Below are 72089 nucleotides of genomic sequence, written 5' to 3' on the forward strand. Positions count from 1 at the left end.
TCACTTCCTCACACCTTTAAATCCAAACCTAGAAATGTCAGTCTGACGTCAGAGCAGAGGGCCGGTCTGAGCTGTAGTTCTTCCTGTCAGAAGCAGCTGGCAGCGTTACAGAAGCTGTCAGTCAGCACTCTGATGGCAGCTGGAGACACTGACACAACTCCAAAGAGTCCACACTGAAGGAAGACTGAAGCCCCAAAAGAAGAAGAAACAGAACAACAGGTTCATTATTAAATGATGGAGGAACAACAGTCTCTAAACTCATGACAGCAAACTAAAACATACAGTGGCCCAGCCGGGTCAACACTAATGCAAACACTACAACACCAAAGTCGTCGCTCATTTCCGTTATATTGGTGTTGTGGCTTTTGCATTTGTTTTGAACCGTCTGGGCCACCGTACAATCTGCATCAACAGAGAGTGGTGGCATGAAACTAACCAACAGATATCTGACATACATCTACAGTCAAACTGTCTCTTTATTAATATTAATTACATAACAACAACATTCTATGTTTTGGTGCCTGAGTTGTAAGGATCATTTTACATTTTCCAAGTCTTAATATATAAATATATATTTGTAAGCCACTTCCTGTGGGCGCCTGGAACCTGGAGATACCTCTCTACACTGCTCCGGGACTCTGTTGTGTGTCTGATGTGTTGGGGGTGTAGAGCTGAGAGACACAAGAACTGGACGCTGGGTTCAGGATTGTGGCTGAGACCTTTATCTGGTTTTTTATTATCTCACAGTGAATGCTGGCTTCAGCATCCTTTATGGAGTACTGCTAAATACACTTTCTTTCTTAGGGCCCTATTTTAACGATCTGAAACGCAAATATCAAACGTGAAACGCAAGTAGCTTTGTGGGTGGATCTCAGGCCCTGTTGCTATTATGCCGGCAGGATAAATGACTCTTGCGCCCGACGCAAATCTAAAATGGGTTGGTCTGAAGTAGCTAGGTGTGGTTTGGGTGTGCAATAAATCAATCAGAGCGTCATCTCACATTCCCTTTAAGAGCAGGCGCGCTTGTTCCATGGCGGATTGCTATTATGATGGCGGATTTGCCTGGCACACACCAGCGGGAGCTGTCTGGGATGCGGCAAAGTAATAAATGCGCGTCTTGATTGTGTGGCGATGTTGCTGCGGCCCAGGGCTGGACTGGGACAAAAAATTGGCCCTGGCATTTTTGGCCCAGGCAGCCCACACCCACCGTGATTGGTCAGACACATTCCCTGCAGATATCCTCTTAAAATATGCGTGCATTCTATGATATGAGTTGCCTAGTGTTCAGCGATCATGTGATAGTTTTGGATCCTTCAAGAGGGTTCTCAAGACTAATCTGTTGATCTTACACTTAAATAATTCATTAATTCTTATGATTTGTATATTTATGATATTTTTATTATTGATATTTAATACTGTATTGTCATTATTGTTATTACTATTTTGCTTAATATTGGCTTAGCAACTTTAAAAACTGTTTACTGTTAATTTTAACTATTGTAAGATTCATATTTTGTTGCTTTGGACACAGGTGTCTTCTAAATACCATAACCATAACCCTTCCCAAAAGCTCCAATAAAGCTGAGAGTAGTATATGCCCTGGAAAAGAGCACCAATACAAGAGAAGCTAATTAAGCCATTCAAGGAACACTGATGCTTGTATCATCACTGATTTTAGAGATCACACAGACTTTTCAGCTACCCAACAGGCTAACCGCTAGCATTTTCAATGTAAGCTTAAACAGTTAGGTTACCTGACAGCAGGGGCAGATCTACCGGGGTGGCATAGGGTGGCCAAGCCACCCTAAAAGAAAGCCTTGCCACCCCTGCTGCCACCCCAGTTGGCAGCAACGAATTAAAAGTTACGGCCAATTTGACAATTTACGAGCGCGAATCGCCAATGTCCGACTGCAGTCAGTCAAAAACTGTTCCCGAAAAACTTCCCCTCTCACACATCTGCCACTCATCACCTGGGTCTTACCTTAATGCCTGTCCTGTGATAAAGCCCCTTACCTCTATCACACTTCTATCTCCTATTAAGTGAGATCACATTGTACGGTCACCTCAAATTATATAAAAGATAATAAGAATAAAAGATTAAGTTTGTCTGTATGAGTTTGTAAATGGCAGCCTGTGCCCTTTTGTAGTGTGTACACACTATTTCTCATCAAACTGTGATAACTGTGATTAAAGTGATGGTTCAGAGTAATTCACCCTAGGGTCCTTTAAATTCAGTATATATACGTCTGCCATATGTTGCCATCCCTCAAAAATTCCTGCCCCCCTCTCGCCACTCCAGAAATATTTTTCTAGATCCGCCCCTGCCTGACAGCCACTAACTTTAATGTTACAGCCAAACTGCTTGTTGCCGTTATAACGTGACACACACACACACACACACTCCCTTCCTGAGAGTCCCTGTTAATTTGCCTATTCCTAACCACATCGTCATCTACTCTCTCTTCCATCTTTTCCTCACTCGCTCCCATGGCCCTGTCATGGTCACTCTCCTCCTCCTCGGCTTCTTCCCTGTCATGTTGTTTTTTCTGCTTCTCTGTATAGCCAGCCACCTCTCCTCCTTGGCTTCAGGTAATGCTGATGTTGAAGCAGCTACTACAGCCCAAAACATGTCAGAAATGTTGGCACATTTTGAGGACTCCGCCTGTAGATTCTTAATCTTTTTCTCCTGTAATTTATGTGCACCTCCGTTGCACGTTTGTCCATTTTAACGTGGATGCTAAACTTCCAGCAACTATTAGCCTACAGCTCGTGTCTCAGGGCCGGGAGGCGTGGCCATAGTGGGATTCGTAAATTTGCGGCCCGGAGTGGGGAAGGGGGTTCCTGGATTTGATTGGGTCAGGCTAGTGCCAATAAAGAAAATTAACCAATGGGCCGCTGTAAGTTCTTTATGGGCCGGCCCGGCCCAAAAAATTAAAAAAAGGCCTATTTATATCGGCGATTCGGCCCAAAAGTGCGCCGGCCCACCGGGAAAATGCCCGGTATGCCAGATGGCCAGTCCAGTCCTGCTACGGCCTCTCGGGTGCATCTCCTCAAGTCTGGAGAGGATTGCTGCAGCCATGGAGCGTGGGCCTCCAAACGCACCACCTGCTCCTGTTGTGCCCCTTCCTCCTCCCCCCCTCCATCTCCGTCCACCTGCTCCACACCACCAGATTGTCCAATCCCACCATAGTTCAACATCACGTCTCCTTAAGTCCCCTTATATTTCTTCATTTATGTCATCAACGCATCCATGATTCATGGAAATGTTGTGTAAAACACAACAAGCCACAAAGAATGCTGGGACTTTTTGAGGACTGTACTGTAAAGTGCCTCCTGACCTATCCAAACACTTGAAGCGCATTTTCAGTAATAATTTTCCTTGTATTCATGTATGGTTTGCAAAAATGGGAACTGCTGCGTGTGTAGATGAGAGAAGCAAAGTGTATGCGCGTTGTGCGCACACTACATTATGGCCAAGCATGCGCCCCTAAAATAGCATCTGAATAATGCGCTACTGACTTTAGACTAGCGCTACTAACTTTAGACTAGTACCACTGACTTTAGACTAGTACCACTGACTTTAGACTAGCGCCACTGACTTTAGACTAGCGCTACTGACTTTAGACTAGCACCACTGACTTTAGACTAGCACCACTGACTTTAGACTAGCACCACTGACTTTAGACTAGCACCACTGACTTTAGACTAGCGCCACTGACTTTAGACTAGCACCACTGACTTTAGACTAGCACCACTGACTTTAGACTAGCGCCACTGACTTTAGACCAGGTTTTTCCTGGTCTGTGGTGGAATTGTTTTCTGAAACGGCAAAATAGCACCAGGGAACGTTTGCGCCTGAACACGCCTCCTCTTTTCGCTGAACCGCCCCGGGAGCACAAATACATTCCCTAATTTACCGACATGCGTCTGTGGAGGGAAAAGTCTGCTGTGCGTCGGGTGTAAAATAGGAATGATACATGCGTCGGTGTACAAAGGCAATTGCGCTGAGTGCAAGATAGGGCCCTTAGAATTAAATCCACAGGACAATCTAAACTTGAAAATAATACATAGTGTATGAATTATTTTTTATTTGTATCATATTTGCTACGCAAGTTTGTGAAACCTCTATCTCATCAAGTTGATCAATAATTTCCTTAAACACCTGTTGTATATAATCTGATACATGTATTCTGCCCTCTAGTGGATTATCATTCCACTACAAGCAGTGGAAGGGCTTTTTCTTTACCTTTTCAAAATGGCTGCTGTCATTAAATCCTCCACACACTTTTTGGCAGGGAACAAGGTGCTAATTTTCATATCGTTATGGTAAGAATAACATTTATATTATTACTCATTTTTTCATCTTCTTTATTGAAACAATGCATAATTACTTAAAAATTCATTATTTATATTACAGTTAAATCGTGTTAAAAATGTGTGTATCAAATTTGATACTGCAGGTATTTAAGATTCTTTATCCCTGAACTTTGAAGTCACATTTTTGTAATGTAATCTACATAATGCCTACCATTATACAAACACACACTATTTTGTTGATTTAATTAATGTAATTAATGACTAATTAAAATACATTTTGGGTATTTTCAAAATAACAATAACATAATCGCTATGCTATATTGACCAATTTGTGTATTTTTAGATGTCAAAAAGTCTAGCGGAAGAAGAAGTATATTGAAAATGTCATCAGCATGATAGTAGATGGCAATTCAAGTGACATGGAGCAGTTAGGGGAAGATGATGAGGAGGAGGAATGGACTCCTAAGGCTATGCATTATAATGGAAGTTCAGATAGCAGAGATGAGGAAGACTAAAGACCTAAAATGAACATTGTTGTGAGCAAAACGTTGCCCAAAACGCCCAATGTATCAAACATGATACAAAAAATATATCATAAACAAAAGCTTATGGCAAAACATTTTTGGGGGATTTTGTAATAAGGTTTAATAAACATCTAAATTCCAAAAAAAATAGAATTTTCTGGTTATTTTTTCATGTGTCAGGCTTTACATCTTAAATGGGATCTGATATGCAATTATTTATACTTTAAACTGTTTTAAATTGTATATGGTTCAAGCTTAATTTAATGTCAGTGCTTAACATGCAGTTGTAGTCTGCTACACAAGAAAAACAATCATAATCAGTAGTGCATTTCAGAATTGCATTTTCTGAATGTGCATAAGGAGGAACGGCGTAGGTTTTAGTTCAACATGGGGGGGGGGGGGACACAAGTAATAATACTTGTGAACTGTATTGTTCAAAATGTTCTCCCTCTTTAAAAAAAAATAGCATGCTAGAAAAGAGATGTGTGCTGCAGGGTTAAAGGTATAGTAAGTGATGTTAATCCAATACACTGTCAAATTCAGAGAAAATCTCCTCACAGTCACCTAACTTTTGGTCTCGCTTTGCCTGACTCTCCTCCAAAGCACGCTGGAGTAGAGTCTGGCTACTCCACATAGCGTTAGGGGATGCTAAGCACCGAAGTAAAGCCCCGCTACGGCTGCAAAATAGTCTCAGGAAGGAACTTGTTTTGGTGGAACATGTGTATGTTCAAAAGTAGTTTAAGTCGTGCAACAGAAAACTCAGATTGGACAGATAGTCTAGCTAAAATGGCAACACAAAGGAAGTCCAAGGGTAACTGATATCCGGCCAAAATGAGTGAAATCCCGCGTCAATGGAGCATTCCCGGAAGTGGAACATTGTGGATATAGGCTATGTTTGGACAGAAACGATTGGAAGGGAAAAACGCAAATGTAGCGTTGCATTCTCACTTTTTATTCCGCGTTTAGACGAGCGTTTTGGGGGGGGAATCTGCGTGCATATGGTGACGCAAAAGTGTGTTAAATTCAATGTAGTATCCACACCAGGCGGCTAGGTGGTAGTGTGAACACAACACCACCAAGTCGGCGTGCCTGCACAGAACCTTCCTCCTCCTCTCTCCCTCTCCTCTCCCTAGTAGCGCGAAACCAAAACATGGCTAAGTGCAGGGCTGGACTGGGACAAAAAATTAGCCCTGGCATTTTCGGCCCAGGCGCCCACACCCACCGTGATTGGTCAGACACATTCCCTGCAGACAGTGCTCTTAAAATATGCGTGCATTCTATGATATGAGTTGCCTAGTGTTCAGCGTTCATGTGATAGTTTTGGATCCTTCAAGAGGGTTCTCAAGCCTTATCTGTTGCTCTTACACTTACAAAATTAATTACTTCTTAGAGTTTTGATTTGTATATTTATAGAATTTTTTTATTGATATTTGACATTGTATTGCCATTATTGTTATTATTACTATTTTGCTTAATATTGGCTTAGCAACTTTTAAAAACTTTACTGTTTACTGTTAATTTTAACCATGTAAGATTCATATTTCGTCACTTTGGACAAAAGTGTCTGCTAAATATAATAACCATAACCCTTCCCAAAAGCTAGTTTGCAGTGTACTCACTCACTTTTGATTGATGACCTGAGAGTCCCTATTAATTTCCATACTCCTTACCACGTCATCAACTACTCTCTCTTCCATCTTTTCCTCACTCGCTCCCATGTCTCGCGCCCTGTCGTGGTCACTCTCCTCCTCTGCTTCTTCCCTGTCTCTTCAGCCACCTCTCCTCCTCCTCTACTTCAGGTAATGCTGCTGTTGAAGCAGATGCTACAGCCCCAAACATGTCAGAAATGTTGGCACATTTTGAGGCATCATCATCATCATTTTCTCCTGTAATTTCTCTGCACCTCCCTTGCATTTTGGTGGTCGTTTGTTCATTTTAACGTAGATGCTAAACTTCCAACATAAGCATAACTATTACAGCTCACGTCTCAGGGCCGGGAGGTGATATAACGAATCCCACTATGGCCACGCCAAGACCCGCCCTTCAATAGCATTTATTGGCCAGGCGTCCATGCTTACGCAAGGTAGCGTAATCCTTCCTGGATTTGATTGGGTCAGGCCAGTGCCAATAAAGAAAATTAACCAATGGGCCGCTGTCAGTTCTTTATGGGCGATTCGGCCCCCTAGGAAAATGCCGGTATGCCAGATGACCAGTCCAGCCCTGGCGAAGCGAACAACAAGAGCTGACAATTTTGTCTGGACAGACTAGGAGACCTTAGATTACAAAGCCACAAATCCACAAATCCACAACAGGGCGTGGACTGGGAGTCCTGCCAGTCAAAATATATAGACATATGGACCGAATTTCTTCAGCAGTATCCCATACCTGGAGGGTACCTGGAGGGTATGGGATACTGCATAACCTGCATACCTGCATACCTGCATAACGTGAGCAGACCCGCGGGACTGCGCCCGCCCATGTCGCGCTGCACTGTGCAGGCTCATATGACGGTTCTCCTGAGGTCCTGTAGCTGTAATAATGGATATAGCTTATGGTTGTAATTCACCATGTGTTCTATTAATACATCCATGGAGCAGATCGCAGCACATTTTTAAGCCCCAAAAACGACGTTGTCATCTAAACAAAAGGCACATCTGATAAATGATTTTGTCGTTTTCACCCACGAGCGTCGTCATGTAAACAGGGCCATAGACTACCTAACTCTCTAATTCCTGTGTGCACTGAAAAACAATCTGAAAAAAACATGATTTAATATCATAAAGCTTCTTTTCCTCCAATTATTAATGAGAGTAAATGAGCAGATTAGTTAATACAAACTTCAGAGTTCATGTTAAAGGAGCAGAAATTAAAGTCAAACCTCAGGAGTTGTATCTCAGCTGCCGCCCAGACTTGTCTTTGAAAGTGATTCTGCTTCGTGTTGTCTTGTTTTTAGGTTGTGAAATCGACAGTAATGGTTGACATCGTTGACTGTCAGTAACTTTTCTCTTCATAACATCTTTACAACAGAAATCCAGCGACTTCTTTTATCAGTTTGTTCTTCTCTTTCATTTATCTTTTTGAATGACAGCTGTAATGATTGCAGCTCAGAGAGCGTTGGCTAAAAGCCGTTAACTGTTGGCCTCTTAACGTTAAGTTTATAGGTTAATGTTAATGCTATACTGGCCTGTTTGGTGGGAAATATATTCTTGCCTGTGTTGCACTTGACAAACATCTTTACCTAACATTATGTTTTCCATTGTTGGCTTAGTGCTGTTAACCATTGGCTCCACTTCGTCGTCGTTCTAGATGCAAAAGCATAAAAATGTTAAATTAATAACGGAAAAGGTAAATTTTTTTTCTTGTAAATATGTATATTTTTACTTCTTTCAACAAAGAAATTAAATTATATAAAGATATTTTTCAGTAATTCACAAACTTTCCCATAATGTCTCCAACCATGACTAATCATGCCGCCATCTTGAGTCAACCACTTCTGCTTTCCTCCGTTGTGTTGTCCTGATAGAGGATAATGCATCGATATACAACTATAGATGCAGAATGTCAAGTCACAATAACATTTTATACAGTATCTATTATTATATATCTATTGGAGGAAAATAAATAATTTATATTATACATTATAATTAATTTGTAAAAGATATAAAAAAGAGAAACATATGCACAAAAACAGAAGTAATTGCCATATTTACAGTATAAGTTTCTAAGAGTGATTTTTGTTTTTGCCAAATTTGAATGTTTTAAACAGAAATGACACATACACTCAAACACACACACACACACACACACACACACACACAAATAATGGTTTATATGTTTTATGAGGACCAAGTTTTTAACCATAACTTGTGGGGACCACCCTTTCTAAAGGTGCTAGAGGCATGACAAAAATCTGGTATACTCACCATAGCCTTGTTGGTGGGGACTTTGCAACAAATAAATTAAATAAAGGTTTAATTTACATAGTACTTACATACTTTTAATACATTTAATCTAAGTAGAATGAAAAGCTGAGTAAGTAGTATATTAACAGTTCAAATTTTTTAATTCAGCTTAGCTTAGTTGTTAAAAGATAACGTAGAAATGTAGCATGATGCTTGAAAAGGTGAGTGATTCAAACCATTACTTTTGCATATCACACATCTTCAGTAATTAAAAACACAATGCAACTGGGCAAGCTCATGAATAGTAATGAGCTCAGGCAACATGATGTCAGACTGACCAGCTTTTGTAACTGGCCTGATTTCTCCACTTATTTCTTTTCAGTGGCTAGAGCTGACAGATGAGGTAGCAGTTCATTTTCACATTCACCACATAACAAACACATTTAGACTGTACATATTTCAAAAAATACAAGTAAAGACGGTTTTGTGTGGCAAGGCACTTTTAAAGGGGTGATAGAATGATTATATAGGGTATTTCACACTGTTCCTTATGGTCTCCTAATGGGGTATGTAACATTAGTTGGGCTGAAAATGGCCCGGTTGATATTTTATTGGCCCTTATGCATCCCTGTGTTTTGGCCCTATTTGTAACAAGAGCTTTTCTTCCAAATATGGTATGGTCATGAATATTTAGATGAGCTGCGCGCTGCTTGGTTGATCCTTAGCCCCGTACACACACACATATAGACGCCGCTGATTGGTTGAGCGGTTCGCCATACACACGCATTAGAGGTGCGTGTGCTGATTGGTTGAGCGAATCCCCAATACACATACATTAGAAACGCGACAGAATCTCATATTCCAGACACTGCAATGTTTCCTTACCAAATTCCCTTTCTTAGACTTTTTATGCGAGAAATCAACTATAAAAGCTCAAATATGGGGCCGTTTACCGAAAATGGATGGCTAATTGCAAATTTGGTAATACTGTGTGTCGGAGTTCAGCTGCCTGTGTTGCTGGCGCGCCCCGCCCGCCTGCCTTCCTCCACAGACCCCGGCTTGCTGTGAGCTCGATTGAGCTCCGACGCGTTGCTGCAGCCCACAGCACCTCATACCCACGCAAAGTCCCCGTTTGGGCTGGTGGACTACTACCGCACGCCGCTGCCCTGACAAAGCTCCAGGGCGCATCTCCTCTCTTCCTGCTAGCTAAATGGCCCGTGTGAGAGCGCGGTCAGCGAGCTTGTTACACCAGCAATCTCTTACCAAATGTTACACACATGTCACGCGCACTTAGCTATACAACAACTAACTATATGTTTTATAAAGCTAACAACGGTGTCTCCGAGTTCAAGTTAATGAATATTTGTGAGCTGTAAGGGTTTCGTTCTCGCGACTGTCCCTTCAATCCTATGTGTACAGATTGCGGCTAGTTAGCTTCATTTTTGGTCGTGAATTGGTATATTTACAGTTTGAATTTCGTCACGCGACTTATACAACAACTAACTATATGTTTTATAAAGCTAACAACGTTGTCCGATTTCAAGTTAATGAATATTTGTGAGCTTACGGGTTTTCGTTAGCTGCGACTGTCCCTTCAATCCTATGTGTACAGATTGCGGCTAGTTAGCTTCATTTTTGGTCGTAATTTGAGTATATTTACAGTTTGAATTTCGTCACACCACTTATACAACAACTAAATATATGTTTTATAAAGCTAACAACGGTGTCCGATTTCAAGTTAATGAATATTTGTGAGCTGTACGGGTTTCGTTAGCTGCGACTGTCCCTGCAATCCTATGTGTACAGATTGCGGCTAGTTAGCTTCATTTGTGGTCGTAATGCGATATATTTACAGTTTGAATTTCGTCACGCCACTTATACAAAAACTAACTATATGTTTTATAAAGCTAACAACGGTGTCCGATTTCAAGTTAATGAATATTTGTGAATTCCAGAGGAATTCTAAGAGGAGGCTAGCTAGCTCTCATTGATAGAGCTCCATCCAGCCGCAGGCTCTATCAATGAGACTCATGGACAAGCGGCGTTTATTTTCCCAATACATTATAATTACACACATTATAAGATTAACTATAATCTGTGGTAAGAGAATGCTGGCGTAACAAGCTCGCTGACTGCGCTTTCACTCACATACACCGGGCATTTAGCTAGCTAGCAGGAAGAGGGGAGCTGCAGGCCCTGGAGCTCTGTCAGAGCAGCGGCGTTTGGTAGTAGTCCACCAGCCCAAACGGTGACTTTGCGCGGGTATGAGGTGCTGTGGGCTGCAGCACGCGTGCGATCAATCGAGGCTCACAGCAAGCCGGGGACTGTGGAGGAAGGCGGCAGGCCGGGCGGCGAGGCAGCAACACAGGCAGCACCAGCCTCTGAAGTCCGACACACAGTCGAACAAAATTTGCAATTAGACATCAATTTTCGTAGAACGGCCCATATTTGACCTCTAAGTAGTTGATTTCTCGCATAAAAAAGTCTCAGAAGTGAATTTAATGGTAAAATAGCATATGAACAATGTATACATTTTCTGAGATCTGCACGACCTAGATTCAGAAGACTAAGACTAAGACTAAGTCAGTTGTGTAGCCTATGTAAATGTTGGGGCGTGACCGTTCTCTTAATACACCCATGGGCTGACAAAGGTTCCGGTTTTTGGGAGGTTGACGTCAACTTCCAGCTTTGTTGGGATTCGCCCGTTTTCAGCAGCAGTTTCAAAATATGAAATTTTCATAGTAAAAGGGTGTCAATGGGATTTTGAGCTTCTATGTATGTCCTATTTACCCACCGAACTGTCGTTATTCAACTATGACAGGGTAAAATCGGTTTTGCATTCTATCACCCCTTTAAACTAAACACTCAAGATACTGTTACAGTTTTTAAAGATTTTATACGAAGTTTAGATTTTATGTTATTCTTATTTCTGTACTCTCCATTTATTCTGAAGAACACAGCAGTTCAACAATGCCATTTTCTATTTCCAGATAACTTTCTTTAAGATTTCTTTATCTGTCTTCTGTAGTTTGGGGGTTTGGACATCGCTATGCATTTCCTACTACTACTGCTACCGTTTAAGCACGTTCCTAGCACAGTTTCCTCGTGTCTTTTTAATATAAGATTAGTTTTTCAGTCTGTAAAATGTGGGGGTCCAACACTACCTTCTGAAAAAGTGCAGGGGGACCTGTTCCTCTGTGTCCCCCCTAGGGTTGTGTTGTGTGATGGTTGACCGGCATCGAGACACCCTGTCAGACACACACTAATCCTTGTGGACGGGAAATTGAAAACTGTGTCGGTCTTAAAGCCGGTAAACACCAACCAGATGGCCGACCCTCGGCAGAAAAGCCAGTGGAAATGATCAGTCGGGTCCCCGAGGTCCAAAAAACTGCCTCGGGACACACTGAGGCGACACCGACTTGAGAAACGTAATACCTCTCCATAGCAGCAGGCGGCGCTACTCTGTATTGTTGCCCAAAAAATTAAAACCGGCAGCTGATTGGATGAACGCATCACATGGGTTTGTTTTCTCCGGAAATTCAAAGCCAGACTGTCATGGCGGCTCGTTCAGAATACAATCTCATATTGGACTAAAATAGTTCACTGAACCATGTTTCTGAAAACATTTTAAGCGAGAAATAGGCTGTGCAGTTGTTGAATCTGTCTTCATTTCAGCTCAACAAAGGTCAGTTTAAAAGATCTTCATCAGATTTTGAGAGACTTTAGTCACGCTCATTCTGCTCGCCGACTGAACATGTCAGGTCGGCCAAAATGAACGCCGACAGGCCACCAGACTGACGACGGCACGGGACACACCGAACAGATTCAAGTCACTGACCTCGCCAGACTGTCCAACGGCCGATTTTCGGCCCTGTGTGTCCTGGGCTTTAAACTAGCAAAGACACCTGCGTCGGGCTTTGCGCTGTGCTGCCCCTTAAGTGGAAGCTACTTTCCCCCCTTACGTGCAACCTATTTGTATTGATAGTATTAAACTTTTGTCCTGTTGAAGGCAAACGTTCCACTGTAGGCCTACTGTCATTACGCAGATCACGGAGATCTGACTGAGTCTAGACTTTACGACACCGTAGTTCAGTGCAAGTAGGTCAAGCTGTAATGTACTGTCCTTACCAGCGGCAACATGTAATACTGTCTATTTACAGGGGACATTTAAATGTTTTTTATGTTAACTGTTAGCCCATAGTAGTAGAGAAAAATCCCCCCCCCCCCCACCCATTGTCAACTGCAAATTTAGGGGACATCGCCCAACCCTAGTCCCCCACCAGTATTTTATGCTTTTACGTAACACAGAGAGGAGTATAGCTGGTGCTCAGATACCCTCTGAATTCAGCTTGAGGAGTTTTAAGCATCGAGTCCTTATAGAGAGAAGAGTCATGATGAATTTAAGGTCACTTTCACACCTGTAGTTCAGATCATTTGGTCCAAACAGGAGGAGGAAAATTATCCATTGCTGTCTTTTAGTTCTGATCCGGTTCAATAAATCCCTCAGACACCACCAGTGTCTGCAGTTTGTAACTATCGTTCTCCTGTAAATCAGACAGCAGCTTCAGACCGGATTCTCCTGGTTTACTGCAGCTCAGCGTCAGTTCTCTGAGGTGTGAAGGGTTCGACTTCAGAGCCGAGGCCAGAGACTCACAGCAGCTCTCTGTGAAGTATGACAACCTGAGAGAGGAACACATTGGTTTAATACAGGGCTGGACTGGGACAAAAAATCGGCCCTGGCATTTTTGGGCCAGGCGGCCCACACCCACCGTGATTGGTCAGACACATTCCCTGCAGACAGTCCTCTTAAAATATGCGTGCGTTCCATTAAATGAGTTGCCTAGTGTTCAGCGTTCATGTGATCATTTTGGATCCTTCAAGAGGGGACTCAAGACTTATCTGTTGATCTTACACTTAAATAATTCATTCATTCTTAGAGTTATGATTTGTATATTTATGGTATTTTTATAATTTTTTATTATTGATATTTGATATTGTATTGTCATTATTTTTATTATTACTATTTTGCTTAATATTGGCTTAGCAACTTTAAAAACAGTTTACTGTTAATTTTAACTATTGTAAGATTCATATTTTGTCGCTTTGGACACAAGTGTCTGCTAAATACAATAACCATAACTATAACCCTTCCTAAAAGCTACAATAAAGCTGAGAGTAGTATATGCCCTGGAAAAGAGCACCAATACAAGAGAAGCTAATTAAGCTATTCAAGGAACACTGATGCTTGTATCATCACTGATTTTATAGATCCACAGACTTTTCAGCTAGCCAACAGGCTAACCGCTAGCATTTTCAATGTAAGCTTAAGCTGTTAGGTTACCTGACAGCCACTAACTTTAATGTTACAGCCAAACTGCTTGTTGTCGTTATGACGTGACACACACACACAGCCTCCCTCCCTTCCTGAGAGTCTGTGTTAATTTGCCTACTCCTTACCACATCGTCATCTACTCTCTCTTCCATCTTTTCCTCACTCGCCTCCTCCTCGCCTTCTTCCCTGACATTGTTTCTGCTTCTATAGCCAGCCACCTCTCCTCCTCTACTTCAGGTAATGCTGATGTTGAAGCAGCTACTACAGACCCAAACATGTCCGAAATTTTTGAGGAATCCGCCTGTAGATTCTTAATCTTTTTCTCCTGTCATTTCTCTGCACCTCCCTTGCACTTGGTGGTCGTTTGTCCATTATAACGTGAATGCTAAACTTCCAGCATAACTATTACAGCTCACGTCTCAGGGCCGGGAGGCGTGGCCATAGTGGGATTCGTAAATTTGCGGCCCGGAGTGGGGAAGGGGGTTCCTGGATTTCATTGGGTCAGGCCAGTGCCAATAAAGAAAATTAACCAATGGGCCGCTGTGAGTTCTTTATGGGCCGGCCCGGCCAAAAATTAAAAAAAGACCTATTTATATCGGCGATTCGGCCCAAAAGTCCGTCGGCCCACCGGGAAAATGCCCGGTATGCCAGATGGCCAGTCCAGCCCTGGTTTAATATCACACTAATACAAACACTGTCAGGGGTTAAAATCAATACCTAGTCTTCATTATCTCTCCTTTGGTGGTTTCATTTTATTGGGTCTTTAAATGTCCAAACATAAGTCAGAAATCTGGGTTGTAATTTCTGACTCAGCATTACAATTCAACAGACAGATTAATTCTGTCATCAGCAGCAGCTTTTTCCTCATCAGGTCAAAGGTTAAAATAAAACCTTTTTCTCTTACTTGGAGATCTGGAGACCGTGGAGATGATTTATTACATGAGGTCTTGACTGCTGTAACCATCTCTCCTGCAGCTGGTTTAACATGTAACAGTGAGACTCCTTACTGGTACCAAGAACAGCCAACGATGGGACCATCCAAGCATGCACGCGCCAATGTGACGTCCAAACGACGTAGATCTCGCTGGCGCCAGAGGCGCGGGAAGTCATTTCCAGCAGGGGGTGCGGGGTGCTGGGGCGGGGGGGAGAACAACTCTCCCTCTGCCTCCCCCCCACCCCCCCCCATGAAGTAGGCTACATACTGCTATGTACTGCACAGCGAACTATATAGGCACTAAATCACATGCCAATCACTACTGGTCAAAAGATTCCTTTGCAGCGGCCCGGTTTAAATCCGACCTGCGGCCCTTTGCTGCGTGTCATTCCCTCTCTCTCTCCCCCGTTCCTGTCTATCCACTGTCACTATCGAATAAAAAATAATAAAAAGATTAATGACTAGTCCAGCTGAGCAGGCGTCAAGTATGCCTTTCCAGTTCAATAAACCAAGTACTGCCATCTGACTCACACATCACAAGACAGTGTTACAATTAATTAAATCATACCAAAGCATTGTATGGTTCAAGACTATGGCGATATAGTACTCACTAAAAATCACCCAAGCAGAAAGCACAATAGTAATTCTGAAACGTGATTGACTGAAGATACAACAATACCATCACACAACACAGCTGAGCGCAGGTTGCAAAATAACAGTCACTTAGTCAGCTGCTACTTCACAAACTGCAAAAGCCAACATATAGGCTACTGCACTTGACAACTAAGTCTCACACAGGCCTATAGCAGCATCACAAAATTATTATGCAATACGTCTGATATGCATGGCATTTCAATAAACTAAACTAAATATGTACATTATCTGGTCACACGGTCACAACAGATTATATTAACCTACTCAATTTACAGATAGCATAATAGCTCTTACCTTTAGAAGTTCTAATTTCTTGTCTTTTTCTTTGCAAAGTCGCAGATCAAATCCTCTAAGTCCAGCTCTAGCAGCTCGCTAAACCCTACTACAGATGCGCTGCTGTGTGTTGGTAACTTTACAGGCAACGCAACAAATGTCTCCGGTGGACAGTGAATATAGAATCCACTCCCGTGGTACCGTTTCACCGTGGTGAAGGTGTCGGGTCAGTGCCTCGTTAGTGAGAGCGGGTCTTTCTGCCGCCAGCCTGCGTCCCCCCTCGCGAATGCTGGACATTTAGCCGCCGATTCTGAAAGGCTAATATCCCTCGGAGTATAACTTCCTCCCGGACGGTCTCTGTAATCGGTCCCCGTAGTGCAGGGTCTTCAGAGATGATGGTACCTGAGGTGCCATTACCTTGTTCTGTAATGCTGATGACCGTCCGGCCTCATCTCTGTCTTTTTCCACAACAACTTCGCTAAAGTTAACGTTAGCTACCGTTAGCTGTGGCTGAGTGTAGCTGGTAGAAGGCAGCGATTCTTCCAAGCTAACATTAGCTAGCTCCTCGACATCCTCCTCTTCGTCATTCCCAGCTCTTTTTAAAAAGCTATTTATTCGCGGGACATTTTTTATAGCAGCCGCTTCTTTCTCTCCCTTTTCCACACTTTCACTCGCTGATACAACCCAATCTGACCGGGGATCAGTTACAAATTAATTCCACTCTTTCAATCTCAACTCGTTCTTAGAAAACTGATCTTGGATCAGTGCGATGTAAACAACCTGCTCTATGCCCACCCACCTTTATCATTAGCCAATCTACACAGTGCATGCGGCCTTCTCCCAATCATTACATTAAACAACTTTTACTTTATTCTGATTGGATAATTAGCACCATAATGATTAATGCCCATTGTGTAATACGGGCTTGATCGCAGTTTGACAACAAGGGGTGCTGCCACCAACAAGGGGTGCTGCCACCAACAAGGGGTGCTGCCGCACCCCCAGCACCCCTACTTCCCGCGCCTATGGCTGGCGCGCCAGGATTTTGAGTGCGCGTCTATTTCTTTCAGCGGCGAGCAACAAAGCAGAAACAGGAAGCATGAACGAGGACTCTCAGAGTGACTGCAAGTCTCTCTTGTAAACTTACTGGGTTAAGATGAGTTCTTTTACGTTGAATGAAAGGCTTGATCCGACCAAGTAGGTAATCTGATCGAATCGAAGCATTGATGGCAATGCTGCTGCCAGTTCTGCCGTTGTTTACCTTTTTCTTCTTCTAGTCCATAGAAATCGCCTTTCCTCATTAGCGCCACCTCTGTTCAGGTGAAGACTGCAACTAGTGTCACGACCACCACGTGGGAGTGTAAACAAATAGAGCGCTCCCGTGACATCACATTTGCGCACGCCAGCTTGGCTGCGTCTACTGTATAACAGCCTTAATACTCTGACTTATTGGCTGCTACTTGAGTTGTATCAAACAGTAAATATTTAACTTAACTGTACTGTGCTAGGATGAAGCGCCAGATTAAAACATGTTTGCAGTCTGAGTTTGACTAACACTAAAATGATCTGAAATTAAAAACTAGATAAATGATATTATTCTCAGAGCAGGTGTCCATGGATGAAAGAATTACAGAAAAACTGTCTGAGAAGTCTCACCTCAGTATCTCCAGTCTACACTGGGGTTTCCTCAGCCAATCAGAGAGCAGCTTCACCCCCTGGTCCTCCAGGTAGTTGGAGCTAAGGTTGAGTTCTTTAAAATCAGAGGATACTCTGAGGGCAGAGGTCAAAGACCGGCAGCTGGCTGCTGTTAACCTGCAGAAGTTCAGACTGGAAGGAGATATTTAAACACAGTTTTGAGATCACAGTTTGTTTTGTTTTTTATCTTTCTGTGGAAGAAAATAAACTATAAACTACAATGTATCAGTGAGCAGATTTCGTGTTTCTTAATGTATTACCATCTATAACTCCTCCTGTGGAGACCAAGGGGAGGCTGCTATATGAACATTAATGACAACACAGTGAAACAGCTGTATCATATAAAACATGTTTTATAGAAGTTATTAATAACAATAAAAACCTAGAAACTCCAAGACATTACTAAGCATATTTCACTCTATCTGCATCGTTCATCTCAGAGTAACAAGTGCAACTATGGCCAGAAGCAGGAATATCTCCTAACTGTCTTTGAGCAGTATATCACATGGCATAAAAACATTAAAAAAGGTAAAACATAAGTTAAATTTCTTTGATAAGTTATTTTACAAAAATATAAAAACTTTAATGGACATAAAAGCTAGGTGAGAAAGGGGGGACAGAGAGGAGCAAGACATGCAGGAAAATTGTCACAGGTCAGACTCGAACTCTGGACCTCTGCGTTGAGGCATAAAGTAAGTAAGTATATGTTGGCCTGCTCTACCAACTGAGCCAAGCCGGCCACATAAAACACAATTTTAAACAATCATTCGCTGATTGGATACATTTTTGTCACATGACTATGTGTCACACAATAAACAAAACTGTGTGTAACTTCTGACTCAGCGTTACAATTCAACAGACAAATTAATTCTGTCATCAGCAGCAGCTTTTTCCTCATCAGGTCGAAGCTAAAATAAAACCTTTTTCTCTCTTTTGGAGATCTGGAGACCATCAGATGATTTTATTACTCCACGTCTTGACTGCTGTAACCAGCTCGCCTGCAGCTAGATCCAGATTTCTGCATCGTACCTACAGTGGCTAAGTCTGTATGCTGTGAAGTTACGTCGTAGCTGCTGAGATATGTGCCTACATGTTGGGCTACAGCGTTGACAGAGATACCACATGGGGAATGCAACTGTGATTGGCTGCTTGTGTTTCAGATGCTGTGGAGTTTATTGAGAGTGAAGACAACATTGAAGAATTTTGAAAAACAATGACTACATAACTTTATCAGATAATTTAGAAAGAAATAACTATTTACATATTTAACAAATTAGACTAAAAGATAATATAGATGAAAATATTTCGACACTTTGCTGCATCTGACACAATTTCAGGGTAGTTATTAGTTCTGCACGATATGAGGAAAATATGCAATATCATGATAATGATATAACTTGTTATAAATAAACATTAAAATGTACTCAGTTCTGCCTTTTTACTGCTTTCAGTATTTTGCTAAAATACATCTAATTATTGTTGAAGTTAAAACAAATGACAGGAAAGTGGAGCCATGATGTGCTTTGTCAATAAAATCTAATTTTCTTTGCCAAATGTTAATGGTTCAGCAGAGAAAATACCTCCAATAGACTATAGGCCTATTATGATCCATAGTTAAGTTATTTTAAATATCAACACTGTTCCCTCCTAACTCCTGTTAAATCATAATAAGACTAGGGCTATCTAAAGTTAATCACTGTTCATTTTGTTGTTAGATCATTGTACATTTTTTGAAGTGTATTAATCTGTGATTTGGGGATCCTAAACATGCTGTTCTGTACTATACATGACCTGTTGCACTCATTAAGATCTCATCTGAGAAGATTTCTGTCATTCAAACAACTCTGAGTTGTAGTTTAAAACTTGTCCAGCCAATTTAATAAAATTACGGGTTTTATTCTGGCTTGAGTCCATAAATACAATTAATAGATACCGGCACGGAGAACTGAAGCCTCGGTTAGCAATGATTAGCGGTTAGCTTCAGTTAGTCCGGTTAGCTCCGTTATAAAGATATGGAGCGGAGGAGACTGCCGTGGAGAGGGGTCACAACCAGACTCTGATAAAAGACGTACGGGGAGCTTTCACAGCAGGGTGACCGCGTTTTTTTTTTTTAATGAAAGAATGTAAACACAGTCACTGTGGGGAATATTAAGCATCACACGGCCTGATCAGGAACAACAGATAGTCCAAAATAGAAATAGATAGGTGCTCAATGGGGGAAATTCTGACTAACACTGAAATGGTCTGAAATTAAAAGATAGATAAATTATATTAATCTCAGAACAGGTGTCAAGGGAAGAAAGAATTACAGAAAACTGTCTGAGAAGTCTCACCTCAGTATCTCCAGTCTACACTGGGGTTTCCTCAGCCAATCAGACAGCAGCTTCACCCCCTCATCCTCCAGGTAGTTGCCGCTCAGGTTGAGTTCTCTGAGATCAGAGGATACTCTGAGGTCAGAGGTCAAAGACCGGCAGCTGGCTGCTGTTAACCTGCAGAAGTTCAGACTGGAAGGAGACATTTAAACACAGTTTTCGGATCACAGTTTGTTTTGTTTTCTATCTTTTTGTGGAAGAAAATAAACTATAAACTATAATATATCTGGGAGCAGATTTAGTGTTTCTTAAAGGGGTGATAGAATGATTATATAGAGTATTTCACACTGTTCCTTATGGTCTCCTAATGGGGTATGTAACATTGGTTGGGCTGAAAATGGCGTGGTTCCTGCCTTCCTTCACAGACCCCGGTCTGCTGTGAGCTCCGTTAGGCTGGCAGCCCTGACAGAGCTCCAGGGCCTGCAGCTCCCCTCTTCCTGCGAGCTAAATGGCCCGTTGTGTGAGAGTGAGAGCGCGGTCAGCGAGCTTGTTACACCAGCAATCTCTAACCACATGTTACACACAATGTCACGCCACTTAGCTATACAACATACCTAAATGTCTTATAAAGCTAACAACGGTGTCCGATTTCAAGTTAATGAATATTTGTGAAGTTTAGCTAGGTGTTTCGTTAGATGCGACTGCCCTTCAATCCTATCTATGTGTAGCTACACATCACAGATAGTTAGCTTCATTTTTGGTGTAATTCGAATATATTTACAGTTTGAATTTCGTCACGCCACTTACACAACATCTAACTAAATGTCTTATAAAGCTAACAACGGTGTCCGATTTCAAGTTAATGAATATTTGTGAAGACTAGCTAGGTGTTTCGTCAGCTGCAACTGTCCCTTCATAGCTGTGTGTAGCTACAAATCACGGATAGTTAGCTTCATTTTCGGCGTAATTCGAGTATATTTACAGTTTGAATTTCGTCACGCCACTTATACAACATCTAACTAAATGTCTTACAAAGCTAACAACGGTGTCCGATTTCAAGTTAATGAATATTTGTGAATTCCAGAGGAATTCTAAGAGGAGGCTAGCTAGCTCCATCCAGCCGCAGGCTCTATCAATGAGACTCGCGGACAAGAGGAGTGTATTTCACCGATAGTTTGTTTAAATAACTCAACACATTATAATTACACACATTATAAGATTAACTGGAACCTGTGGTAAGAGATTGCTGGCGTAACAAGCTCGCTGACCGCGCTCTCACTCACACACACCTGGCATTAGGAAGAGGGGAACTGCAGGTCCTGGAGCTCTGTCAGAGCACTGCCGTTTAGTAGTCCATTAGCCCACAAAACGGTGACTTTGCACGGGTATGAAGTGCCGTGGGTTGCCAGCTGTAACGGAGCTCAATCGAGCTCACAGCAGGCCGGGGTCTGTGACAGTGTTGCCAAGTCCGCTTATTATAAGCGACTTTGGGCTTTTTTTTCTGTAAAGTCGCTTACAAATATTGGTAGTCGCGGGTCGCGTTTTTTTGGGCTTGTTTCTAAAGTGTAGTTGCTTATTTGGGCTTGTTCCCAGCTCCGTAATAAGTTGTCAAGCAGTCTTGCCTGTTCATTTCATTTTCATTTATTTATTTATTTGACAGGGACAATGCAGACAGACATAGTGTCAAAACAAAGCTTGTCACTGAAGTGCTGCATAAAAAGTTTATAGCAGATGCTAATTTTCAACTCCAGTCCCTGGTTGGGCTTTTATACATAATAAAATTTACATACCTAACTATCTCAATTCAAAATGAACATAATAAAAGAACAACTCCAGTCCTAATACAAATAATATAAACATGATTTAAAAACAAGCATATCATATACAATTCTTACCTACTTACAATAATTAAAAATGAGGACACTTTTGGTTTGTTTTTAACCAGTTTTTGAGCCTAAAAGTAAACACTTTAAAGTCAGTTACAGTCTTGATGTCAGAAGGTAATGAGTTCCAAAGTTTAGAGCTCTTCACAGAGAAGCTCGTCTGACCAAAACTGGTCCTGCAGTACCATATTTTGTAGTCATGATTTGTGGAACTTCTAGTGACTCTGGTGCTGCTCAGTCTCTCAACAAATGCCATCTGTCCCTCCCCTTTCCCCATACACACAGGAGACAGCAGAGTTTTTTCCCACCCACATCCTGCTTCTAATTGGCTCTGACCCAGATGGCAACGAGTACTAGCCAATCAGAGGCAGAGCAAGGCAATCAGTTTTTTCTGTTTAGGAAAACGTCAGTGAGTAACTGAATGAAAATACGCGCGAGTCGCGACTGATGGTGATGGTGACTGGACTGTAGGAGAGTTTTTGGAGGAACAAATGCCCGGGGCAAAGTGGGCGAAATACGGGAAGAAATATAACAAAGACTGGGAGAAAGAGAAAGGAGTAAAAGAATGGATTCAACCCGTCGTAATAATTTCTCCTGTTTCTGGGTTATAGTTATTTAAAAATGGGATCTTCTGCAGTCCCTGCAATAATAAATAAAGAATTTGTGAATTCAGGATGGTATTATGCAAATTTTAATTATCAAAGGTTATTATATACACGTGTATATAATGTACTTGGTACATCAGTCTATATTTGATATCCCATCAGTTTTCTAATGTTAAAAGGTGGTTTAACTCCCTATTGTAGTCAGTGTCCTGAAGCTCAGGGGAGAAAAATAAATAAACTACCGTGTGTACAGTTTTGCAAAACTGCGCACAGTTTACCAATCTGTCCACAGGGATGTAAATTGACAATCTTTACCCACGGATTGTAAAACCGTGCACACAGTTTATTTATTTTTCTCTTCCCGGGTGTCCGTAGAAAAAGTTGCTTGTTTTGGGATTGTTTTCACAGGCCTGGTTGCTTATTTGTCTCGCGAGATCTGGCAACACTGGTCTGTGAAGGAAGGCAGGCCCGGGCGGCGAGGCAGTAACCCAGGCAGCACTGGCCGCTGAAGTCCGACACACAGTCGGACAATATTTGCAATTAGTAAAAACGGCCCATATTTGAGCTTTACATAGTTATTCGCATAAAAAAGTTTCAGAAGTGAATTTTGTAATGGAATAGCAGAGATCTGCGTGACCTAGATTCAGAAGACTACCTGATCTCAGGTCAGTTGTGTAGCCTATGTAAATGTTGGGGCGTGACCGTTCTCTTAATACACCCATGGGCTGACAAAGGTTCCGGATTTTGAGATGCTTACGTAAGCAACTAGCTTTGTTGGGATTCGCACGTTTTCAGCGGCAGTTTCAAAATATGAGATTTTCATAGTAAAGGGGTGTCAGTGGGATTTTTAGCTCATATGTATGTCCTATTTACCCACTGAACTGTCGTTATTCAACTATGACAGGGTAAAATCGGTTTTGCATTCTATCACCCCTTTAATGTATTAACATCTATAACTCCTCCTGTGGAGACCAAGGGGAGGCTGCTGTATGAACAGATCATTAATAACAACACAGTAAAACAGCTGTAATCATATAAAACATGTTTCATAGAAGTTATAACAACAACAAACGCTACTTTAATAAAACACTTAAAATGTCCTTATATGTGCTCACAACTACATTATACGTTATAAACCATTTATTTAATAATAATGTAAATAGACTTTTAGTGTGAAAATGGCCTCAAATACCTGAAAACTGTCTGAACACCTGAATGTGACATTTTATTACTTTAATTCAAAGTGTGATAACGACCACAGTACTCACTCCAGTGTCTCCAGTCGACAAGGTGTCTCTGCCAAGAACTCAGAAATGTTGTATCGAATAATAAATATTTAACTTAACTGTACTGTGCTAGGATGAAGCACCAGATTAAAACATGTTTGCAGTCTGAGTCTGACTAACACTGAATTTATCTGAAATTAAAAACTGGATACATTATATTATTCACAGAACAGGTGTCCAGGGAAGAAGGAATTACAGAAAACTGTCTGAGAAGTCTCACCTCAGAATCTCCAGTCTACACTGGGGTTTCCTCAGCCAATCAGAGAGCAGCTTCACCCCCTGGTCCTTCAGGTTGTGGTTGTTGCTCAGGTCGAGTTCTCTGAGATCAGAGGAGTCGCTGAGGGCAGAGGTCAAAGCCCGGCAGCTGGCTGCTGATAACCTGCAGAAGTTCAGACTGGAAAGAGACAATTAAACAGTTTTAAGATCATAGTTTGTTTTGTGTTCTCACTTTTTTTCATCTCTGTGTGTCCAGTTTAGTTCAGTTGCAGAATGTGTTTAGCTTTGCTTAGCACAAAGAATAGTAGCAGCCCCATTAAAAGTGAATTATTTCACCATTCAACATGTTGAATCTTGTTATATGTAACATGTACATCAGACAGACTTGGAGGTGTTGGAGGTGAGTTTTTCTCTTTTGATGGAGCTGTGCTAACAGTTTCCCCCTGCTTCTAGTCTTTGTGCTAAGCTAGGAGCTATCTCTGGACAAAGTTAAAACTGATATCCACCTGAAACATCTGACTCGATTAAAGATGGTAAATGTACATTATCACCACATGATATAAGATATCTGAAGGGAATCTTTCATCTATGTTCAATGTAACATGAAATAAAAGTAAACTACTCCCAGTTTAAGTGTCCCAAAGTCCACATTACTTGTATTATGAATCACCACAAACATACTGTGCATCTGGATGTTCTTACCGGAGTCTCTGGAGTTTACAGTTGGGACTTTTTAGACCGTCAGAGAGCAGCTTCACTCCAGAGTCATACAGATCGTTTCCACTCAGGTCTAACTCCTCCAGACCAGAAGACTTTGAGCTGAGAACTGATGAAATGTTCTCACAACATCTGTCGGTGAGGTTACAGTTACTTAACCTGAAGTTAAAAACAAAATGAGTGTTTACAATTTGCAAACACTTCCCTCTGTTCTCTACAATTAAACACAACTGGAGAGCTGCAGAGCTGTTGGGTTTCTTGAGGTTGAATACTTACAAAGCTTTCTTTGATGCTTTGAGCACTGGCAGCAGCCTCTCCAGAACTTCATCTGATCCTTCGTATTTCCGCAGGTCAAAGACATCCAGGTCTTCATCGGAAACGAGCAGCTGAAAGGCCAGAGCTGACCAATGTTCAGGTAAGAGTTTACCAAAATCTCCTGAGCTCTGGTACTTTTGGACTTGCTTTACCAGAGACTGGTCACCCAACTCATTTAAACAGTGGAACAGGTTGATGCTCTTCTCGCTGTTGGACAGTTTCTTGATCTTCTCATGAATGAACTCTATTGTCTCCTGGTTGCTCTGTGGACATCTTCCTTTGAATCCAACTCGTTTCTGAAGAAGTTCCTGATTTTTATCTTGTGACAGACCGAGCAGGAAGCGCAGGAACAAGTCCCATTGTCCTTTATTGCTGACCAAAGCCTCATCCACTGCGTTCTGGTGGAGGAGGAAGATGGGATGTTCTCCTTTCTCTGATGGCACTTCCACACTTGTCTGGCTGGAAAGCAGATTTTTTCCACTATCTAAGAAAGTCTCTAACACATACAGAGCTGCCAGAAACTCCTGAACACTTAAATGAATGAAGGAGTAAATCTCTTGTTTGTGAAGTCCAGATTCTTTTCTTATGATCTGTGTACAAACTCCTGAATTAACTGCAGCTTGTTTCAGATCAATTCCACAAGTTTTAAACTCATTTTCATAGAAGAGTATTTTCTCGTTCTTAAGCTGTTCAAATGCCAGCTTTCCCAATTTCATGATCAAATCTTTGTCTGTTTCACCTTCCTGATATTTCTTCAGCTTTGTTTGGATGATCAGGAAGTGTGTGTACATTTCAGTCACAGTCTTGGGCAACTCTTTTTCTTCTGTTTCTGTTAGGAGACTCTGGAGAGCCGTGGCTGAAATCCAACAGAAGACTGGGATGTGGCACATGATGTACAGACTTCTTTGCATCTTTGACTGAAGATGATCAGAGATCTTCTGAGCCATTTCCTTGTCACTAACTTTCTTCTGAAAGTACTCCTCCTTCTGCTTATCATTAAAGCCTCGTACCTCGGTCACCCTATGAAAGAACTCGAGAGGAATCTTAGCTGCTGCAGCTGGTCTACTTGTGATCCAGACTGAGGCTTTGTGCAGCAGTTTCCCTGAGATTAAGTTGGTCAACAGGACGTCTAATGTTGTGGTCTTTGTAACATCGCGGCACGTCTCATTGTTGTTGAAGTCCAGAGGTAATTGTCTTTCGTCCAGGCCGTCAAAGATGAACAAAACACTTGATTCGCTGTAGTCTGACGTTTCCAAATCCTTTACTTCTTCAAAATAGTGACCAATTAATGTCACAAGACTCCAATCCTTATCTTTTATCAAGTTTAAGTCTCTGAATGTGAATGGAAATATGAAATCAATAGTTTTGTTGGCTTTTCCTGTTGCCCAGTCATGAGTGAACTTCTGCACAGCGACAGATTTTCCAATGCCAGCGATTCCCTTCGTCAGAACTCTCTGAGGAGGGTTTTCTTCGTTTGGTAAAGGTTGAAGAATGTCATTGACCTGGATTTTCTCATCCTCACTCGAACTCCTTTTGCATTCCAAGTTAACCACTTCATGTTCACTATTAACCTCCCCACTGCCTCCTCGTCTGATGTAAAGCTCCGTATAGATCTTGTCTAAAGGAGTCGATGATCCATCTTCCTTTGTTCCTTGTGACAGATCCTTAGTTGTATTTTCAAGGAAAGATTTTAAGTTATCTCGGCAACTTTGAATGTTTGCTGAAAGATGAATGAAATCATAGTTACATTATTTTCACGTACTCTTCCATGTTAGCAAATACAGTATGCATGTCCAGGTGTGCCTTGGTATTTTCATATCTATGTTCAGATTTACTTGGATGGATATCTGGTCCATATAAGTGCAAGTAACCCTAAATAACTGTCATTCTGTCATTTAGATCATTACACCAAGAAGATGCTCAGATGCTGGAAGGCTAACAAGATTTATGTTAGCAAACAAAACGTGAAGTATAAGATGGACAGACAACAGAGAAGAAAAACATTTTAGCTTCAACAATGTAATCTCCACAAAACCTTATAATAATTCAGTCTAGTTATGTTTTAATTACAGAAGTAAGGTGAAGTTTTTTGTTGTCATTTGTTTGTAAAAAATCTGTTAACAAACAAAATACCTGTGTTTTTGGGAGAAGCAGCTTTCGTCTCGTCTGTCCTGTCAGGAGACGAGGCTAAAACACAAACATGAAACATCTCTTAAGAAATGTTGGTGGTTACATTTTAATCCGGTACATAATCAAACATAAATGTGTGTGATTTGATAAATAGGGGGGAAACATTACCCTGCGTGACTTGGATTGTTAGATTCCCTCCCACGTTAACACCGCTAATCTGAGGTATGTTGACAACACCTCCATCCTGGGCGGTGACTGCTGGTCTTCCTGCTCCCCTTGGAGTTTCAGCTGATTGAGAATAGACAAAATAATCAGGAACCACAACTCATCAACTCCTGAACTGCTATAAAGAGGTTCAGAGATTCTGTTTTGTTAGAGCTGATTTAGCAAATACCTGAAAGATCAAGAACAAATAAAGCTTGATAGAAATAAACATTGCCTTGCATACACAGTTCCCAGCCCCCTCGGACTTGGAGCTGTCAGCTGAAGGATAAGGTGGTGAGGGAGGCTGATGGACAGTTTTCTGCTTCTAATCTCTATTCAGAGGTTTACGAGTTGCTTTTAGGTTTATAGGAGGACAAATAATCTAAGATGGGTACCACGTATCTTCCCTCTCTCTGTCTGCCATAATTTCCTGTGTCCTCTTCAACTGTATGTCATATTTCTCTTAGGATGGCGAAGTCATGACCCGCCCTACTCTGCCTGTGATTAGCTCATACTTTTTGCCAACATAGTTTGGGTTGGAGTGAGAATTGTGATATCACATTTGTTCATCACTAGGGTTGGGTTCCGAAACCCAGTTCCACGATGGAACCGGTTCCTACGCAATCAGTACTATTCGGACCAGATTAGAACGCACATTTCGGTTCCTCATTTCGGTTCCACTTAAGGTGTCACCTGAAATAATTTCCACTGTCACTCCCGACAGCGGCAGACTCGTTTCCCCCTCTGTTTTCTGCCGAGAGGCGCGCGTGCATTCGCCGACCGGCACGGCCTCCAGAGGGATATCACCTTTGCCGGCGGCCACCTCTTAGCCCTTGACGTCCTGTTCGGCTGACAGAGGGGTTCCGTCCTCATCGCTGGCCTCCAGAGAACCTTCGCCGCCGGCCTCCAGAGAGTATTTGCCATCGTGCTCAGCTGCCTGAGGGGTATTGTTTTCGCCAGAGCATGTTCGCCTTTCTGTTTGGCCGCCAGAAGGGTTCCACCTTCGTCGCCGGCCGCCAGAGGGGTTTTCCCGCTGCTGCACACTGTCCTCAGTTCCCCGATCCCCGAGTTCCATGGTCCTCTGTTCTCGAGCCCTGCTGTCGCCTGTTCCGGCGTATCTAATTTGGTTCCCCTGTTTTCCCTCCTTGGGTTTTTCTTTTGACTTTTTTGCTCAACCTTACTCCGGACCCCCTCTGACCTCCCTGGGTTGGCTTTTGCTCTGTGTGTTTTGGGACATCTGGGATCCGTCCCTTGGGGGTGTGGGGGGGGTTGTTCTGTCATGGTTGTGTATTTTGTTCCGTTTCCCGTTTTATTTTGAAGTCTGTTTTCTGTCTTGTCTTGTCTTGATTTGCTTCATGTCTTGTGTTTTCCCACCTGTTTGATTGTTCTGGCCCTCCCTGATGTGTTTCACCTGCTGTATCACCTGTCCCTTGTTTGCTCGTTACCTCTTGTATTTAGTCTTTGTGTTGCCCTTGTCTTGTGTCAGATCATTTTTGTGTTTTCAGTGTCAGAGTTCTGCCGCTACAGGCAGGTTGTATGAAATGCAATTTTATTTAGTAATAAACAAATTAATACATAAATACATATACAAACGTGCATATTAAATACATCAAAAAATAAATAAACTGCGACGGATCAGATTAAACTCTGCATGCTTGTTTGAGTACAGACTGATTGGTTGAAAGGAGAGGTCACCTACATATACCAGATCAGCAAGTTTAGATGTTAGCTGAGCAGAGAGATTACTAAAACACACAAATATGCCATTTACCTGATTTTGGATCTTTAGCCCGGCTGAACCTTTTTCCCATTCTGCATTACTTCCTCCAGCTGCTCTCACTGTAGAAGTAAAGAATAAACATCACACAGGACATTTTACAAGGAGCTGACATAAGAAGTGATTTTATAATAAAGCCTATTTTTATACTTAGTTCTCCTGTGAGCCCAGTTATTATTATTGAGAGTAAAAGGCGATATAGAAACCCATCTAAAGCTGCTGGCTAAAAAGAACCGTAAATACAGTAAGATCATACTTCACATAGGGGGTAATGGTCGTAAATCGGAGATCACTAAAATTAATGTTGAGTCACTTTGTGCATACGCAAAGACAATGTCGGACTCAGTAGTTTTCTCTGGACCCCTGCCAAACCTGACCAATGATGAAATGTACAGCCGTACATCATCCTTCCACCGCTGGTTGTCGGGGTGGTCCCCAGCTAACCAGTGTTCGAACTATACCGTGGCCTTCGGGGGAGCCCACTTTTTTTCCATGCGGGGGGGTTGCGTATAACGCGATATACTATTATACTTTATCGACAGGAGTAGATAGGTCAAAATAAGAAACGCGCAGCCACAAATAGTCTATAAACAAAGCATCAGGCTGTCTTTGAGCTTTCACATGAACAACGGTTAAAGTTACTCAGGCTACCGAAGAATACCATAATTCCTCCGTTCAATTAGACCTTAGCGACGCACCCCAAGCTTCCATCCTTAACAAACAGTGAATTAGTCATGCTATTAACGTCATCGCTACACAATTTCTTAGTAAAACCAAAATGAATTAAACTGCCTTGTTTTCTTTTTGCCATGGCTATATGATGCTTACTGCAGAATGGATTTCAAGGATTTTGCACGCCGATTAATGGCCTCCAACGTTTATATTTTTTCTAAGAATCTTTGAGTTAACATCTTCTTATATACAGTGCCTTGCGAAAGTATTCGGCCCCCTTGAACGTTTCGACCTTTTGCCACATTTCAGGCCTCAAACATAAAGATATAAAACTGTAATTTTTTGTGAAGAATCAACAAGTGGGACACAATCATGAAGTGGAACGAAATTTATTGGATATTTCAAACCTTTTAAACAAATAAAAAACTGAAATATTGGGCGTGCAAAATTATTCAGCCCCCTTAAGTTAATACTTTGTAGCGCCACCTTTTGCTGCGATTACAGCTGTAAGTCGCTTGGGGTATGTCTCTATCAGTTTTGCACATCGAGAGACTGAAATTTTGCCCCTTTGCCTCATTCCAAAACAGCTCGAGCTCAGTGAGGTTGGATGGAGAGCGTTTGTGAACAGCAGTTTTCAGTTCTTTCCACAGATTCTCGATTGGATTCAGGTCTGGACTTTGACTTGGCCATTCTAACACCTGGATATGTTTATTTGTGAACCATTCCATTGTAGATTTTGCTTTATGTTTTGGATCATTGTCTTGTTGGAAGACAAATCTCCGTCCCAGTCTCAGGTCTTTTGCAGACTCCATCAGGTTTTCTTCCAGAATGGTCCTGTATTTGGCTCCATCCATCTTCCCATCAATTTTAACCATCTTCCCTGTCCCTGCTGAAGAAAAGCAGGCCCAAACCATGATGCTGCCACCACCATGTTTGACAGTGGGGATGGTGCGTTCAGGGTGATGAGCTGTGTTGCTTTTACGCCAAACATAACGTTTTGCATTGTTGCCAAAAAGTTCGATTTTGGTTTCATCTGACCACAGCACCTTCTTCCACATGTTTGGTGTGTCTCCCAGGTGGCTTTTGGCAAACTTTAAACAACACTTTTTATGGATATCTTTAAGAAATGGCGTTTCTTCTTGCCACTCTTCCATAAAGGCCAGATTTGTGCAGTATACGACTGATTGTTGTCCTATGGACAGAGTCTCCCACCTCAGCTGTAGATCTCTGCAGTTCATCCACAGTGATCATGGGCCTCTTGGCTGCATCTCTGATCAGTCTTCTCATTGTATGAGCTGAAAGTTTAGAGGGACGGCCGGGTCTTCGTAGATTTGCAGTGGTCTGATACTCCTTCCATTTCAATATTATCGCTTGCACAGTGCTCCTTGGGATGTTTAAAGCTTGGGAAATCTTTTTGTATCAAATCCGGCTTTAAACTTCTCCACAACAGTATCTCGGACCTGCCTGGTGTGTTCCTTGTTCTTCATGATGGCTCTCTGCGCTTTACACGGACCTCTGAGACTATCACAGAGCAGGTGCATTTATACGGAGACTTGATTACACACAGCTGGATTCTATTTATTATCATTAGTCATTTAGGTCAACATTGGATCATTCAGAGATCCTCACTGAACTTCTGGAGAGAGTTTGCTGCACTGAAAGTAAAGGGCCTGAATAATTTTGACCCCCACTTTTTCAGTTTTTTATTTGTTAAAAAAGTTTGAAATAGCCAATGAATTTCGTTCCACTTCATAATTGGGACCCACTTGTTGTTGATTCTTCACAAAAAATTACAGTTTTATATCTTTATGTTTGAGGCCTGAAATGTGGCAAAAGGTCGAAACGTTCAAGGGGGCCGAATACTTTCGCAAGGCACTGTACATGGTTAACATGAGTTGAATTTACACCGCAGCGCCGCCACGCCTTGATGCTCATAACAAGAATAGCATGTATAGTTATCTTTATTGAAGTGAATTAGGTTCAAATCGCCGACATGCATGAATATTTTTTCCAGTTTTACACATAATAATCCACGATGATCACATTACAAAAAACTGAAATTGCACGTCAAAATGACACATTGTCAATATTTTTAGAGACCCCCCAAAATTTCACAAATCACGTTTTCAGGGGAGCCCATGTCTTATTAAGGGGAGCCGAGCTCCCCCTAGCTCCCCCGTAGTTCGCACCCTGCAGCTAACGATGTGGGCTATGTGAATAACTGGAGGGCGTTCTGGGGAAAGCCTGGTCTGATTGAGAGAGACGGCATTCATCCCACCTGGGACGGTGCCGTTCTCATATCAAAGAATATGACCGAGTTTATCAGACATAAACCATGACAACCCAAGTTTGATATTAGTAATCAGAGGTGCAGTGCAATGCGTCCCTCTGTGCTTCCGTTGGAGCAGTCGCCCACTCATAGTCTAATAAGCACAGTGTCTGTTCCCCGACTCAGATTGGTTAAATCAAAGGTAAACAAAAGATGCGCTATACTTAACAACCTAATTGGAATTAAAACGACTGCAACGATAGAACAAAATAGGAAAATTAGATGTGGACTATTAAATATTAGATCTCTGTCTTCTAAAGCAGTACTGGTAAATGATTTGATATCAGATAATAAAATTTATTTATTTTGTCTTACTGAAACCTGGCTGGGCCATGTTAGTCTGAATGAAGCCACTCCTCCCAGTCATATTAATACTCAAATTCCTAGAGGCTCAGGCCATAGAGGGGAGTTGCAGCCATCTTTGATTCAAGCCTGTTAATTAATCCTAAACCTAAACTAAATTATAACTCGTTTGAAAGTCTTGTTCTTAATCTTCAACATCCAAAATGGAAAACATTACAGCCAATTATATTCGTTGTTATTTACAGGGCTCCAGGTCCGTATTCTGAATTTTTATCTGAATTCTCAGAGTTTAGTCCTTAAATCAGACAAAGTACTTATTGTAGGTGATTTTAATATCCATGTGTACGTTGACAATGACAGCCTTAGTACTGCTTTCAACTCATTATTAGATTCAATCGGTTTCAGTCAGAATGTGCACAAGGCGACGCACTGTTTTAACCACACCCTCGACATTGTGCTGGTATATGGTATTGAAATTGAGGATTTAATAATATTTCCGCAGAATTCTGTATTATCAGATCATTCTTTAATTACTTTCGAATTCTTAGTACCTGACTATAATAAATTAGATAAAAGCTTCTACACTAGATGCCTATCTGACAGTGCTATAGCGAAATTTAAGGAAGATATTCCAATAGCATTCGACTCTATGTCATGCCTTAACATAACAGAGGACCTTTATGTTCACCTCAGTCCCTCTCAAATTGATGCATTTGTAGACGGTACTACGACTTGCCTACGGACGACCTTAGACTCTGTTTCTCCCCTAAAAAAGAAGATGATGAAGCAAAGGAAACTAGCACCTTGGTATAACTCCCAAACTCGCAAATTAAAACAAATCTCGCGAAACCCCGAAAGTAAGTGGCGTTCCACCAAAGTGGAAGAATCCCGTTTGGATTGGCAAGAAAGTCTCAAAACCTATAGGAAGGCCCTAAGAAAGGCCAGATAGGACTATTACTCATCACTAATAGAAGAAAATAAGAACAACTCAAGGTTTCTTATCAGCACTGTAGCCAGGCTGACAGACAGTCATAGCTCTACTGAGCCATCTATTCCTCTAGCACTGAGTAGTGATGACTTCATGAGCAATTTTAATGATAAAATTATAACAATTAGAGATAAAATTCATCACCTTTTGCCCTCAACTTCTAACGGTTCACCTTTAAATGCAGGACCGCTAGAAAGAACGACTAGTCCCAACATATACCGTACTTAGACTGCTTTTATCCTCTAGACCTCCAACAATTAATGTTAAAGATATTCTCAGCTAAGCCATCTACCTGTCTCTTGGACCCCATCCCAACGAGACTACTCAAAGAAGTGTTACCCGTGGTTAACACTTCATTACTAGATATGATCAATATGTCGTTATTAACAGGTTATGTACCACAGTCATTTAAAGTAGCTGTGATAAAACCTCTTCTGAAAAAACCCACCCTCGATCCTGAGGTCTTAGCAAACTATAGACCTATATCTAACCTTCCCTTTCTATCCAAGATCCTTGAGAAGGTGGTTGCTAATCAGTTATGTGATTTTTTACATAGCAATAGTTTATTTGATGACTTTCAATCAGGATTTAGAAAGAATCATAGCACAGAGACGGCACTGGTGAAAATGACTAACGACCTTCTAACTGCTGCAGACAAAGGACTTGTCTCCATTCTTGTTTTACTAGATCTTAGTGCTGCATTTGACACTATTGACCATACAATCCTGTTGCAGAGATTGGAACATTTAGTTGGCATTAAAGGAATTGCTCTAAGCTGGTGTAAGTCCTATTTCTCTGATCGATCTCAATTTGTTAATGTTAATGATAAATCCTCCAATCCTTCCTCTTGGTAATATTATTAGGAAACACTCAATTAACTTTCACTGTTATGCGGATGACACCCAATTATACTTGTCAATCAAACCAGACGAAACTAGTCAGCTAGCTAAACTTCAAACGTGCATTAAAGATATAACATCCTGGAGGACCTATAATTTTCTGATGTTAAACCCTAACAAAACTGAAGTTATTGTGCTGGGCCCTAAACACCTCAGAACTTCATTATCTAGAGATATAGCTACTCTGGATGGTGTTGCCCTGGCCTCCAGCACTACTGTCAGAAATCTAGGGGTATTTTTTTTTCACTATGATGTACATGTGGTTCATCCTTGGGCAGACGTGTCTGTATGCTCATGGTTGTCCCAGTGTCATGAAAGTTTGTTCACTGTTTGAATAAAGCTGCACTTGATTTGTAATCATCGGACTGGTCATCATCTTTGAGGTCTCCCAACATCATTTCTGAGTCATCACCCGATATCACTCTGGATGGTGTTGCCCTGGCCTCCAGCACTACTGTCAGAAATCTAGGGGTATTTTTGATCAGGATATATCCTTTAACGCCCATCTAAAACAAACCTCAAGAACAGCCTTTTTTCATCTTCGTAACATTGCCAAAATTAGGAATGTCCTGTCTCAAAGCAATGCTGAAAAATTAGTCCATGCATTTGTTACTTCCAGGCTGGACTATTGTAATTCCATACTGTCAGGTTGCTCAAATAAGTCCCTTAAGACTCTCCAGCTGATCCAGAATGCTGCAGCGCGTGTTCTCACAAGAACTAAGAAAAGATATCATATTTCTCCTGTATTAGCTCCTCTGCATTGGCTTCCTGTAAAATACAGGATTGATTTTAAAATCCTTCTCCTGACCTACAAAGCTCTAAATGATCAAGCACCATCATATCTAGAAGAGCTCCTAATACCTTATTGTCCCACTAGAGCACTGCGCTCCCAGAATGCAGAGTTACTTGTGGTACCTAGAGTCTCTAAAAGTAGAATGGGAGCTAGAGCCTTCAGTTATCAGGCTCCTCTCCTATGGAACCAGCTCCCAATCTGGGTTTGGGGGGCAGAAACTGTCACCTCATTCAAGAATGAACTTAAAACTCTCCTATTTGATAAAGCTTATAGTTAGGGAGTGAGGAGTTGCAGTGTCCACCTATCTGGCCCACCTGCTTCTCTTCATAATTGTTAGATTAATAACATATAACAAAAGTAAAGGAAGGCAGGCCAGTAAAGCCCGATCCGGCAGGGGAGAGTTCAAAGCCCGAACAGGCTACCTCTCCTTATGACCTGTCTCTCTTAGTTATGCTGTTATAGTTCTAGACTGCCTGGGGACTTCCTTACTTCCTTTGACACACTGAGCTGCTCTCTCCTCTCCCTTTCTATTACAATTTGTGTGCATCCCATCCCAGAAATGCTTGTTACTAATCCTAGCTTCAGGGGAGTTTACTCCCCGGAGTCCTTATGCTTTTTTCCCCCAGCGTATTTCCTTGGAGAACGTTGGCACCAAGATCCTGGTTCCAGCTGTCGCCGTGGTCCTCCTGCACTCCCTGCTGAGCTCAGCGGTGCCCTGCAATGTCATGCTGCGTCCTGCTGAACCCTGCTGCTTCCTGTTACGTCCATCCATGCTCTGCTGGGCCACGCTATATCCTGTAACGCCCTGCAGCGCCCTGATATGACATGAACTACTACGACTACCATTTGAAGTCACTGTTCCATTATTAATTTGACTATTATCGCCACTGTTCATCACATCCCCAACCGGCCCGTCAGACACCGCCTACCAAGAGCCTGGGTCTGTCCGAGGTTTCTTCCCAAGAGGGAGTTTTTCCTCACCACTGTCGCACTGCTTGCTTTTGAGGGAATTACTGTAATTGTTGGGGCTTTGTAAATTATAGAGTGTGGTCTAGACCTACTCTATCTGTAAAGTGTCTCGAGATAACTCTTGTTATGATTTGATACTATAAATAAAATTGAATTGAATTGAATTGAAAAGGAGCAGTTATTAAAGTCCAACCTTCAGGAGTCGCTTCCTCTTTTTATGCTCAACTCCCGCCCAGACTACCTTTAATGATAAAGCAGGAAGTGATTCTGCTTTGTGTTAACACCCATATTATTCAACTACTCCGTCAGTGTGAACTAACCTGCATCTCCTTTGGGTTTCTACTACAACATGTTCACATGCTTTAATGTTGTAAAAACATTATTTATTTATATCATACTGTCTGTCTGAATATATCTTTATTCACCCTCTGTGTGAAGCTCTGTTTTAGCACCTGTCTCTTCAAGCTCCCCTCCTGAAAAAAAGCCCAATCTGCTCTGATTGGCTTGCGAGAAAAATGTGACTTACCTTTGGAAAGGTGGTTCTCAAGTCGTAGGTGGAGATACTCAGGGCTAGATTTATCAAGCCGTTTGCGCCTGTTTCCAGGCGCTAATTGGTCGCAAAGACGGACGTAACCGATGCGGGCTATTTACAAACAGGGCGCACTTGGGTAAAATCGCAGATTATCTGCCACATGAGCGAGAAGAGACAAGTTGCGCTTTCAATATGCGTTCGTGGGAGTGTTGTGGGGAAAGTGGGAGTTCCACCCGAAAAGGTGGGAGGATAAGCGCAAAGTGCCCCTAATTATATATTCCGTGGTATTTATAAAGACTGTCAGTAAGAGCGCGCCTCTATTCTGCGGGGGAAATTCTCCGCCTCTTAAAAGCAGGTCTAAACCAGCTGCAGTCGAGTTTCCTCGTAGACCTTTATATGCCGCTGGTGAAATGGCAACAGAGCAAGACGAAGACATAAGCGAGATTGAAAATATTTTTAACACAAGAATCACACTTTGTCAGTGAACACAACATCATTTAGCGTTACAGATCAAGCAGCCATGCAATATTAGAGTTACTGGAAGAATCTCCCACACTCAGCGTTCACATCCCATTCCAGCAGTTGTTAAACTCCTCGCTACATTACAAATATTGGCATCAGGATCATTTCAAACAGTCATAGCATCAGCAGTGGGAATATCGCAGTCTGCACTCAGCCATATCATAGCACAAGTACCGCTTTGTTACAGCGCCATCTACGGTCTAGTGGGCGGAGAAAGACGCTGATTGGCTGATGGGTGTCAGGGTTGATAAATACTACGCAAAATGTGGAAGCATAGCGTGCGCTATTAACGAACTCGCATAAACAGACGCAGCGCAAACTGCGCTAGTGTTTGTAAATCAGGCCCTCAGACGGGGCGGGGAGGTATATACTAATGCTGCGTTCATGCCACCTCGAAATAACAGGCACCGCCCCCCCTGGTTACGTTGTTTTTCCGACTGGCAGCGTTCACATGGTCGGGATGCGTGTTCTTCTTCTTCTGTTATATTGGCGTTTGGCATAACAACTTTTTGCATGACTACCACCAACGGTTGGCCGTAGCCGAGAGCATCAGGTGGTGAAAACATGGAGGCCACAATAACAAAAGATTTTCTGCTGTTTTCTTTTGCGAGCATCCAAACAGCACATCGACAGGTGTGTATTTGTGTTATCTGCAGGACAACCAACGGGAAAAGACACTGATAATGTGTTGTTTTTTATACATAGGCCTATTTATGAATAATTTGAAACATGTTATGTCTGTGTATGTTTATTGGCAGAGGCATTTGTCCACAATAAACAGTTTATTATTGAAATATGTTCAGTGAACCGAAGTCGCCTACATCAAACGTCAGTTGTCAACAACGCATCACCAACTGGGAAACTCGGTTATCAAAATCCAGCCCCAGTTTCCCACCTCTGATTCCCACAGGACGTTACGTGAATGGTGATGTTTTTACTCGGAAAAACGTTTTTCCGAAGTCCATGAACGCACGGTATGGAACCAGCATGTGACATAGGAAGGGGAGCCAGCTCTGATTGGCTTGTCTATGTCACGTTTTCTGATCTAATCAGCCCAGAACATTTGCCATGCGTTCATGGGCATGGGAAAAAAATTTCCCAGAAAAAATGTCATAATTCACTTCACTTCCTGGGAGAATCAGTGGTGGGGAACTCAGCGTAGATTTTGCTAACAGAGTTTCCCAGCTGGTGATGCGTTGTTGACAACTGATGTTTGATGGAGGCGACTTTGTTTCACTGAAAATATTTCAATGATAATCAACTTTATTGTGGACAAATGCTTCTGACAAGAAACATAGATAGATAGACATAACATGTTTCAGATTATTCATATATAGGCCTATGTATAAAAAAACACCTTCTCCGTGTCCTTTCCCGTTGGTTGTCCTGCAGCTAACACAAACACCTGTTGATGTGCTATTTGGATGCTTGCATAAGAAAACAGCAGCAACTCTTTGTTATTGTGGCCTCTATGTTTTAACACAACTGATGGTCTATAGGCTATGCCCAATAGTTGGTGGCAGTCATGTAACAACTTGTTATGTGAAACGGCAAAATAACAGAAGAAGAAGACCACGCATCCCGACCATAGCACATGCTGGCAGTCGGAAAAACAACTTAATCACGGGGAGGTCCCTGATATTCCCAGGTGGAATAAACGCACCAAGTACAAGTCTAACATGTGACCAGGGCTGTCATTACGGCCCTGTGCAGGGGGCACATCCACAGTCAGCCCCCAGCCAGCTAGCAGCCAGCCCGGTCAGCACTTCACTCTGGTGCTAAGGACGCTAACGGCAGTTTACTGAACCGTCAAGAAACAGACCGAGGCACCCAAGTCAGAAGAGCGGCCATTCGTAACGTTACACCTCCGTTAGTGTTACCGGTGTTCGTTCCGGCTTTTAGCCGTCTTTACAGTTAACTAAATGTACCTGACACAAGGGGGATAATCCACCAAAAGGACTAATACTAATAGTAATTTAAAGATGATCTGAGTGTTGCGATTTCGGTTTCATATTGCATATCGTTTATGGGTACGAAAAATAATCAATTCTTAGATGCATCGCAATTCTCTCTAGAACAATTCAATGCTTGATTCTGATAAGTTAATAATCAATAAAAAAAATGTGTTGATTTTGATTTAAAAGTTACTGTCTCCAGACATGTACAAATCAGAAAACAGAGTGACTGAAAGAGCTGGGATAATGGACAACAACCTAGAGTTAAGGCAAGAAAAAAAAAAAACACAAAAATGGCCAAAAGGAAAAAATAAATAAGTTTTGTATATACACATGATCTAATAAGACATGCATAAAATAATTAGGCAAAACACATAAAGGCTGTTGATCTACTTTATCACATTACATCTGACCACGTCATGTTTCATGTTCTAAGAAGCCAATGATCCACCTTTAAACATGACTGAGCCTCTGACATGGAAGATTACTGGGAGAGAAGGGGACTATCACAAGCATGTTGAAGGCTTGAGCTTAAAAAAAAAACTCAGTAGACAAAACATTTCATTACAACTTGTGTGTGACAAATACTGTTTATGTCAAAATCAAACAAACTCAGATTTATATGTATATTTTTTCATGCATGGAAATGTACATAAAAATATTGTTGCATCGAGATGCATTGAGAATCGGTTTAGAATCGAATCTTGAGGTGCCAAGAGACTCCCACCCCTAATATCGTTATAGCCCTAAACAACACCACAGAATAAAAAATTAAAAAAACATTTTAAGCGCTGCGGGAACATTTCAATGAGCATTAGAGGCGTTACATAGACGTAGGAAAATTAAGACCTGTTTAAAATGATTTAAGACCTAGAACACAATACTTACCGGTGTATATATATGAATTTAAGACTTTTTAAGGCATAAAATTCTGATTTTGAAACTTTTTTAAGACTGGAAACCCTGGTAATATCTAACAACAGAGTGAAAACATTTATTTTCCCATTGTGAGATCAATAAAGTAGCAGTTCATCTTAATAAGGAAAGTGAGCCATGATCTTACCAGCTGTGATGTTTCTGGATCTTCAGCTGAAGCAGTTTCTCATTCTGCATTTCTTCACCCAGATGCTCTCACTGTGAAACATAAACATCACATAGACAACATTAATAGGAGCTGAAATAAACATGATTTTATATCATAAAGACTCTTTTCATCCAGTTCTCCTGTGAGCCCAGTCATTATTAACCCTACTGTTGTCTCCCTCTCTCCCTCCCTCTCTCTCCCTCTCCCTCCCTCTCTCTCTCTCTGTCTCTCTCTCTCTGTGTTTCTTTCCCTCTCTATATTCTGTTAATAAAAGACAAAAAATAATCTTAAAGTATTTCTTTTCTCTCAGATGTTTAGTACATATTTGTGTCTCACTGCTGAGGCTCCAGAAAGTCTGTGTGAGTTTGAGTCCCACCATGGCCGCCGTATGACAGCTGTGGTGATTAAAATGGAGACCTATCTGTTTCATCACCAGGCGTTTGAGAACACTGAGAGTGTGTAGGTGGCGTCTAACATGTGACCCAGGTGTGCTGGTTCCCCCTGATCAGACCAGTTTGGTTGTGTTAGCTGTGTCTCTGTTAATAATCATAGTCTCAACTATTATTTCCTGTCAGCTTCAGACTGAGCTCAACAGTGAGGAAAGTATTCATTCTCACTACCATGTTTCTCCAAGGCTGACAAACAAGGATTCATGTTTAAATCTGATTAAATCTGGCTCTTCAACGTTTTTAAGCCACGGACCCCTTAACTGAAAGAGAGACGGTACAGGGACCCCCTACTACGTATATTATATCAAATGAAGTTGCATATTAAACTGGGCCTACAATAACGTGTAGGGCACACTAAAGCCTTTATACATACATTTTTTAATGCATATAACACTAAGCCATTTAAATAATAATGGTAATCATGTTTTAATGTTAAACATACATGTAGCACAGTGAATCCTTATGAACTGGATCTATGGATGGCTACCTTACCTATGGTCCACTTATTCTAACTTTAATGTTTATATATTAGGATTTCCTGGCTCCAGTAACTGCAAGAGACAAACTGCAGGTTTGAACTTGTCTCTTCAGAAACCTGTGGGTGTGTTTTCATTCAGTCTGTAGTTCAGGATTAAAAGACTGCTGTCCACCAATCCAAACCAAGGGGGTAAGCTTCAATTCAGAACCTGAACCTCCTATGGCACCATTTTGATGCTACAAAGAGATCACCTCCCGTTAGCATTCCACTGACTGACATTTTTTTTTGGCGTCACTTTGACAGCGAATAACTTTACATCTGAAGCGTTTAAAGACTCTATTTGTCCGTTGTTTATTTCTAAAGAAACACGGCGATGTATAAAAGGCTCCATTACCTTGTACCTCACGTTATGGCTCCGTAGCAGATGTTTTTATAAAAATAGGCTAACGATTGGGTCATAACCACGAGACTTACTGTCACACAGTAGAGGAATTACCGTATAGTACAGGAGAAGCTCACAGGCAGTTTGGACTTCCATTAGCTATTTAAGTTTAATTACTAATGTTAACTAGCATGTTAGTGATCAGTAATTAGCCTGTGTCTATGTTATCTCCTTACATATACCTACGCTCTCCGTCTCTGTAAGATTGGGAATGATTGAGATTTCTCTCGGCACAGCTACCAGAAGACTTCACACTTTCAGACAGGTTGCTCACGTCACATCTACGTTGTCTCTCTCAGTTGGAGGCTGCTCAGTAAATCAAGAAATCACCGGAAAAGTGCTTCTAATATCCTTCACTGGTCTCCGTCCAGAGACACGGGGTCTGTTGGTCCATTTTATATATGTCAATGATCCAAACCAACACACATTCACACTTTGGATACAATGAAGTTTGTGACCTGCCAATCAAAAAAGACCTCTCTGAGGAGTACAACACTGGCCCCGCCCCCCCAACATGGATTCTCCTAACTTTGTCTCCAGGTAAAGACTACAAACAGCTGTGGGCGTGTAGTTTTGTGCTGTAAGAGAGTAACCAGCCGATCAAGGTTCAGTCAGAGAGTTAAAAGCCTTCAGGCTGTAGGAGCCTGAAAGACACTCCCTCATTCCTCAGAAGTGAAGTGAATCAAATCTAACTTGTTTCCTGTTGATTAAATCTGACTTCACTGAACATATAGAGGCTCACCTTCGTGAAAAAGTCACAAATCACAGAATAATTAGTAAATTAATTAGTGAATATTCAGATCTACAAACAGTAAACACCATTGTTGACGTATATTATAAATCCCCCATATTTAAGGAGCGACAGCAGAGTGTCTTCATCAAAGGTATGTGATGTTACCTGTCAGGCTGCTCACCTGTTAAAGTCCCGTCCAGATGAGGTCAGAGAGACCTCCTCCTCCTCCGTCTGCAGACTCTGACAGACGCTGCTGCTGTCTGTGTTCATCACTTCCTCACACCTTTAAATCCCAACCTAGAAATGTCAGTCTGACGTCAGAGCAGAGGGCCTGTCTGAGCTGTAGTTCTTCCTGTCAGAAGCAGCTGGCAGCGTTACAGAAGCTGTCAGTCAGCACTCTGATGGCAGCTGGAGACACTGACACAACTCCAAAGAGTCCAAACTGCAGGAAGACTGAAGCCCCAAAAGAAGAAGAAACAGAACAACAGATTCATTATAAAATGATGGAGGAACAACAGTCTATAAACTCATGACAGCAAACTAAAACTACAGTGGACCAGCCGGGTCAACACTAATGTAAACACTACAACACTAACACGCTCACTTCTGTTGTCACTCATTTCCGTTATATTTGTGTCATGGCTTTTGCCTTTCTCTTGAACAGTCTGGGCCACCGTACAATCTGCATCAACAGAGAGTGGTGGCATGAAACTAACCAACAGATATCTGACATACATCTACAGTCAAACTGTCTCTTTATTAATATTAATTACATAACAACAACAATCTATGTTTTGGTGCCTGAGTTGTAAGGATCATTTTACATTTTCCAAGTCTTAATATATAAATATATATTTGTAAGCCACTGTCTGTGGGCGCCTGCCCCCTGGAGATACCTCTCTACACTGCTCCGGGACTCTGTTGTGTGTCTGATGTGTTGGGGGGTAGAGCTGAGAGACAGAAGAACTGGACGCTGGCTTCAGGATTGTGGCTGAGACCTTTATCTGGTTTGTATTGTCTCACAGTGAATGCTGGCTTCAGCATCCTTTATGGAGTAGTGCAAAATACGCTTACTTTTTTAGAATTAAATCCACAACACAATCTAAACTTGAAAATAATACATAGTTTATGAATTATTAAATCAAATATTAAGTCAACTTAAATGCTGATGCTTTTACATCAGTAAATACATTAATCTAATTTGCATTGCTTGTCACCACAAACTGTAGCTTGATGCTTAAAGGGGTGATAGAATGATTATATAGGGTATTTCACACTGTTCCTTATGGTCTCCTAATGGGGTATGTAACATTAGTTGGGCTGAAAATGGCCTGGTTGATATTTTACTGGCCCTTATGCATCCCTGTGTTTTGGCCCTATTTGTAACAAGAGCTTTTCTTCCAAATATGGTATGGTCATAAATATTTAGATGAGCTGCGCGCTGATTGGTTGAGCGACTTGCCATACGCACATATTAGAGACGCGCTGATTGGTTGAGCGAATCCGCCACACACATACATTAGAGAAGCGACAGAATCTCATATTCCAGACACTGCAATGTTTCATTACCAAATTCACTTCTGAGACTTTTTAAGCGAGAAATCAACTATATAAAGCTGAAATATGGGCGCGTTTTACAAAATTTGATGGCTAATTGCAAATTTGGAAAGACGTGTCGGACTTTAGGAGCTCCACACAGTCTGACAAGGCGCGGCAGCCTGCTGGGCTCCATACCCAGGGCAAAGTCACCCTTGTGGATACTGCACTAGGGGCTCCGCCGCCAGCTACCGGCATAACTATAATATATATACGGTTTGAATTTTCGTCACGCCACTTTGATTTTAAGGCATTTTTATGAACGCGGGTACGTCTTTTGTAGGACCAGCAGCTGCTTGCTATATGTCCCATTCATTACAATGGGGAAATACCGCAGCTAGCTAGCTACATTGTCGCCATAACTAAATTATATTTACAGTTTGAATTTCCGTCAGCCATACAACATCATTCCCCAATGTCTTATAAAGCTAACCGTTGTGTCCGATTTGATTTTAAGGCATTTTTATGAACGCTGTAGGCGCTCTTTGTAGGACCGGCGAGCGCTGCCGCTCATATGTCCCATTCATAACAATGGGGAAATACCGCAGCTTGCTCACTTTCCGCATAACTAAAGTATATTTACAGTTTGAATTCTCGGCCCCCCGCATGAATATTACAGGTTCCTCAAGGTCTTACAAAGCTTAGCTAACACTTGTCCAATTTCGGATTTCAATTGAATGTATTTTTTGTGAATGTCAGAGTTAGGAGGAGGCTAGCTAGCTCTCATTGATGGACTCCATCTCACCGCGGCTCTATCAATGAGACTCGCGGACAAGAGTGCGTTATTCCCCGATTGTTTGTTTAAATAACTCAACACACATACCCATTATAAGATTAACTGGAACCTGCGGGCTGCGGTAAAAGATTGCGGGCGTACAAGCTCGCTGACACTCGCGGTCAGGGCGTGCATGTAGCAACCCAGGCAGCACCAAACCGGCACTAAACTCCGACACACAGTCGGAGAAAATTTGCAATTAGCCATCCTTTCGTAAAGCGGCCCATATTTGAGCTTTATATGGTTGATTTCTGGCGCAAAAAAAGTTTCAGAAGTGAATTTTGTAATGGAATAGCAGAGACTCGTGCGACCTAGCTAGATTCAGAAGACTACCTGATCTCAGGTCAGTTGTGTAGCCTATGTAAATGTTGGGGCTGACTGTTCTCTTAAGGTTCCGGATTTTGAGACGCTTGCGGTAAGCAACTAGCTTTGTTGGGATTCGCGTTTTCCGCTTTCGGTGTAGTCTCCAAAATATGAGATTTTCATAGTAAAGGGGTGTCAGTGGGACTTTGAGCTTCTATGTATGTCCTATTTACCCACCGAACTGTCGTTATTCAACTATGACAGGGTAAAATCGGTTTTGCATTCTATCACCCCTTTAAAGAAACTCAATGTGTGAACAAATTAACTTAACGGGTGGTTTTGAATTTATGTTTTTCAATAATTTAGGCCACCCCACCGGTTAACCTGTTTACCTTTATGGAGTAGTGGAAAACACTGTTTGAAAAACGACCTACAGGCACGAAACTGGAAACCTATGGTGTCCTGTAAAAGGACAAGTGTGAATTGCTGAACTCTCCTGTAATAGACATAACAGCAGTGACTCCTGGTGGTTTACTCATGACCTTACACGTATGCAGATAGTTGGTGGCTGTAATCGTTCCTTCAGTCCATACTGACTGGGAAGTGATCCAGGGATTGACGCTAACTTGTCTCCTATGTAATTATTTATACTTTTATTTACAGTTTTAAACTGTATATGGTTCAAGGTAAATTTATTGTCAGTGTTTAACATGCAGCTGTATTCTCTTCATGCTACACAAGAAAAACATCATAATCAGTAGTGCATTTCTGTAGTGCATTTTCTGAAGGTGCATAAGGAGGAATGGCGCAGGTTTAATTTCAACATGGGGGAAGAGACACATTGTGACTGGGGGGTCTGGGTTCGTCCCCAAAAAAATTTTTAAAACGTCAAACAATCATTTCCAGCATTCTTGGGATTTTTTATGTAACAATTCATGCAAATGCATTTCATTATTATTATTATTATTATTATTATTATTATTATTATTATTATTATTATTATTAATTATTCTCCTGTACTGTTCAAAACGTTCTCCTTCTTTAAAAAACTAGAAACGCTAGAAAAGAGATGTGTGCTGCAGGGTTAAAGGTATAGTAAGTGATGTTAATCCAATACACTGTCAAATTCAGTTAAAATCTCCTCACGGTCACCTAACTCTTGGTCTTGCTTTGTCTGACTCTCCTCCAAAGCACGCTGGAGGAAGGTCTAACTAGTCCACATAGCATTCTGGGATGGGAGGAAAACGTGCTCTGTTTTTTTGGTATTTCTTTAAACCAATCACAATCGTCTTGGGAGAAAAGCCCCACAGATAGTCTAGCTAGCTGTCTGGATTTACCCTGGGGGATCTGCGTGCATGTGGTGACGCAAAAGTGTGTGAAAACCGATGTAGTATACACACCAGGCAGCTAGGTGGTAGTGTGAAGCATGGCCACACAACACCACCAAGTCTGTGCACCTGCATAGAACCTTCCTTCTACTTCTCTCCCTAGTAGCGCAAAACCAAAACATGGTGAAGCGAAAAACAAAAGCTGACAATTTTGTCTGGACAGATGAGGAGGTGGAGTTATTGCTCCAAACAACCTTAGATTACAAAGGCACAACAGGGCGTGGACTGGGAGTCCTGCCAATTCTCCTAGGCCCTTAGAGAACACTTGGGTAACAAAAACCTGACAACCTGGCGAAGGTGCGTATGTATGACATGTCAATTCGTATGCCATTTTGGCGTGTCATCAAGACGCATAATTGCTTTTTAGCGTGTTTATCAACGCTGTTTGGCCTCCATTGACTTACATTACCTTGCAATTGCGTGTGAATTTACGCTGTAGCGAGTAGTAACACAGGACTTTCACCCAGGAGACCGGGGATCGTGTCCCACGTGTCACGTTTCTTAAACTTAACCGTTGCTTTCTTCTTTTCCGAAACCCAGCCGCGCTGCATTTTGACGGGGTTGGGTTTCTGGCGAACCTTAGAATTTTTTCCCAGTGAACCAAACCCTACGCTTGCACTCGGCACGCTACGCTGGTCACCGTAATGACGGCGCCGTTGATTACGGGAAGGTGTTTACGTAGGTGGAGCGTTCAATGCAGTAGGCTGTGAGAAAGTGGACATGGAACTGGTGAGCAGAAAAAGTTGTTGTTTGGCAGTACTTTCAGTCAAAAGAAGGCCATTCAAGTCCAGCTACATGTTCAATCTGGTCAATGCTGATTGGTCTGGTGGTGGCGAGGACCCTAAACTATACACAACATGGCCGCTGTTACAACATCTGGTCTGAAACATGTGAAAGAATACGAGTTGTGCATGACGGAATCTCCAGACAGCAGCCAGAATGCAGCAACTTCAGGTACGGCAAAGGAAGGACAGTCCCTGTTTACTTCATTCATGTGTTTACTGGGTTCATGGACTGAGGATGGGAGGAGGAGTCAGCAGAACCTTAACCAGCAAAAAAAAATTTCCCGATGAGGCAAAACTTTAACGAGTGTTTTAAATAGTTGAGTTTTGAGTCAGTGGATGTGAAGTTGAGGGCTGGAGGTTCAGAGAGGTCAGAGAGGGCGAGCTGTAGAACATTTCCGTGAACTCCTGAATTCCGTGAAGAATCTGAAGCATCACTCGGGTCTCCTGGATCTCCACGCCGCCACGCTCGGTCACAAAAAGCAGCGCCTGCAGGAGCTCGAGGCCACATCGTACTACGGCAGACTGATCTGGAAGATCGAGGATTTCGGCAACAGGAGGGAAGCTGAGGTCAAAGGTCAGGTGCCGTGTCTGAGAAGGGTGCCCTTCCAAACTGGACGCTGTGGCTACAAAATGGCCTCCAACCACTGCTCTATGTTATCGTGTGAAGGATTACATTTATTGTACTTTGGCGCGATCACTTCGTTAGTTCGGGAAGGATTTTCAAAAGATGCCATTAGAATAATTTGAAGGGAGTAAAAAAACATCTATACCTATCTCTAAAGGAGTAGTTTGACATTTTGGGAAACATTGTCTTTCTTTCTGAGTTAGATGTTGAGATTGATAACTCTCTTATATCACCAACATTTACAGACGCTTCCTGTAAGTTTCAGGATCATCTCAGAGATGTTTAATGGAGCTCTGACTCCAACAACTGACTCCAGCTGTAATAACTTAAGACATATTTTATGCCCGTTATCCTAAGATCATGACTTAACCCTCGTGTTGTCTTCCCGTCGGCAACTTTTTGTTTTTTCTGGGTCAAGATTTTTTGTTCTTTTTTGACACTTTTCCCAATGTTTTTAGCAATTTCCTTCCAGGTTTTCCCCGCATTTTTGAAGCTTTTTTTTCAACGTTCTTTTGTCATTTTTCTTCCTCAAATGCTATAAAATTAAATAAAAAAACACAAATTCAATAAAAGTAGTGAACTGATCATTTATTTTACTTGTGAAGAGTAATGGTTGTATGGAACCATCCACGTTAGTTTCTTTGACAGTTTTGGTTGAAAGAAACCCACATTTCTGATATAGAAACTTTTAAAAAATGTGTCACATTTTACCCGAGGACAACAGGACGGTTTATTATCTGAGAATAACCAGGGTTAGGGGAACTACTTTGAAAGCAGCTTTCGGAAGCTACCAATGACTTCACACTGGAATAAGTTGAAAGTACGGCAAAGCTACTGTCAGAGGAATCTAGTTTAACTTTCACACCTATAGTTCGGTAGACTTGGTGCAACTCGGGGTAACTCATAACTTCATTTATTAATATCAGGGAACATGCAGTTACCCGGTAACTAGACCACCAACTACCACTTACCTGGAGCCAGTAGTGGTGCCCTTAAGTATACTGCATTCTCTTACCAACATTGATTAACGAAATAATAAATCAAATAAAACCCTGGTGAAATAAAACCCTCATTAAAACATATGAACGCATGAATGGATATGAATGCATGCTTGGGAGACGTCAGGTTATAGAAAGATTTTGCTGACAGATTCTATTCTATCTTAATGTAGAATATGCTACGTATGAATTCCACATAATAAATTGCCTGGATTGTATTTACAGTCATGTAAATAGTAGATACATGTAGTAAATGTAATGGTGTTGGTGATGAGTGGTGTTATGTTTGCTCAGCTGATCCCCCAGGTTCACCTCTCTCTGAACCTTGTAAGTTTGTTTATTTATTATAGTTATTGGTGGTAGTAATAGTATTAGTTTTAGTAGTAGATGTAGTAGTGGGCTATAAATGCATATTAATAAAGCTATGATAATCTGTTATAGTTCAAGATTATGTAAATACACTCAGAATATGACCTCACACGTCCATTCATTGTAAAACTACGACTCTCAACCTCATTCTCGATCGTTTCACTCATTTTATTGAACTCCACTAATCTGGTTCTACTCTGTGCTTGAATACAGCTGCAGGTGAAGGGACATCTAGGATCACAGCTAGAACAACAACCAGTGAAACACAGACACAGAGCCTGCAGCAGGTAAGTCTATTTAATAATCTTTATTTTACTTTACACTTAAAAGCATACAAAACAATGATTTATTTACACCTAATGCCAATTTCAAATGTTTTAATAATTGTTTACTCATCACTGTTCACTGATTTTGTTAAAGGGGTGATAGAATGATTATATAGGGTATTTTACACTGTTCCTTAAAGTCTCCTAATGGGGTATGTAACATTGGTTGGGCTGAAAATTGCCCGAATGCTATTTTATTAGGCCCTTAACTACCCTGTGAATATGGCTCTATTTGGAACAAGAGCTTTTCTTTCAAATATGGTATGCTCATGAATATTCAGAATGAGCTACGCGCTGATTGGTTTGAGCAAACTACATAGAAACACATGGGAGACTCGACAGCAGGTCTCACTAGAGCTGTAATCGGGCCTTAAAAGTACGGCCCGAAAAGGCCCGAGCCCGACAGAGTTCGGCCCGAGCCCGACCCGTACATTTTGATTGACAGCTTTTTAAAAGCCCGAACCCATTTACAGCCCGACTGTAAAGGCTGTCTATCATTAGAGTGTCGGACAGGCACACGCACCACTCGGCGGAAAAGGGAGAGAAAGAAAAAAGAGACTGCGCCGCACGCACACAGCTTTGTCTTTCGTAAAAAATGAGTCATTTATACATTTTTTAACATAATTTATTCATGAATAAAGGAGGCTATAGGCCACTTGGAAGTTGGAACATAGAAATTAATTAAGTCCTCCGTTTCACCTCCTCAGGATCCATTTTCACGCTAATCGAAACGCATCACCTGACCGCTCATATACCATGCAGGCCGAAGCGCAAGCCCGAGCCCGGCCCGAGCCCGTGAAAAATAATAGAAATTAAGCCCGAACCCGACCCAACCCGTCGGGTCCCGTCGGGTTCGGGCAAAGATCTTCAGCTCTAGGTCTCACTGCAAAGTTATACATTGTTTGTCGGGCTATTACGTTATTAAATTCACTTCTGAGACTTTTTTAAGCGAGAAATCAACTATATAAAGCTCAAATATGGGACGTTTTACGAAAATTGATGGCTTATTGCAAATTTGGAAAGACTGTGTTGCTGCCTCGCTGCACAGCCTGCCTTCCTTTACACAACCCGGCCTGCTCTGAGCTCGATTGAGCTCTGTTACGGCTTGCAGCCCACAGCACTCCATACCCGCGCAAAGTCACTGTTTTTTGGATAATGGACTACTAAACGCTGGTGCTCTGACAGAGCTCCAGGGCCTGCAGCTCCCCTCTTCCTGCTAGCTAAATGGCCCGTGTGTGAGAGTGATAGCGCGGTCAGCGAGCTTGTTACACCAGCAATCTCTTACAACAGTTCCAGTTAATCTTGGCTGGCTGTCAGCATAACTAGCTATATTTACAGTTTGAATTTTGTCACGCCACTTATACAACATATCTCTAAAGGTCTTATAAAGCTAACAACGGTGTCCGATTTCAAGTTAATGAATTTTTGTGAAGATTAGGGGTTTCGTTATCTATGACTGTCCCTTCAATCCTAGCTATGTGTGGCTAGCTACAAATCACAGATAGTTAGCCTCATTTTTGGCGTAATTTCTGTATATTTACAGTTTGAATTCCATCACGCCACTTATACAACATCTCCCTAAAGGTCTTATAAAGCTAACAACGGTGTCTGATTTCAAGTTAATTAATTTTTGTGAACAGTGGGGGTTTCGTTAGCTATGACTGTCCCTTCAATCCTAGCTATGTGTAGCTAGCTACAAATCACGGATAGTTAGCTTCATTTTTGGCGTAATTTCTGTATATTTACAGTTTGAATTTCATCACGCCACTTATACAACATCTCCCTAAATGTCTTATAAAGCTAACAACGGTGTCCGATTTCAAGTTAATGAATATTTGTGAATTTCAGAGGAATTCTAGGAGGAGCTAGCTCTCATTGATAGAGCTACATCCAGCAGCAGGCTCTATCAATGAGACTCGCGGACAAGCGGCGTTTATTTCCCCAATCGTTTGTTTAAATAACTCAACACATTATAATTACACACATTAAAAGATTAACTGAAACCTGTGGTAAGAGAATGCTGGCGTAACAAGCTCGCTGACCGTGCTTTCACTCACATACACCGGGCATTTAGCTAGCAGGAAGAGGGGAGCTGCAGGCCCTGGAGCTCTGTCAGAGCACCAACGTGTAGTAGTCCATTATCCAAAATCCGGTGACTTTGCGCGTGTATGGAGTGCTGTGGGCTGCCAGTCGTGACGGAGCTCCAAGTACCTCAGAGCAGGCCGGGGTGTGTGAAGGAAGGCAGGCTGGGCGGCGAGGCAGCAACACAGGCAGCACCGGCAGCTGAATTCCGACACACAGTTGGACAAAATTTGCAATTAGCCATCCATTTTCGTTAAACGGCCCATGTTTGAGCCTTACATAGTTGATTTCTTGCATAAAAAAGTTTCAGAAGTGAATTTTGTAATGGAATAGCAGAGATCTGCGTGACCTAGATTCAGAAGACTAACTGATCTCAGGTCAGTTGTGTAGCCTATGTAAATGTTGGGGCGTGACCGTTCTCTTAATACACCCATGGGCTGACAAAGGTTCCGGTTTTTGGGAGGTTGACGTCAACTTCCAGCTTTGTTGGGATTTGCCCATTTTCAGCAGCAGTTTCAAAATATGAAATTTTCATAGTAAAGGGGTGTCAGTGGGACTTTGAGCTTCTATGTATGTCCTATTTACCCACCGAACTGTCGTTATTCAACTATGACAGGGTAAAATTGGTTTTGCATTCTATCACCCCTTTAAAAAGATTATGATTAAGATGTATTTACTGCCTGTTGTATTATGACTCACAAGATCAGTGATAAATCTCAACATATGAACAAGAGAGAAAATCTGTCAGTGTATTGCCTATTGCCATCATGTATCTGTATTAAAAGATTAACATCAATTGTATGTATTTGCCTTCAGATGAAGGAGCAACAGAAACAACCGGTCCTGCTTCTACAATACAGCCTGCAGACACCCTATCCCCCACAACAAGTTCTGATATCCATGAGTCCGTCAGGGTAGAACCTATTGATCCTGCTGACTGGCCAACCCTGTCTGACACGTGAGGACTGAATTAGTCAGTAGAGGACTATATCATACCAATCCAGATTTCACCTTTCCCAAACAACAGGATGGACGAAGGATAAATCTTATTTTCATTTATTTGACAGGAACAGAGCAGAATGTATAAATGAGGGGCACATTTAAGCCACATGGATAATTCAGTTGTTGTTGGAGTTTGTAAAGTTCCAAAGTGACTAAAAATAAAAATGTTCTGAGACTATTATATTGCCTGTAGTTCATGTATCAAATATGAATGGATGTGGTTTAAAGTGGCCCGAGATTATAGTTTACCTGTCCAGCCTGGAACACTGCATTTATGACCATGGTTCATTTTCAATATCCTTGAAAAACTTCCAAACGTTCTTCTTTGCAATTCCCCTGGAAGTGCACAGAGCAGCGCACAGCTAAACTAGAGTCTGAGATCCATGCAACCTATATTCAGAACACCAGCTTGGGTCAGACCATTTTGGGGCGGGACAAAGGTACAGACCAGAGCCAAATAAGGTACAGCCACCGAGTTAACGTCAACTATTAGCTTTGTTGGGATTCACCCGTTTTCAGAGGCAGTTTCAAATTGTGAGATTTGCAGAGGAAAGAGGTGTCAATGGGACTTTGAGGTTTCTATGAATGCCCATTTTACCCACCAAACGGTCGTTATTCAACTATGACAAGGTAAACTTGGTTTTGCATTCTATCACCCCTTTAAGAATTTCTTTGTATTCTGTAGTTTGGGAGTTTGGACATCGCTACGTTTTTCCTACTACTACTACTGTTTCAGCCAACACTGCCTTCTGAAAAAGTGCAGGGGGACATGTTCCTCTGTGTCCATCCCCCTACACTACACATAGAGGAGTAATCTCTCAGCTGGTAGTTGGTGCTCAGATACCCTCTGACTTCTGATTGAGGAGTTTTGAGCATCGAGACCTTAAAGAGAGAAGAGTCATGATGAATTTAAGGTCACTTTCACACCTGTAGTTCAGATCATTTGGTCCGGACAGAAGGAGGAAAATGATCCATTGTTGTCTTTTAGTTCTGATCCGGTTCATGTTCTAATGAATCCCTTAGACACCCTCAGTGTCTGCAGTTTGTATCTTTTGTTCTCCTGTAAATCAGACAGCAGCTTCAGACCTGATTCTCCTGGATCACTGTAGTCCAGCGTCAGTTCTCTGAGGTGTGAAGGGTTCGACTTCAGAGCCGAGGCCAGAGACTCACAGCAGCTCTCTGTGCAGAAGGACAACCTGAGAGATAAACACATTGGTTTAATACCGCAGTAATACAAACACTGGCAGGGGTTACAATCAATACCTAGTCTTTATTATCTCTCCTTTGGTGGTTTCATTGCATAGAGTCTTCAAATATCCAAACATAAGTCAGAAATCTGGGTAATTTGTAATTTCTGACTCAGCATTACAATTCAACAGATTAATTCTGTCATCAGCAGCAGCTTTTTCCATCAGGTCAAATGGTTAAAATAAATAATATTATATTATATTATATATATATATATATATTTTTTCTCTCTCTCTTTTGGAGATCTGGAGACCGTGGAGATGATTTATTACATGAGGAATTGACTGCTGTAACCATCTTGCCTGCAGCTGGTTTAACATGTAACAGTGAGACTCCTTACTGGTACCAAGAACAGCCAACGATGGGACCATTAACCCTGTCGACTATAAATACAGCTTTAGTGGGCTCGTCTGGCACGTAACCGCCTATAAAACGATGAATTGTAGATATTTAACTTCCGTTTGAGTACAGATTAAACAAACCAGTTGATAGTGGATTCTGTTCCCTTTGGACAGAGCCAACTAGCAGTTGTCCAATCTTTATGCTAAGCTAAGTGACTATAGCTTTATATTTAGTGTACAGACATGACAGTGCTATCAGTCTGAACATCTGACTCTCAGAGAGAAACAGTAATCGAACAGTAAATGTTTTACTTAACTGTACTGTGCTACGATGAAGCGACAGATTGAAACATGTTTGCAGTCTGAGTCTGACTAACACTAAAATGATCTGAAATTAAAAACTAGATAAACTTTATTATTCTCAGAACAGGTGTCCAGGGAAGAAATAATTAACAGAAAACTGTCTGAGAAGTCTCACCTCAGTATCTCCAGTCTACACTGGGATTTTCTCAGCCAATCAGAGAGCAGCTCCACCCCCACGTCCTTCAGGTTGTTGTAGCTCAGGTTGAGTTCTCTGAGATCAGAGGAGTCGCTGAGGGCAAAGGCCAAAAACCGGCAGCTGGCTGCTGTTAATATGCAGCATCTCAGGCTAGAAGGTGACATTTAAACACAGTTTTCAGATCAGAGCTTGTTTTGTGTTCTTTTTGTGAAGAGACTAAATATAAAATATAATAATATAATGTTGTAGAACTATAATGTATCTGTGAGCAGATTTAGTGTTTCTTAATGTATTTGTTAACATCTATAATTCTTCCTCCTAACAGGTTTCATAGAAGTTATAATAACAACAAAAACCTTGAAACACTAAGACATTACTAAGCATTTGTCACTCTATCTGCAAATCGTGCATCTCAAATTAACAAGTGCAACCTTGGCCAGAAGCAGCAATATCTCCTAACTGTCTGTGAGCAGTATATCATATGCCATAAAAACATTTAAAAAAAAAGAAAAACGTAAGTTAACTTTCTGTGTTCAGTTATTTCACAAAAATATAAAAACAGTTTAATCAGGTAAAACACATTTTTATACAATCATTCGCTGATTGGATGAATTTTTGTCACATGGTTATGTGTCACACAGTAAACAAATCTGGGTGTAAGTTCTGACTCACTGTTACAATTCAACAGACAAATTAATTCTGTCATCAGCAGCAGCTTTTTCCTCATCAGGTCAAAGGCTAAAATAAAACCTTTTTCTCTGTTTTGGAGATATGGAGACCATCAGATGATTTTATTACTCCACGTCTTGACTGCTGTAACCAGCTAGATCCAGTTTTCTGCGTCGTACCTACCGTGCGCTCGCAGGATGTGACAGTGCGGCACGTGATAGCTGGGTTAAGTAATAAACTAGTCAAACAAAGGTGAAAACAATAGCTACATAACTTTATCAAATAATTTAAAAATAAATAACTATTAACATATTAAACAAATTAGAGTAAAAGATGATACAGATGAAAATATTGTGACACTTTGCTGCATCTGACACAATTTCAGGGTAGTTATTAAGGCTGCACGATATGACGAAAATATGCGATATGCCCTAACGTTGAATATCACGATGATGATATAACTTGGTATAAATAAACATATTAAAATATACTCAGTTCTGCTTTCATACTTCTTTCCGAATTCTGCAAAAATACAACAAATTACTTGTTGAAGTTAAAACAAATGACAGAAAAATGGAGCCATGATGTGCTTTGTCAATTAAATCAGTTTTTTTTCCCAAATGTTAATGATTCAGCAGATAAAATACCCTAATAGACTATAAGCCTACTATGATCCATAGTTACGTTATTATAAATCTCAACACTGTTTCCTCCTAACTCCTGTTAAATCATATAAGACTATGCTATCTAAAGTTAATTTTGTTCGTTTTGTTTGTTAGATCATTGTTAATTTTTTTAAGTGTATTAATCTGTGATTTGGGGATCCTAAACATGCTGTTCTTTACTATACATGTCTTGTTGCACTCATTAAGATCTCATCTGAGCAGATTTCTGTCATTCAAACAACTCTGATTTGTAGTTGAAAAATTGTCCAGCCAATTTAATGAAATCTCTGGTTTTATTCGGGCTCGAGTCCATAAATGCAGTTAAGGGATACAGGCACAGAGAACTGACGGCTCGCTTAGCAACAATTAGCTCTAGTCTGCTCTGTTATATAGATATGGAGCGGAGGAGACTGCCGTGGAGAGGGGTAACAACCAGACTCTGATAAATGAAGTTCGGGGAGCTTTCACAGCGGTGTGGTCGCGGTGTTTCTATGTTTTTTTTAGTAGCCTACAGTTAACCCACGGCAAGACCACCAGCAGCACGTTACTACTAATGTAACAATAGTTTCTGAGCCTGAAGTGCAACATTCACATTGACAACATCATGAGTCATGCACAAGGCACAAGACTTAACGAGGGGGAGGGGCTGGAGGCAGCTGGTCTGGGTGCATTGAAAAATACACCGTTGTTGGGAAAAACAATTTAATTCAGATTTTATCTACCTGGGCGGTGCGCCAAAGTAGAAGCTATGTATGGGAAACACTGCAGTAATTACAGTCGTCTCCTGTTGAGTAACGAGACAATAATGTTAGAAGTTACTGGATGTAACTCCAGCTCTATGAATCTGTGTGTGTAGCTCACTGTCGCTCTGCATCACACAGTGAATGAAAGAGTGTAAACACAGTCACTGTGGGGAATATAAAGCATCACACGGCCTGATCAGGAACAACAGATACTCCAAAATAGAAATAGATAGGTGATCAATGGGGCAAATTCTGACTAACACTGAAATGGTCTGAAATTAAAAGCTAGATAAATTATATTAATCTCAGAACAGGTGTCCAGGGAAGAATTACAGAAAACTGTCTGAGAAGTCTCACCTCATTATCTCCAGTCTACACTGGGGTTTCTTTTTTTTTTTTTTTTAGTGCTTTATTAAGTTTTTACAAAATTACAATTTATACATTTAAACATACAGTAGGCTACCTGACAATATATACCATACAAAAATTACAAGAATATAACTAATAAAACAAATTGTGCAAACAAAGCTAAAATATAAAGTGCATAGAGCCTCTCATAAAGTGCATAGAGATATTTATAAAGTGCATAGAGATATTTATAAAGTGCATGGAGTTGTTTTTTTTTATAAAGTGCATAGAGCGATTTTATAAAGTGCATATAGAGTCTTTTTATAAAGTGCATATAGAGTCTTTTTATAAAGTGCTGTAGTTCACAGGTTAAAAGTGTCCCAAGGAAGGAGCTGTTTTTTGTCCAGAGTTTTTCTTCTCCTGAGTTCAGCTAGCACTTGTTTGCACACATCGTCACTATTTATGACTGTTTGTTGAATAACCATACAGCATCTTGTTTTCCATAGCTTGATGCATACAATACATATGATTATTTGTAAAAGTTCTTTTTGTTTTTCTGATAGAGTCTCAACAACAATACAATACATGACAGATTTATATGAAATTACAAAATTAACACCATACACTTTTAATTTGTCCCAGACTTCTTTTGCCCTATAGCAATCCATCAAAAGATGCTGTTGGGTCTCGTCTTCGTCACAATTAATCATGGGACACTTTTTTGTTTTTACATAACAGCTCCATGAAACTACGGCTCTAACCGCAAGTCTATTCACAGACATCAGCCATCTCATATCGCGAATGCTCTCCGAGAGGTTCTTATTTTTTAAAAATTTCAGGAAAAGAGTTCCTTCGTTATGTGTTAAATTTTTATAATTAATGTATCCACCATATTTATAATCATTAATTTTTTTTAAAATCATTTTACTTGGGAGGCCATTCCAGTCAATATTAAGATTTACATATTCATACATAAAATCTCCGTAGATAAGATTATACTCTGGACCTTGTCTGGCTCTCCCTCTCCGTTTCCTCCACTTGGAGCGATCTCCGGTCCAGAGAGCATTCCTGGAGATGGCTGCTGACATGTTTTTAATAAAGGCTATGTACAATTTAATTCTCATATCTACTGCCCCTAACCCCCCATATTCTTTACTTTTATACATGATTTCTCTTTTTGTTACTTCCCTGGTTGTACCCCAGACCAAATTTACACACTGTTTATTTAATTTCATTATAATTTTATGAGATGGAGGAAAGATATTGGCTAAAAACAGGAGTTTGGATAAGATTAAGGTTTTAACAATGTTGACTCTTGATTTATAATTGGTATTTTTATTTTCCCATTTTTTAACTTCTTCTTTAACTTCACAGAGTTTATTTTCCCAGTTTTTTTCACTACAGTCTTGATTACAAATTGTCAGGCCCAAGATTTTAATTTCATCCTTTACTTTTATGTTGATATCACGTTTCTTACTTTCAGCTCCGATCCAAACTCCCTCTGTCTTATCCTGATTTAATTTAGCTCCTGAAGCCAGTTCATATAAGTTTAGGTGATTAGTCAACACATCCATCTCCATCTGATTTTTAATAACAACAGTGACGTCATCTGCATAGGCCATGGCAGTGATTTTGGGCGCAAGGCCAACCCGAGTACCAGATATAAGCCTCTCAGAGTTTATGGTTTTAATAAGAGGGCTGATGGCCAGGACGTATAAAGCAGCGCTAAGAGGACAGCCCTGTTTCACCCCTCTCTCTACATTAAAAGATTCTGTTAAAATACCATTTACATTAATACACACACTAGATTTAACATACAGACATCTAATCAAATGAATAAAACTTTCTGGGAAGCCATAAGACTTCATTACAGTCCACAAATAGTCTTTAGATATATAATCAAATGCCTTTTTTTGATCCAGCCCGATTATATAGAAGTCTTTTTTATCAGGTTTATTAATCATTTCTCTTAATATGCAAAGGTTATCCCACATCAAACGGCCTTTAATGGCACACGTTTGTTCTTTTTCTATAATTTCATCTAATATATTATTTACTCTATTCATAATTACTTTAGCTAATATTTTATAATCAGTATTCATTATAGTTAGATGTCTGTAGCTATTTATGTCGTTTTCATCACCTTTCTTATATAATAAACACATTACCCCCTGATAAAAGGATTCCCCCATACAGCCACTGTTCACACCTTCATTATACATCTCTGTGAGGACGTTTGTTACATCATCGATATTTAGCTGATAAAACTCTGTAGACAGGCCATCAGGGCCGGGGCTTTTACCAACGTTTAGTTGTTTGATGGCTTGTGTCACTTCATCCTTTCTTATGTTTCCCACAAGTTCCGTAAAGCTCAATGAGCTGTATGAGGGAAGCTTATCTAATAAAATATTTACACAACCACTATCTATTTCTATATGTTTATATGCTTCTATACATAATTCTCTGATTACTTGCCTTTTCTGCTTTTCATCAAACACTACATCACCGTCCTGTTTCTTTATGGATTTAATAAATTTACTTTGAGTTTGCCGTTGTCCAGCTTTAAGAGTATGTATTAAATTTCCTGTATTATCTGTATTTGTTTGCTTATAAATGTTATACAATATTTCGTTATTAAAATTATCTATTTGTGTTTTTAGTTCCGACATGATTTCATCATCTGAATTTGATCTTTTCTTCATCTGTTTTAAATTAACGTATTGTTCCATCAACATTTTATACTTTACATTTTTAATCTTATTTATTTCTCTACATTTATATCTGAAGAAATCTTTTAATCTTCGTTTTAATAATTCCCATAATTCAACATAGGATTTAGTTAAGCATTTTAATTGTACGATTTTATGAATTTCGTGTTTTAATTCTATTGATAAATCTGAATCCTTAAGGCACTGAGAATTTAACTTCCAGAAGCCTCTTTTTTCTGAGGATTCAGAAGACAAGACGGTTGTAACAATTAAATGATCAGAGAAGTCGTTTATTACTGTACCATAATGCTTGATTTTAAAATGATTAGAAACATAAATTCGGTCGATTCGAGTTTTTGTCTTGTGATCAAATCGTGTGTATTGAACACCGACAGGATAAATTTCACGACACACGTCTATTAATTTAGTTTCATCACATATTTCTTTTAAAAGCTTACCTTCCCTTAGTAGTTTAAAAACATTGAAACTAACTATATCATTTTTATCCGTGACTGTATTAAAATCACCACACACAATAACTTTATAGCCTACTGTTAAAAGCTCTCTAAGTCTTTTAAATAATTGCATTTTTCTGACTCTATCAGGAGCAGTGTACACATTAATAACACGGTATTTTTCACCCCTATAATAACAGTCAATCATAAGAAGTCTACCTGGGATTAAATCTCTTCTTCGAATTATAACAACATCATTGGTTTTAAAAAATATACCAACACCATCGGCTCTGCTTTCCCCAATAGATATTATACTCAGTCCTTTGTTCCACATTTTACACACATCAGTGACGTCATTACGGGTATTCAGTCTGAGCTCTTGAGCACACAGAATATCAAAATCTGTGTCTAAAAGATATTTCAATTTCGTAGATCTAAAAGCTTTAGACTGGATGCCACGGGCGTTCCAGGTGGATATTTTTAAACAGGACATGATGTTGTTGGGGAGAGACTAAGCCTATGGTGATGGTTTAACATCCACACGTTTGTTTTCTTTATATGTTATAGTACGATTTCTTTTTTTTCTCTTTTTAACTTCCTCAAAGGAAGGGTCATGCTGAACCTCTGGAGAAGGAAACTCTGGTGTCGTGGAGAACGAGCCAGAGTTACTGTCACATGGAGCGGAGTCAGCGTTATCAGCAGCGGGGGTGCTGCTGGCCCGCTGACCGGCTGTCTGCCCGGTAGAGCTAAAATCTGAACTAGGACTCTCACTGGCACTTTCATAACTCTGTTCGTTTTCCTCATTTTCATCGCCATCACTATCGTCACTCATGCTCTCTATGCCACTTATACTCAAATCTTTTTCCTCACCTGATTGAAGGGAGACTTCAGGAGGGGGGTACACTGGGGTTTCCTCAGCCAATCAGAGAGCAGCTCCACCCCCTCGTCCTTCAGGTAGTTGGAGCTCAGGTTGAGTTCTCTGAGATCAGAGGAGTCGCTGAGGGCAGAGGTCAAAGACTGGCAGCTGGCTGCTGTTAACCTGCAGTATCTCAGGCTGGAAGGAGACATTTAAACACAGTTATTAGATCAGAGTTTGTTTTGTGTTCTAACTTTTTGTGGAAGAGAATGAATATAAAATAAATAATAAAATATAAAACATTTTGTATAACTATCATGTATCTGTGAGCAGATTTAGTGTTTCTTAATGTATTTGTTAGCATCTATAACTCCTCCTGTGGAGACCAAGGGGAGGCTGCTGTATGAACAGATCATTAATAACAAAGTAAAACAGCTGTAATCATATAAATCATGTTTCATAGAAGTTATAATAACAACAAACACGCTACATTAATAAACACTTAAAATGTCCTTATATGTGCTCACAACTAGATTATAGTGTGTTATACACCATTTATTTAATAATAATGTAAATAGACTTTTAGTGTAAAAATGGCCTCAAAACACCTGAAAACAGTTTGAACATGAGAATGTGTGACATTTTATGACTTTAATTCAAAGTGTGATTACAACCACAATACTCACTTCAGTGTCTCCAGTTGACAAAGTGTCTCTGCCAAGAACTCAGAAAGGTTTTTAACATATTATTATGATTTTGACTCATAGTGAATCTTTGGTCTGAAATGGTCTTTAGTCTATGATGTTGCATGTAGGGGACAGTTTCATTTAGTTCTATGTTGCTTCATGAAGCTTTGAGGTGTTAAAACTAATTAGAAAATATTAATAATTAGACCTGACTCACACATGTTGAACATCAGAATTGGGACATTTTCAGGAGTATGGTCAACAGGAGAGTTTTAGCCAGCTGGACACTAATTTAGATGTTAAATGTCCCCAGAGTCAGATAATATTATGTATATTTTCATCTCTGTGTGTCCAGTTTAGTTTAGGGGCAGAATGTGTTTAGCTTAGCTTAGCACAAAGAATAGTAGCAGCCAAATTGAAAGTGAAGTATTCCACCTTTCAACATGTTGAATCTCGTTAGCTACATGTACATCAGACAGACTTGGAGGTGTTGGAGGTGAGTTTTTCTCTTTTGATGGAGCTGTGCTAACAGTTTCCCCCTGCTTCTAGTCTTCACGCTAAACTAGGAGCTATCTCTGGACAAAGTTAAAACTAATATCCTCCTGAAACATCAGACTCTAAGAAAAACAGAGAATGATTAAAGATGGTAAATGTAGATTATCACCACATGACATTAGATATCTTAAGGAAATATTTCATCTATGTTCACTGTAACATGAAATAAAAGTAAACTACTCCCAGTTTAAGTTTCCCAAAGTCCACATTATTTGTATTATGAATCACCACAAACATACTGTGCATCTGGATGTTCTTACCGGAGTCTCTGGAGTTTGCAGTTTGGACTTTTTAGACCGTCAGAGAGCAGCTCCACTCCAGAGTCCAGCAGATCGTTTCCACTCAGGTCTAACTCCTCCAGACCAGAAGACTTTGAGCTGAGAACTGATGAAATGTTCTCACAACATCTGTAGGTGAGGTTACAGTTACTTAACTTAAAGTTAAAAACAAAATGACTGTTAACATTTTGCAAACACTTCCCTCTGTACTCTACACTGAAACACAACCGGAGAGCTGCAGAGCTGTTGGGTTTCTCGAGGTTGAAGACTTACGAAGCTTTCTTTGATGCTTTGAGCACTGGCAGCAGCCTCTCCAGAACTTCCTCTGATCCTTTGTATTTCTTCAGGTCAAAGACATCCAGGTTTTCATTGGAAACGAGCAGCTGAAAGGCCAGAGCTGACCAATGTTCAGGTAAGAGTTTACCAAAATTTCCTGAGCTCTGGTACTTTTGGACTTGCTCTACCAGAGTCTGGTCACCCAACTCATTTAAACAGTGGAACAGGTTGATGCTCTTCTCGCTGTTGGACAGTATCTTGATCTTCTCGTGAATGAACTTGATTGTCTCCTGGTTGCTCTGTGGATGTCTTCCTTTGAATCCAACTCGTTTCTGAAGAAGCTCCTGATTTTTATCCTGCGACAGACCGAGCAGGAAGCGCAGGAACAAGTCCCATTGTCCATTATCGCTGTCCAAAGCCATATCCACTGCTTTCTGGTGGAGGAGAATGATGGGACGTTCTTTCTCTGATGGCTCTTTCACACTTGTCTGGCTGGAAAGCAGATTTTCTCCACTATCTAAGAAAGTCTCTAATACGTAAAGAGCAGCCAGAAACTCCTGAACACTTAAATGAATGAAGGAGTAAATCTCTTGTTTGTGAAGACCAGATTCTTTTCTTATGATCTGTGTACAAACTCCTGAATTAACTGCAGCTTGTTTCAGATCAATTCCACAACTTTTAAACTCGTTTTCATAGAAGAGTATGTTGCCCTTCTGAAGCTGTTCAAATGCCAGCTTTCCCAATTTCATGATCACATCTTTGTCTGTTACACCTTCCTGATATTCCTTCAGCTTTGTCTGGATGATCAGGAAGTGTGTGTACATTTCAGTCACAGTCTTCGGCAACTCAGCTTCTTCTGTTTCTGTTAGGAGACTCTGGAGAGCCGTGGCTGAAATCCAACAGAAGACTGGGATGTGGCACATGATGTACAGACTTCTTTGCGTCTTTGACTGAAGATGATCGTAGATCTTCTGAGCCATTTCCTTGTCACTAACTTTCTTCTGAAAGTACTCCTCCTTCTGCTCATCATTAAAGCCTCGTACCTCGGTCACCCTATGGAAGAACTCGGGAGGAATCTTAGCGGCTGCAGCTGGTCTACTTGTGATCCAGACTGAGGCTTTGTGCAGCAGTTTCCCTGAGATTAAGTTGGTCAGCAGGACGTCTAATGTTGTGGTCTTTGTAACATCGCGGCACATCTCATTGTTGTTGAAGTCCAGAGGTAATTGGCTTTCGTCCAGGCCGTCGAAGATGAACAAAACACTTGATTCACTGTAGTCTGACTCTTTCAAATCCTTTACTTCGTCAAAATAGTAACCTATCAATGTCACAAGACTCCACCGCTGGTCTTTTATTAAATTCAAGTCTCTGAATGTGAGTGGAAATATGAAATCAGTAGTTTGGTTGGCTTCTCCTGTTGCCCAGTCGTGAGTGAACTTCTGCACAGCGACAGATTTTCCAATGCCAGCGATTCCCTTCGTCAGAACTCTCTGAGGAGGGTTTTCTTCGTTTGATAAAGGTTGAAGAATGTCATTGACCTGGATTTTCTCCTCCTCGCTCAAACTCCTTTTGCATTCCAAATTAACCACTTCATGTTCACTATTAACCTCCCCACTGCCTCCTTTTCTGATGTAAAGCTCCGTGTAGATCTTGTCTAAAGGAGTCGATGATCTATCTTCCTTTGTTCCTCGCGTTAGATCCTTTGTTGTATTTTCAAGGAACGATTTTAAGTTATCTCAGCACCTTTGAATGTTTTCTGAAAGATGAATGAAATCATAGTTACATTGTTTTCATGTACTCTTCCACGATAGCAAATACATTATGTATGTCCAAGTGTGCCTTGGTATTTTCTAGGGGTGGAACGGTACATGTATTTGTATTAAACCGAAAAGGTATGGGTGTCATGGTTCGGTGCATGAATTCACACGGAGAATACACGGTATAAAAATAAATAAAAGTTGTGTTCAAATTAATTAATGTAATGCGGAACTAATGTTAGATACGCGGGCTCTTTAGGGATACCTAATCTGTAGCTCCACCTTAGCTCTGAAGCTCTGATTGGCACCCGCCTATGTAGCCGAGCTCTGCCTATGTATGCAGTTTTTTGTCAGGTCGACTCGACGGTCCAGTGAGTGAGTCAGAGATAGCAGCACTAAGGACGAGTATGGCGAGTGGTGGCAACCCACAAGACCCGCCGGCCTCTTTAAGGTTTCCCAGTCAGTTACAGTAGTACAGGCGAGAGAGTGGTGGATAAGACAAGGACTGTGTCGGCGTTGTTCAGCAGTTGTTGGGTATGTGAGTGGAAATACATCTGACATACAAACGCATATCCGATGCCATCACACAGATGTGCCAATCACTGGAACGAGACAAAAAATAAACTGTCTCCCTTTAGTGCTTAACCAGCCTTTAGATACACATATAATTTGGGCCAAAAAAAAATCACTGAAGCAATCGGAATTTACATGTCATCTTCAATGCGCCAGTATTCACTCGTAGAGGACCTGGCTTCAAGTATTTACTGTACGTACTCAAACCTCGTTACAACATGCCATCCCATCCACATATGAGGCAAACTGTAGTCTCTTCCATATACAACGAAACACGGATGTTGATGGAGCACGAGTTGTCAGCTGCACTCTCCATTCCACTAACGACTGATGGTTGGACTTCTTCTGCTACGGTAAGCTATCTCACGGTGACTGCTCATTTTATTGACTCTGAGTGGGAAATGAAAGCATCCCTTCTACAGACGCGGCCCCTGTATGAGCAGAACACAAGCACTCACCTAGCTGAGAAGCTACAGGAGGTCGTGGCAGAGTGGAAACTAGAGAGGTAAATAAGAGATGCTGTATTTTCAGTTTTATAGCTGATTGTCTTATTTTGTTTACAAGTTACAGATGGAGTCTGGAGATGATGTGGGGTACTTATTGGTTACTGTTTACATCTTACTTTACACACTTCAGGCTGTTAGCCACTTTACACTCGCTCTTGCTCAGTGCAGACGCTCTACTGCTTGCTCCTGCTTCTGCTTGCATATTTCTGCTGATAATCTTGCTTTTCCTCTGAGAGAAACTATGAGCAGCGGCTCTTGGATACTTATAAATCACTGGACTATAAATGTTTTTTTGACATAGTAGGCTATTGTCATATTTGAACATTTTTCTGCGTGAGCGTGGCCTAACAATAGCTCAAGCCTGTCCTAAAGTGACTGTAGCTAAAGCGAATTAGCAGCAAGATGCCACCCTTCTCCATAGAGGACTACTACAAACTCCTTCAGAAGATTGCAGTTCTGGAAACCAAAATTTACCGGTTAGAAGTAAACGTGGAAATGAACGGATCATATGGAAATGACACCACTTTACCAGTGACCCAAAACAATGGACAAAAGCATGCTAACACACGGCTAATTAGCACCAGCAAGACCACAAAGAAACAAGAGGGCTGTGGAACGGGTAATAAATCAACAAGTGGCAGTCCTCCCTGGAACTCTCTTGGTGCAAAGCCTAAGAGTAAATAATTTTCCTGGGAAATGGGAGGACGACTAACGGGCAGGACACAGCGCCCTGAGATTTGTGATATGACCGGCTGGCCTGCATTACCATCCAGGCAGAGCGCCTCTTCAACCCCTGTACTTAGTAGGACACAGCCGTGGACAGCTGCAAAAGGGAATATCAGCAACAAAATGCCTCCCCAACAACTGAGTGTGCAGGTGAAGAACAGATTTGCTCCTCTGCTGCAGGACCCTGGACATGACCTGGATTACGTCTCATCGTCACACAGCAGGGTAAGGACTGAGAGCAATTCTAAAAGTAAAAAGCTACAGGGAAAGCTAACGACTGGGCCCCAAACTCTGATTGTGGGTGACTCTGCTGTGAAAGATATAAAAAGCAGTAAAAACAACAAAATACTCTTTCCCAAAGACATGGTGTCTCACTTGGCCCAAAGAATCCAGGATATCATAGCAGCACACCCAACTGTGAAGAACATTATACTGCATATAGGGTCAAATGATGTTGTAAAGCAAGAGTCTGAAGTGCTGAATCGTGACTTTATGAATCTGCTGAACGCAGTCAGCTCCCTAAACGCAAAGGTGTTTGTCAGTGGCCCTATACCGCCAGTCAGAGGAGGAGCTGAGAGATTCGGCAGACTGTTGGCACTGAACAGATGGCTTTCAACTGCATGTACCAAAAACCATTCTCTGCAGTTCATTGACAATTTTAACATTTTCTGGGGCTGCAGACATCTTTTTAAAGCAGATGGACTATTCCTTAACAAGCCAGGAGTAAAGCTGTTCACCTCTAGCCTACTTTACTTTCTGTGCCACACATCTGCTCCCTCGGCCAAGGACACGAGACAAGATGAACCTAAACAAGAGGAAGACACAACAAAGTGCGGCAGTGAGCCACCACAGCCCCCACCTGAGCAAAGATTTGACCATGGGAGACCAAAGACCAGAGATGAGAAATCTCAAAACCCCTTCTCACCCGTCCAACACTCCTCAAGCCCCTGTGACAACCACGAGAGCTTTAAGGACCTCTTTAAGGATATGTCGCTATCCCCTCTTTCCCCCACCCCCATGTTGGAGTTCACTGACCAGATGAAGCAGCTGGTGAATGCTGGAACCAAGTATGCCCCCCTTCCTTCTCCCATCGTAAAACGCCAGGCACCTCTGCCCCTCAAGGACGGCAGCTAACTCCTTCTCCCCAAACTGATAAGGATGCTTGTGTGCAAAATGCAGTAAGCATTAACTGATATGGGCCGGGTCCAGGCTGCATGCCTAGTAGCACTCATGACTATTTCCAAGACAAGCCTGGGCCCTGCGTATTAGATTCTTCCACAATTTCTGTTTTGATAGGTAATAGAAAAAGAATGGCAAATAAGCACGTAACTGCAAACTTTGCAAATTTAGCATCCATTCCTCGTCAGCCACAGTCTGTCCCAAAAAATGAAAACGCACTAACACTAGCCCTACTAAATGTTAGGTCTTTGGCGGGAAAATCATTTTTAATCAATGATTTTATTATCAAGCACAATCTTGATTTTATGTTTTTAACTGAAACCTGGTTGGACCATAATAACAGTGCTGCTGTTCTCATTGAGTCAGCACCCCCTAACTTTAGTTTTATGAGTGAGAATAGAGTGAATAAGAAAGGAGGTGGAGTTGCCATTTTGTTTAATGACTCATTCCAATGTACGCAAATATCTTACGGAAATTTTGCTTCTTTTGAATATGTGGCTCTTCAGCTGAGATCCTCCCCTCAAGCTCTACTTCTAAATATCTACAGGTATCTTCCCACAGGCCCTGAAAACTGCAGTCATCAAGCCACTCCTAAAAAAGAACAATCTAGACACGACACTAATGAGCAACTATAGTAACAGTTTTGATGCCTTCCAGTCAGGTTTTCGACCACACCACAGCACTGAGACGGCTCTTGTTAAAGTCTTTAATGACATCCACTTAAACACAGATAGTGGCAAAATTTCAGTCTTAGTATTACTTGATCTCCGTGCTGCATTTGATACAGTAGACCATGACATATTGCTTGACCGATTGGAAAACTGGGTTGGTCTTTCTGGCTCAGTACTAAAGTGGTTTGAATCTTATTTAAAGAATAGGGACTACTTTGTGTCTATAGGTAATTATACATCTGAGCATACAAATATGACGTGCGGAGTTCCCCAAGGCTCAGTTCTGGGGCCTCTTCTGTTCAACATCTACATGCTTCCACTGGCTCAGATTATGGAAAACAACAAAATAAGTTACCATAGTTATGCAGATGACACACAAATTTACATAACCTTATCGCCAGGGAACTATAGCCCAATACAACAATTAAATAAATGCATTGAACAAATTAATGATTGGATGTGCCAGAACTTTCTTAAATTAAATGAAGAAAAAACGGAGGTGGTTGTTTTTGGAGCAAAAGAGGATCAATTGAAAGTCAGCGCTCAGCTTCAAACGACAATGTTAAAAACAACAGACAAAGCCAGAAATCTTGGTGTAGTCATGGACTCAGACCTAAATTTTAAAAGCCACATTAACATAATTATAAAATCAGCCTATTATCACCTTAAAAATATATCAAGGGTTAAAGGACTTATGTCTCAGTAGGATCTGGAAAAACTTGTCCATGCTTTTATCTTCAGTAGACTTGACTACTGTAACGGTGTCTTTACAGGTCTCCCTAAAAAATCAATCAGACAGCTGCAGCTGATTCAGAACGCTGCTGCTTGAGTCCTCACTAAAACCAGGAAAGTGGATCACATCACTCCAGTACTGAAGTCTCTACACTGGCTTCCAGTGCCTCAAAGAATTGATTTCAAAATACTTTTACTGGTTTATAAATCACTAAACGGTTAGGGCCAAAATACATTTCTGATCTGCTACTACACTATGACCCACCCAGACCTCTCAGGTCGTCTGGGACAGGTCTACTTGTTGTCCCCAGAGTCAGAACTAAACAGGGGGAAGCAGCGTTCAGTTTTTATGCTCCACATATTTGGAACAAACTCCCAGAAAAATGTAGGTCCGCTGCAACTCTCAGTTCTTTTAAATCTAAGCTAAAGACCTATCTTTTTGATGTTGCTTTTCTTTAAATAATCAATTTTATTAACTTTAATTTCTTGTACTGCACTGTACCTTTTATTCTTATACTGCACTATCAATTTTATTCTCTTTTTAATTTGTTTATTAATGTTTTAAATTTGTTTTAAATTGTTTTCTAACTGCTCTTTAATGTTTTATGTAAAGCACTTTGAATTGCCCTGTTGCTGAAATGTGCTTTACAAATAAAGCTGCCTTGCCTTGCCTTAACTAGCTCAGGGGATAGACTGTGTGACACTACAGCCTGAGACATAAACAATAAAACAAATTGCCTTCTGCATTTTTGTTTTGCTTTTCCCTCCATTGTACCAAACTCGTACCGAACCGTGATGTCTAAACCGAAGTATGAACCGAACCGTGACTTCTTTGTAACGTTCCACCCCTAGTATTTTCATATCCATGTCCAGATTTACTTGGACGGATATCTGGTCTATATAAGTGCAAGTAACCCTAAATAACTGTCATTCATTTTAGATCATTACACCAACAAGATGCTCAGATGCTGGAAGGCTAACAAGATTTTTGTTAGCAAAGAAAACATAATGTGAAGTATAAGATGGACAAACAACAGAGAAGAAAAAAATATTTTAGCTTCAACAATGTAATCTCCACAAAACCTTATAATAATTCAGTCTAGTTATGTTTTAATTGCAGAAGTAAGATCATGTTTTTTGTTGTCATTTGATTGTGAAAAATCTGTTAACAAACACAATACCTTTGTTTTTGGGAGAAGTAGCTTTTGTCTCGTCTGTCCTGTCAGGAGACGAGGCTGAAACACAAACATGTTACATTTTAATCCGGTACACATTTAAACATAAATATGGGTTTTATTTGATTTAATAAATCCGGAGGAAACATTACCACTTGTTATTACTTGGAACGTTAGATTCCCTCCAACGTTAACACCGCTAAACTGAGGTGTGTTGATGACACTTCCTTCCTGGGCGTTGACTGCTGGTCTTCCTGCTCCCCTCTGAGTTTCAGCTGGTTGAGAATAGACAAAATAATCGGGAACCACAACTCATCAACTGCTATAAAATGTTCAGAGATTCTGATTTGTTAGAGCTGATTTGGCAAAGACCTGAAGGATCAAGAACAAATAAAGCTTGGTACTAGAAATGTGATAAACAGGACTTAAACATTTAAATTGACCAGAAAATATCTATTATATAATAACTACAAAAGAAAAAAAATGCAGTGTTTCCCATACATCAACCAGACCGTGGCGCCCCGCCATAGTCTAATTTGTCCCACCAGTTTCATAATGAACGGAAATATTTTTACCCACATAGTGTGCATCTCTCAGTCCAATCAGTAATGCCACCCCGAATAAACACCAATAAGAATTCTCCACCCCCGCCCGCTGTACGCGACGTGAGCACCCCACACTCACACTCACACATGCTGGAAAGTTCACGGCTCCATCCGAGACAAGATTATACCGTGCCCGACACTCACTGGCAACATCTTTGTGGTAAGTAAAGTAACGTTAACTGATGTCACAGCATCCACTGCAGTTATCCACTAATGTTAGTCAATAAGACACAATTAATCAATGTAGCGTTACTGCAGAAGTTACCATTGATAATGTTAATCTTAGGGCTGGATGAATAATTGAAAATGTATCGACATCCAAATTCTGAAGCTGTAAAGCCCTATTCGCACGGGATAAGTATTACCTGGTGACCTCCAGTCATTTGTAATAATTGCGGAGGTTGTCTGTGATCTTAATCCCTTTTTTATGTATCTGTCGCAGGATTATGGCTGTATTTGTAATTTCCCCCAAAAACCCCCTTTTTTAGGGGGGGGGGGGGGTGGGGGGGGCGGGGGTGTGGGGGGCTTTTTGTTTTTCAAGGTACCTGTTTCCTTCTTTTGCGCCTTTTATCCATCTTTGGCGAAGAATGGAGGGGGTGCGTGGAGTGTTTTGACAGTGTTTTGGGTGCTGGGTCATGTCGCTATACATCATATACAATTTGCAGAAAGAGAAAGATGAAAACCACCACAAGTGCGAAGACAAAAAGAATGATTAGATGGCGATGGATGACATGTATAGCAGCATGCGGTAAATATATTTTTTATGTTTGTATCATACATCTAGAGATAACGACAAGACATCTCCAAGCAATAGCTTATCAAAAATAATGCACAATCAAGCGAGGGGGCTCACTTCATAATTAGAGGTTAATGTTACAGATAAATCAAGCGTAAAGCTTGAGCTAATAGATTTTAACCTGGTGAAATGTTTAGTTTTATCCATCTAACCGGACCCTGCTTGACACCACCCGGAGAAAAAAGTTAGAGAAAGAAAAAGGAGAGGTCGCAGTTCGGACGATGACTGACTACCCGGTTGAGATTGTGTGTGTGTGTGTGACCACACACAAACACACGTAGCAGAGCTACCCACACCCATGTTTCTACTGTTGCTTAATGTCAGTAAATTCGAGTAAAATCACAGGCTTCGCTTATCCCGTTCGAATGCGCCAGATGACACTCAGACGTGGGGGGGTAATTTATAATTCACACGAGGTCCCTAGATAATACTTATCCCGTGCGAATAGGGCTTAAGACGTATTTTTCCAGCCCAGTCTCATGCCAGGTCGTTATATAGTCACGTTATTGTAATCTATTAAGTCGTGGACAGGTTACGTAAATGCCGTTTTTTTCGTGTGGCGATTACGAAAT

At 41.1% G+C, this 72089-nt stretch overlaps 3 protein-coding genes across 4 annotated transcripts in view; all 3 read right to left on the reverse strand.

The window, feature by feature from the left end:
• The window catches only part of LOC120568286 (NACHT, LRR and PYD domains-containing protein 3-like), a 73288-nt gene extending 73131 nt beyond the window's left edge, over positions 1–157 (reverse strand). The window contains exon 1 of the mRNA XM_039815687.1: positions 1–157. This exon is cut by the window's left edge and continues 88 nt beyond it. Coding sequence (XP_039671621.1) covers position 1 — 1 coding nt within the window. The 5' untranslated portion in view covers positions 2–157.
• Positions 158–13026: 12869 nt separating this feature from the next.
• On the reverse strand, positions 13027–42658 carry LOC120563501 (NACHT, LRR and PYD domains-containing protein 3-like). Of its 2 annotated transcripts, XM_039807691.1 has the most exons (11): positions 42406–42658; positions 40102–40172; positions 29071–29138; positions 27264–27383; positions 27099–27152; positions 24927–26685; positions 24636–24809; positions 23938–24111; positions 19965–20135; positions 17593–17763; positions 13027–13423 (listed from the first exon to the last, which is right to left on the reverse strand). In XM_039807691.1, exons 3-11 carry the CDS (start codon positions 29108–29110, stop codon positions 13219–13221), a joined length of 2868 nt encoding a protein of 955 aa, XP_039663625.1. In that variant the 5' UTR covers positions 29111–29138; positions 40102–40172; positions 42406–42658; the 3' UTR covers positions 13027–13218. The 2 variants fall into 2 exon arrangements, with proteins under 2 accessions (XP_039663625.1, XP_039663636.1); XM_039807702.1 differs by lacking the exon at positions 17593–17763.
• An 11896-nt stretch (positions 42659–54554) lies between these two features.
• The window catches only part of LOC120563510 (protein NLRC3-like), a 19092-nt gene continuing 1557 nt past the window's right edge, over positions 54555–72089 (reverse strand). Inside the window, 6 exon segments of the mRNA XM_039807714.1 lie at positions 54555–54711; positions 61020–61203; positions 62507–62653; positions 62798–64553; positions 70123–70176; positions 70269–70391. Coding sequence (XP_039663648.1) covers positions 54643–54711; positions 61020–61203; positions 62507–62653; positions 62798–64553; positions 70123–70176; positions 70269–70391 — 2333 coding nt within the window. The 3' untranslated portion in view covers positions 54555–54642.

Source organism: Perca fluviatilis, chromosome 1 (genome assembly GCF_010015445.1).
Source record: "Perca fluviatilis chromosome 1, GENO_Pfluv_1.0, whole genome shotgun sequence".
Classification (NCBI taxonomy): domain Eukaryota; kingdom Metazoa; phylum Chordata; class Actinopteri; order Perciformes; family Percidae; genus Perca; species Perca fluviatilis.

Bases quoted from the DNA above. Each gene is read 5' to 3' on its own strand.
- LOC120563501 (XM_039807691.1), bottom strand. From the start codon at position 29,110: ATGGGAAAAAGGTTCAGCCGGGCTAAAGATCCAAAATCAG. The intron at 27,384-29,070 runs GTAAATGGCATA...ATTCTCAATCAG, and splicing joins GGCTAAAGATCCAAAATCAG to CTGAAACTCCAAGGGGAGCA. The intron at 26,686-27,098 runs GTATTTTGTTTG...TTCATCTTTCAG, and splicing joins TGCTTCTCCCAAAAACACAG to CAAACATTCAAAGTTGCCGA.